At 47.9% G+C, this 71499-nt stretch overlaps 1 protein-coding gene across 1 annotated transcript; it reads right to left on the reverse strand.

The window, feature by feature from the left end:
* Nucleotides 1-11995: 11995 nt before the first annotated feature.
* On the reverse strand, nt 11996-59914 carry TMTC4 (transmembrane O-mannosyltransferase targeting cadherins 4). The gene is made up of 18 exons (XM_049778615.1): nt 59811-59914; nt 53267-53478; nt 49526-49641; nt 48461-48677; nt 47308-47395; nt 43492-43589; nt 41879-41971; nt 41364-41528; nt 39806-40008; nt 37793-37964; nt 37548-37679; nt 30170-30249; nt 29754-29861; nt 25580-25721; nt 20555-20669; nt 18656-18768; nt 16810-16879; nt 11996-12246 (listed from the first exon to the last, which is right to left on the reverse strand). The coding sequence occupies exons 2-18, from the start codon at nt 53426-53428 to the stop codon at nt 12098-12100; spliced, it is 2223 nt and encodes a 740-aa protein (XP_049634572.1). The 5' UTR covers nt 53429-53478; nt 59811-59914; the 3' UTR covers nt 11996-12097.
* Nucleotides 59915-71499: the final 11585 nt, after the last annotated feature.

The following is a 71499-nucleotide window of genomic DNA, read 5'->3' on the forward strand; positions in this document are numbered from 1 at the left end:
CCAAACACTGGCCTGTCCAGCCAAGTGGGCTGAGCACCACTGGGAGAGGCCAGTGGTCCCTCTGAGCTCCATCCAGAACCCTGCTCTATAACTAGGTCCCATCCAAGGGGGTGGCTCATTCGTTATGGCTGGACCAGGGAGCACTTTCATCAGTGGGTTCCATCACCTCCTCCAACTGAGCTCCTGTGCACTTGAGACCAGATTATGTCACGATGAACCTGTGGCTATTTGGCCCAATCAGCATGAAAGAGGGCTTGGATGTATGAGACCATCAGCCAGCCTCACTAGCGATGGGGCTGGGAAGTCAGCAGTGGAATGAGCAGAAACACAAAAACTCAGCAAGGCTGTAAGTGGAAGGTCCAACTGGGTCTGTTTGCAGAATGGGGGATCCAGAACTCAGGGTTTGCAGCGGGTATTGGCAGGCTTGCCCACATGCTCCTTCCAAGAGGCACTGCCCAGGAAGAAACTGGGTTTTTTTTAGTCCTGCAAGTGTCCCTGGAGCTTTAAGGGGTAAAGAGGAATCTCTGCTTACACATAACTTCAAAGAGCAGCATGTAATCTCATCCAGGCTTTCCAGAATAAGGTTCCTCCACAGTGAGAGAGGAACAGTAAGGGCTGAAGGCAGGGGACAGAGGGAAAGGTACTGACCTATTGCCAGCAGAGTGTTCTGTAGTTGGTTTGTGTTTATTGATCTTGTGTGTCTTTCTCTGATCATATTCACATCTAATTTGGTGTCTTCCTATGGCAAAATCCAGTCTTAAAATGGATGGAAAGTTGATGGTCACATATACAGCCAACAAGGTCCATCCATGACTTTGAGAATCTGTGGAGCTTTGGCCTTTGAGACTCTGGGATGATGAGCTTAGAGATCGTCCTGTGAGGTTGGATATGAGTTTTATCTTCTGTTGGGCCTCTTTTCTGAGAGTTTACATGGAATATATAGCCATATATTATATGTGTTTAGATATATATCTACATACATACATACATTTGTTGCATAAATAATTAGCGATGGATCTGGATAGAGGTGGATGGAGAAGGATGGATGGAGGGATCTTTCTCTGTCATCCCAGGCCACGTGGCTCCGCAAACCCCATTCAGCTGGTGGGATCCCAGGTTTAGGTGCACCTGCGGAATCAGACTCATCCAGAGACGAGGCATCAGGAAGCATCAACTTTATTCATATGCCCTATCCACACACATGTGTGGCCTATATCTAAACCTTTTAAGCATTCAGTCATTCTTAGCTAGCCCTGCATCTTAAAATCCTTTCAGCCATCTTCCCTTGACCTCCATGCTGGCCAAAGACCAAAAGAGCCTAATCCCCCTGGGTCAAAGGCCTTATCTACCTTTTCCAAAGACCCCTCCCAGGAATGGGCAGGGTCTTGCAGGGTAAGTCAAGTTACCTAGGGAGAATGGAGGGATGAGGCTTCATACATACATATATATAATATATTTGGTGACCACACTTGGCATGCTCAGGGGTTTAACCTTGGCTCTGAGATCAGGAATCACTCTGGGGCCAGAGAGATAGCATGGAAATAAGGCATTTGCCTTTTATGCCAGAAGGTCATTGGTTCGAATCATGGCATCCCATATGGTCCCCTGAGCCTGCCAGGAGCGATTTTTCTGAGCATGGAGCCAGGAGTAACCCCCTGAGCACTGCCGGGTTGACCCAAAAACCAAACCAAACCAAACCAAACCAAAAACAAAAACAAACAAAAAGGAATCACTCCTGGTGTGATGCTTGGGGGTTTGTGTGGTGTTATTTTGTTATGTGGGTTGGTGGGAATTGAAGCTGGGTCAGCTGCATGCAAGACAAGTGCCCTACTTGCTCTGGCAACCCTGTTACATCATTTTAACAGTCCATATCTATATATGTTTTAGTTAAAAAAAGAATGAAACATTTAGAGATGAAGCCAGCTGGTTTAGTTTAAGTCTCTTGTTTCATTTCGGCTGTGCTCAGGGCTGTTACTCCTGGCTCTGTACTCAGGCATCACTCCTGGCTGGCTCGGGTGGACCATATGGGATGCCAGGGATCGACCCAGGTAAGGCAAAGACCCTACCTGCTGTGCTATTGCTCCGGCTCCTTATAAAAGAGACTTAAGCTGCCACCAGCATTAATTTCATTGTACATACCTGAGACCTGCCATAATGAAGAGACACAGCACAGTTTCCCTGGGAACTCTTGGCACTATTGAAACTATCTCCATTAAATTGCTGGAGCTTAAGAAAGTGGGTTTTTTTTGATGAGCTGGCCTCTAGCTAAACTTCTAGCTTTTCATCTCTGTATCCCCCACACCCCACCATCACCTTGTTGGCCAAAACCTGCTGTTTTTCTTGGGCAGTGCTGTAAAATATGAGAGTGCAGCACCTTTATCCGAAGCTTCAAAAAATGAGCTGCTCTGCTATCTCTCCAGATGAATCTCTGCTTAGGCTGTTAAAATGGATGCTATAAAAATATAACTACCGAGACAAAACCATTTGAAAAAGATGCATTAAAGGAGTAATTTAAGTCAATGGGGAAAACCCTGTCTTAAGCACTTACTACAAAAAAGGAAGAAAGCTTTCTTGATTCTTTTTAAAAACATATTTGAAAATGAAATGAAAGGATCAGAGTGATAGTACAGCTGGTGAGGTGCGCTTGCCGTGCACACAGCTAACCTGTCTTTAATGCGTAGAGCACCCCATAGGGTCCCTGTAGTCTGTCAGGAGTGATTCCTGAGCACAAAGCCAGGAACTCATCCTAAACACCACCAGGTGTGGCCTTAAATCCAAACAAACAAAAAAAGAAAAGATATGCAAGAAGTTGGGGCTTGAGCAATAGCACAGTGGGTAGGGCGTTTGCCTTGCATGTAGCCGATCAGGACAGTGTTTTGAATCCCGGCATCCCATATGGTCCCCGAGGCTGCCAGAGTGATTTCTGAGTGCTGAACCAAGAGTAATCCTGAGCGCTAGGCAGGTTGTGACCCAAAACAAAAAACTAAACAACAACAATAAGATATGCAAGACACTGAAAGCAATTTTGATAAATCCCCTTCCTTCCTTCCTTCCTTCCTTCCTTCCTTCTCTTCCTTCTTCCTTCCTTCCTTCTTTCCTTCTTCTTCCTTCCTTCCTTCTTCCTTCCTTCCTTCCTTCCTTCCTTCCTTCTTCCTTCCTTCCTTCCTTCCTTCCTTCCTATCCTTCCTTCCTTCCTTCTTCCTTCCTTCCTTCCTCCTTCCTTCCTGAATCTCAGGAGATACTCTGTGGTTCTACAATCAAGAATCACTCCTGGCAGTGCTCAGGGGATGGTATGGGATGCTGGGGATGGAACCTGTGTAGGTTGCATACAAGTGCCTTACCCTCTGTACTATTGCTCTGGCCCCACCAAGTTTTTCTGAGTTTTTTTTTTTTTTTTTTTTAAATCAAGCACCATGATTTCAGTTATTCACAGCTGAGTTTTAAGACATACCTATGCCCACACTAATCTCACCACCAGGGTCAATCTCCCTCTCTCAGCCCAAGTCTTTTACCTGGGGCATGCTCTGGCCCTCCTGAGCCTGCTGCTCTCTGTTAGCAAACCATGAAACTGGAGTTTTCCACAGTGGTGCCTCTTTCCTGCCAAAGCCTCTTATTACAAGCCTAATTACAAACAAGTCAGCACTTCTATGAGATGCTGTAAGATGACACCCCAGCCTATTAACCCAAAACAAAGGCGGTCCCCATCTTCCTTTTTCCTTTTCACCCCTAGCCCTTTGAGATGTAAAAGTCACTTGGATCGCATTTGCCATCCTCCCCCCACCTGGGTGAAAACTCTATTGGAAAATAAAAAAAGGGAAGTTTGGCTTGGTGTTTCAGAGACATTGATTCTATGACTCTCTTCCTGACTGGCTTGGTTTGTTAATCCTTTGGGCTTCCTACTCGCATCTTCAGATCCATCTGGGCTGGGGGTAGAAAATACGCAAAGTGCAGTGATTTCACAACACTGGGATTTATTTTATATCTGGTGCCCGAAACAGGGACCTGATTGTAAACACACGTGAGCTCCTTGACTTTAAGAGGAAAGATATTTTCAATGAAGATTTACAAAGCAGAGGGTAAAAACATCTTACTTCTTTTTTTTTTTAATTTTTATTTATTTATTTTTTAATATTTTTTATTTAAACACCTTGGTTACAAACATGATTGTGGTTGGGGTTCAGTCATATAAGAGGAACCCCCCATCAACAGCACCAATGTCCCAAGTCTCCCTCCTCCCTACCCTGCCCTGCCTGTACTCTTTTTTTTTTTTTTTTTTTTTTTTTGGTTTTTGGGCCACACCCGTTTTGATGCTCAAGGGGTTACTCCTGGCTATGTGCTCAGAAATCGCCCCTGGCTTGGGGGGGACCATATGGTGACGCGGGGGATCGAACCGCGGTCCTTCCTTGGCTAGCGCTTGCAAGGCAGACACCTTACCTCCAGCGCCACCAACCGGCCCCTTTTTTTTTTTTTTTTTATAAATTATCTTTATTTAAACACTGTGATTACAAATATAATTGTAGGGCCCGGAGAGATAGCACAGCGGCGTTTGCCTTGCAAGCAGCCGATCCAGGATCAAAGGTGGTTGGTTCCAATCCCGGTGTCCCATATGGTCCCCCGTGCCTGCCAGGAGCTATTTCTGAGCAGACAGCCAGTAGTAACCCCTGAGCACTGCCGGGTGTGGCCCAAAAACAAAAATAAAAAAAAAAACAAATATAATTGTAGTTGTATGATTACAGTCATGTAAAGAACATCCCCCTTCACCAGTGCAGGATTCCCACTACCAATTTCCCAGATCTACCTACTCCCCACCCCACCCACACCTGTACTCAAGACAGGCTTTCTTTTTCCCTCATTCATTCACATTGTTAGGATAGTTTTCAGTGTATTTATTTCTCTAACTGCACTTATCACTCTATGTGGTGAGCTTCATGTCATGAGCCACACCTACATGGGAAGATGGGGGGGAAATTAGGGTTGGGACTGAGGCAGTAAAATATTAGAAATGAGATTTGTAGGGCAGTATCAAGGTCACAATACAAGATGGGATGTTATGGATATATAAAATATATGCATACAATACTATCAATAGGGGAAAACAAGGAGAAAAAAATTCCAGTGACTGTCCCAACATAAACCAGTGCTAGAACGTCCCGCCCTCTTCCCAAAGCGCATTCCCATTAGTGTAGGGAGAGGTAGTGGGGAAGCCTGAGGACCACTAAGAGGTCCATCTGAACCCACTTCTGGCCATCTGAGCTGGGCACCCAGGGAAGGGCCTGGAGTCAGGAGGAAAAGACAAGGACGGCTGGGGGCCTGCCAAACCTCCCAGCACTCCCCAGGCCAGGGAGAAGGGCTCCGGTATGGGGCCTCCCCCAAACCACATACCTGGCAAGAGCTGGTCTCCAGAATCAAGGAGGAAATCGGAAGCCCAGATGTGTGCCCGCCCCTCCTCCCCAGTGCACCCTTGCCCCTGGAGTACGGAGGGGGGGGAAGCCTGATGGACCACTAAGAGTCCACCTGAACCCACTTCTGGCCATCTGAGCTGGCACCCAGGGAAGGCCTGGAGTCAGGGGAAAAAGACAAGGACGGCTGGGGGCCTGCCAAGCCTCCCAGCACTCCCCAGGACCAGGGAGAAGGGATCCGGTATGGGGCCTCCCCAAACCCCATACCTGGCAAGAGCTGGTCTCCAGAATCAAAGAGGAAACCGGAAGGCCAGATGTCTGTTCGCCCTCCATCCCATGCACCTTCCCCCTGGAGTATGGAGGGAAGGGGGGGGAAAGCCTGAGTACCCTTAAGAATCCACCTGAATCCACTTCTGGCCACCTGAGCCGGCACCCAGGGAGGGCCTGGAGTCCAGGGGGAAAAAGAGGGGTTAGGCTATGGGGGCCTGCCAAGCCTCCCAGCACCTCCCCAGCCTAGGAAGAAAGCCTCCGGCATGGGGTCTCCCCAAACTCCATGCCTGGCAACAGTTGCAATAAGCTCAGTTTTTCTGATCTGTTTAGTTCAGTGTGAACCTTTTTAATTTCAGTTGACAAATCCTCTTGATGCTTAATTGTGTTCCAGTCAAGTCTATCAATGCTTTTTAGAGCTCCCTGAACATTTTCTATAATTCTACTCTAAACTTCTTATTTGAGAGGATACCTAGCTGTTTCCTACATTTTAGATTATTAGAGGAGCCATCTTGGGGGTGTATTGCAAAGTTACTCCATTGGTAAGGCTGTAGATTGGCTTCTTACAATGTGCAGAAATGGAATTCAGGTGGTTAGCAAGATAAACAAAGCTCACACTTCGAATCCGCGGCCTGCACTTTTCGGGTGTGGGTCCTGGAGAGATTATAGTCCATCGGTGTTTCTAGGCTGCTCAGCAGAAAAGAGGCAGAGAGCTATGGCCGCCATTCTTTATCAGTCTCTGGGTACCCAATCACATGGCAGGAATTGGCCCCACATTCATTGGGTGTGGACATCTTACTGGGTGTGGACATCTTACCGGGTGTGGGTCCTGGAGAGATTATAGTCCTTGGTGTGTCTAGGCTGGCTCAGCAGGAAAAAGGCAGAGAGCATGGCCGCCATCCCTTTTAAGTCTCTGGGTGCCCAATCACACGGCAGGAATCGGCCCCACATTCATTGGGTGGGGACATTTTACCGGGTGTGGGTCCTGGAGAGATTATGGTCCTTGGTGTGTCTAGGCTGGCTCAGCAGGAAAAAGCAACATCTTACTTCTTACTCAGAAACAGCCACAATTTTTAGAGGGAGAGAAAGGACCACACCCAGGGATGCTCAGGGTTTACCCCTGGCTCTGCACTCAGGAATCATTCCTAGTGGCGCTTGGAGATCATATAGGGTGCCAAGATGCCAGGGATCAAACCTGGGCTGGCTGGGTGCAAGGCAAGTGCCATCCTCTAGTGCTAGCTCTACAGCCTGGAAGCAGCCAACTGTAAGGTCAAATTTTTTGCCATCTGGAATCAGACCAGTAACTTCCTCTGTAAAAGCCACATGTCACAGACATCCTAGGAGCTGTCAGAAGCAAGCTATTAGGATTCCTTCTACAGGGTCCTCAATCTGTACAAGGAAGTTTTTAGCGGGCAGAAAGAATATTACACTGGCTTTTCAAGATTTTGTTTTTTACTTTCAAAGATAAGTGCTTTTTAAATTATTTCTGGGCCACACCCAGTGGTCTCAGAAGTCGAGAATTATTTTCTGAATAATAAAAATGAGGGCCGAGGAGGAACCATCCATAGTAGGAAGCTTACCAGAGAGTGGGTAGTGCAGTGAGGGCAGAGAGAGGGACCACTGTGAGGGAGTTGGGAATGGTCACTCTGGACAAGAGGCTGTGTGCTGAAAGGAGGACAAGTGATAGGCATGATAACCCTTCAGTCACAATAATTGCAAACCACAGTGTCTAAAAGAAAATAAAGTGGGAGAGAGAGAGGGGGAGTGGAGAGGAAAATGGTCTGCTTTATGGGGGTACAGGAAACTGAAAACACTGGTGGTAGGAAATGTGCACTGGTGAAGGGTTTGTTTTTTTTAATTTTTTTCTGTTTTTTCGGCCATACCCAGCGACTCTCGGGTTACTCAGAAATTGCTCCTGGCTTGGGGGAACCATATAGGAGTACAGCGTGTGCAAGGCAGATGCCTTACCCACTTGCACCACTGCTCCAGCCCCTGGTGAAGGGTTTTGTATTGCTATGACCAAAAATCATGAACGATCTTTGAAAACAACTTCAGCTGTACTATGAATAACCTAGTAAACCAATGTTTAAATAAAATAATTAAAAAAACAAAAGAATTGGGCCCGGAGAGATAGCACAGCGGCATTTGCCTTGCAAGCAGCCGATCCAGGACCAAAGGTGGTTGGCTCGAATCCCGGTGTCCCATATGGCCCCCCGTGCCTGCCAGGACCTATTTCTGAGCAGACAGCCAGAAGTAACCCCTGAGCAACGCTGGTGTGGCCCCAAAAACCAAAAAAAAAAAAAAAACAAAAACAAACCCCCCCCCCCAAAAAAAAAAAAAAAAAACCAAAAACCAAAAACCAAAAGAATCACTTGATTGGAGTACCTTGTTGGATTCTGGAGATTGAACCGAGGCTGGCCTCGTGCAAGGCAAGTGCCTTCCCCACTGTGCTATTGCCCTGGCCCAAACAAGCAGTTTGAAAGCAAAATGTTGGTGTTCTTAGAAGCCCCAACCAGGACCCCAAGAAAATTCTCTCTCAGCCTAGGTTTGGTCTGTAGCACTGCATGGTCTCTGTAATTGCTGGTAGTAACCACTGAGCACCTCAGGGTGTGACCCCCCAAACTGCCTCCCATACTCCATCTTCAAGTACTCATTGCATGTTTTCCTTTTCATGCTGAACCCTTTTAGGTACAGAAATCTGGGTAAACAAGTCCTGCCCCTAAGAACCTAGGCATTGGGGCCGGGTAGGTGGCGCTGGAGGTAAGGTGTCTGCCTTGCAAGCGCTAGCCAAGGAAGGGACCCCGCGGTTCGATCCCCCGGCATCCCATATGGTCCCCCCAAGCCAGGGCGATTTCTGAGCACATAGCCAGGAGTAACCCCTGAGCGTCAAACGGGTGTGGCCCAAAAACCAAAAAAAAAAAAAAGAACCTAGGCATTATAATGCTAAGTTGGCATTTTGTTTGGGTGTTTGTTTTGTTTGGGGTCACACCCAGCAGGGCTCAGAGCTTACTCCTGACTCTGTGCCCAGGCTTCACTCCTGGTGGCTGGGGGACCACATGGGATGTCGGGGATCCAATTTGGACTGGCCGTGTGCAAGGCAAATGGCTTACCGCTGTGCTATGGCTCCGCCCTGCTTTAGTCTGTTGGAAACACAAAACTTCTCAGCCATCTGAAGTCCCAATTGTTCAGGCACTGCTGACTCCCAAAAGCAAGTGAAGAAAACCAAATTGAGGGTATATGGACGTTAGTCATTCTGTTCTCTCTATAGCCACATCTAGGAAATGGTCTTTCTTTCTTGGTTTTTGCACCACACATGGCAGTGCCCAGGGGTTACTCCTGGCTGTGTACCAAGAAATTGCGCCTGGCAGGCTTGGGGGACCATATGGGATGCCGGGGATCGGACTATTGACCGTGTCCAAGGCAAACGCCCTACCACTGTGCTTTGCTCCGGCCTCAAGAAACATTTTATTATGGGTAGCCTGACTTCATCTATGTAGTTACCTTGGTTGTAATTGTGTTCTAGTTTTTCTTCTCTTACTATTTTCTTTTTTAAATTAAAAGTATTTTCTGGGGCCGGAGAGATAGCATGGAGGTAAGGCGTTTTTGCCTTTCATGCAGGTCATTGGTTCGAATCCTGGCATCCCTTATAGTCCCCTGAGCCTGCCGGGAGCGATTTCTGAGCATGGAGCGGGAGTAACCCCTGAGCGCTGCCGGGTGTGACCCAAAAACCAAAAAAAAAAAAAAAAAAAAAAAGTATTTTCTGGGGATCATAGCAATAGCACAGTGGGTAGGACATTTGTCCATGGATATAACTGATCCAGATTCAATCCCTGGCATCCCAGATGGTCCCTGGAGTGTGCCAGGAGTAATTTTTTTCTTTTGGTTTTTTTTTGGCCACACCCAGGAGCACTGAGGGGTTTCTTCGGGTTCTATGCTCAGAAATCGCTCCAAGCAGGCTCAGGGCACCAGATGGCATGCTGGGAATCGAACCCAGGTCTATCTTGGGTCGGCTGCGTGCCAGGGAAATGCCCTACCACTGTGCTATCACTCTGGGCCTAGGAAATGGTCTGAGACAAATAGAAACCCCATTCTTTTTTTTTTTTTTTTTTTGTGGTTTTTGGGTCACACCCGGCAGTGCTCAGGGGTTATTCCTGGCTCCAGGCTCAGAAATTGCTCCTGGCAGGCACGGGGGACCATATGGGGGCGCCGGGATTTGAACCGATGACCTCCTGCATGAAAGGCAAACGCCTTACCTCCATGCTATCTCTCCGGCCCCAGAAACCCCATTCTTGAGCTGATGCAAGGGTCCTTATCTCATTATTTTTTTGTTTGTTTGTTTGTTTTTGGGCCACACCTGGAGATGCTCAGGGGTTACTCCTGGCTATCTGCTCAGAAATAGCTCCTGGCAGGCACGGGGGACCATGTGGGACACCGGGATTCGAACCAACCACCTTTGGTCCTGCATCGGCTGCTTGCAAGGCAAACGCCGCTGTGCTATCTCTCTGGGCCCTCCTTATCTTATTTTAAGGGGAAAGAAGACAACACATTCCACTGCCTTGAAAGTCAGTCATGAAGAAGGCACCGTGACAGTTTTAAAGGTTTGTATAATCATTTTACTGCATAAGAAATTACAGGAGATTGCATAAGTCATGATGAGGTCAATGCAACAATAAAACAAGCAAACATGACTATTGGGATGGATAAACACAGGAAACATAATGTGATTTTTTTTTTTAATTAAAAAATTTTTATTTTGGTTTTTTGGGTCACACCCAGTGATGCTCAGGGTTTATTCCTGGCTCTGCACTCAGGAATCACTCCTGGTAGTGCTTAGAGGGACCATATGAGATGCTGGGGATCAAACCTGGGTTAACTGCTTGCAGGGCAAGCGCCCAAGTGTACAATCGCTCTAGCCCCAAAGATGCAATTCCTTAAAAATCATAAACACTCTCTCACCCTCCCAATGTGGCTTACCTCTTGCATGTTCTGGATAAGCCAACAACTCAAATACGTCAAATGGAAAATTGATTTTCTGTTAAAAATGCAACTTAAATCTGTGGCTAGCCCTCTTAACACTGACGGCACAAAACAAAGAGCTCAGAATAAATAGAGGCAGATTTCCACTTGGGTTCTTTATTCCTTCCCAAGTGATGAAACTACAAGAGTTGGAACATCCAAAACCAAACCCAAACAAAACAAAACCAAAAACCGTTCAGAAAAATCCCTACCCATGAATCACCTGTCTCTAAATGGACTAGATGTGGAAATTTCCACTCTACGTTCAATCTTGGTCCTACTTCAAACACAAAAGCAAAAATAAATGTATTACCTTTCAAATCAAGTTCTAAGTACATGGTCTTAAAAAAAAATAGAGATGGTTCCCCAAGTCTTAATTTATCCTTTCTTTTCATTAAATAATGACTCTAATATACAGACATGACTATTATACACATTGTAGGGTCTCCGCCTGTTATTTGGGTTCATAGTGACATGTAGTTCTTACGAGGAACTCACAACCCAAATATGTTTCTTCTATCAGTGATTCAAGACATTTTGTTTTGATTAAAAACAGTTTTTTGTTTATTTGCTTTGGGACCACACCCAGCTGTACTCAGGTCAAGCTCCTAGCTCTGTGCTCAGGAATCACACCTGGCATTGTTCAGGGGGGGACTCTATATGGTGCCAGGGATCAAAGGTGGTTGATAGGCCCTGTGCAAGGCCAGCTCCTTAATATCTCATCTCTCTTGCTAGCCCCTCAAGAGAATCAAGATTTTTCTTCTTTTTTTTTTTTTTTTGGCTTTTGGGCCACACCCAATGCTCTTGGCTATGCGGTCAGAAATCACTCCTGGCTTGGGGGACCATATGGGACGCCGGGGATCGAACCAAGGCCCATCCTGGGTCAGCCACATGCAAGGCAATCACCCTACAGCTGCGCCACCGCTCCAGCCCTGATTTTTTTTTTTTTTTTTTGGTTTTTGGTTTTTTGGGTCACACCCGGCGTGCTCAGGGGTTACTCCTGGCTGTCTGCTCAGAAATAGCTCCCGGCAGGCACGAGGGACCATATGGGACACCGGGATTCGAACCAACCACCTTTGGTCCTGGATTGGCTGCTTGCAAGGCAAACGCCAATGTGCTATCTCTCCGGGCCCCTGATTTTTTTTTTAATTTGAAAAATAAAAAAAGAGGTAAAGGGTTTGTGGTCAGAATTTAGAATTTACATCTGAGTTGGACGATAAAAACAACAAACCATTTCAGCACAAAGTCACATCAAACCCTCGAGAGACTATTGCTGGTGCGATAATCTTTTTTGCAGATCTTTGTTCTCCGAGAATAAAAGACAGCCTTAAATAAACCCCACGTCCGGCTCTGACGTGGTTGCATGTTAATGGATGTGTTGTGTCATGTTCGTGTCCACACGCCATCAACCTGGCTCACGCCTCTGTCTTCTGCATCTGTTGGAGCTTTCGCCTCAGCAGCCCGTAGTTCTCCTTCGTCCCGGCTGCTGTGGGGTCCAGCTGCAGCGAGATCTCGTAGTGCTTTTTGGCCAAATCGAGGTGGCCCCAGCGGTGATAGAGCACAGCTGGAATAGCAAGAGAAGAAGCTCACTGGTACCATCTCCTCCCTCGAAGTGCTCCCAGGTGCCTGGACAAAGACATCTAGGAAAACCTGCTGCACACACACTTTCCTTTCCAGATCGTGGCAAGAGGGAACAGCATCTGGCTCATGCTCTGGGGGGGGGGGGGCAGCTATTTGCTTTTGAAACCCTGTATTTATTTTGATTGTACTTGAAGTTTCCTGGTGGTCCTGATAGTGTTTATGTTTGGTATTTCTGTACAAAGTTCTGGCACCTTGACCTCTGCGAAGTACTTAATCCCTTCCACCCTCTCCCGTCCCCCCTACTGTCATGTATACTTCTAGTTTGCCTCTTTATCTTTCATCTCCTCCCTCCCTCCCACCCATTTTACAATATCCGGTGGTACTTAAACTTTACTCCTGAATCTGCACTAAGGAATTACTCCTAGCAGTCTCACCAGACCATATGGAATGATGGAGATTGAACATAGGTTGGTTTTGTTCAAGGCAAGCACCCTACCCACTGTACTATCACTCTAGCCCCTCTTCCTTTCTTATCCCCGGAAAACCCCGCTATTTTATAGTCAAAGTCCTGGAGACTAGCTTTTGTTTCTGTTTTTTTTTTTTTTTGTTTGTTTGTTTTGGTTTGGTTTTTGGACCATACCTGGTGACACTCAGGCGTTACTCCTGGTTATGTGCTCAGAAATTGCTCCTGGCTTGGGGGACCATATAGGAGGGCAGAGATTGAACCCAGGTCCATCCTGGGTCAGCCGCTTGTCAGGCAAACGCCCTATCGAAGTGCTATCACTCCGGTCCTATGTTTCTGTTTTTTTTTTTCTTTTTGTTTTTGTTTTTTGAGTCACACCCAGCAGCACTCAGGGGTTACTCCTGGCTTTACACTCAGAAATCGCTCCTGGCAGGCTCAGCGACGACCATATGGGATGCCGGGATTCGCACCACCAACCTTCTGCACACAAGGCAAATGCCTTACTCCATGCTATCTCTCAAGCCCCTGTTTCTGTTTGTTTTTTGTTTTTTTGTTTTTGTTTTTGGTTTTTGGGCCACACCCAGTAACGCTCAGGGGTTACTCCTGGCTATGCGCTCAGAAGTTGCTCCTGGCTTGGGGGACCATATGGGACACCGGGGGATCGAACTGCGGTCCGTCCAAGGCTAGCGCAGGCAAGGCAGGCACCTTACCTTTAGCGCCACCGCCCGGCCCCTCTGTTTGTTTTTTAAGCTACATCTGGTGGTGCTCAGTGTTCACTCTTGGGGGAACTTAGGGGAACCATATGTGGCAGTGGGGATCAAACCTGGGACAGGGCCTCAGCATCTACATGCAAGGCAAGCATCTAATTTCCTGGTCTGCCTTTCTGGTCCTAGGGGTGACTGGTTAAACTCCCATAGTAAGTCATGGGGCTCTCTGCATCTAGACCAGGGGTCTCAAACTCAATTTACCCGGGGGCCGCAGGAGGCAAAGTCGGGGTGATCCTTGAGTGCAAAGTCAGTAGTAAGCCTTGAACATTGGGGGGTGTGACCCAAACAACTAAAACAAAACAAAACAAAAAAAGATTCCTCTAGGGTATGGCCACAAAATGCTGTACAGAGGGCTGCAAATGGCCCTCGGGCCTCGAGTTTGAGACCCCTGATCTAGATATAATCCCCTGCCCTGTGGCTGCGCCATCCTCCTCCTGCTCCCCCATCATCATCCTCAGAGACTGGGGGAAGGAAGTGGAGCTCATGAAGGTGCTTAATGCTCTGGGGCCTTCCCGGAAGCTGGTATTAACAGAGCTGTGAAGTTTGGTGCCACATTGGTCCAGAGTTTTCTCAGCATGGACTCCCCAGCACCTCTGGACCACACCACGGCTTGTTTGTAGCTAACAAGACCCGACTCTAAAATGGTAAAATAAATCTCATTGCTAGAAGGATCAGGCTTTCATGTCATCTATTTTTACTTTGTGATGCTGGGGATGGTCCCAAGGTCTCAGGTCTCACACATCCTGGGCCACTGAGGCTCTAATTTCAGGAGGCATTTTATTTTATTTGTTTGCTTTTGGGCCACACTTGGCAGTGCTCAGAGATTACCCCTGGCTCTGTATTCTAGAATTACTCCTGGCGGTGCTCAGGGAGACCATATAGGATGGATGGAACTCAGGTTGGTCACGACAACGGCAAGCACCCTCTCTGCTGTATTATCGCTCTGGCTCCACTCTTGTAAGTAAAGGAAACATTTTATACCAGCAGAAGAGCTGATGCTCATGACTTTTGTGCTGTGCAACTAGAGGACTTGTAGAAAATAGATTTGGTGGAGAAAATGGTGCCTAAGCTGAGCACTCTCAATGACCTATTGTGTGCTAAACACCTTTACGGGCCAGAGAGATGGGACAGCAGGTTGGGCACTGATCTTGCATGTAGTCAACCCATATTTGCTTGTGGCATCCAATCAGACCCCTGACTCTGCCAGGAATGATTCCTGAGTTAATACAGAGCCAAGAGTAAGCCCTGAGCACCCTGAGTAATCCCTAAATCGAAACCACCCACCCACCTAAACAAAAATCACTTTCATTAGTGAGATGGAAAAACAAAACAAAACAAAAGCTTGAAGGAAAGAATCATGCATATGCATTTTTAGCTGTGACAGGAGGAAAATACAGCACCCCAAAAATGCTAGGCTAGAAAGAATATGTCAACAGGACATGTTGGAGGCTTGGGTTCAATCCCCAGCACCTCGTGGTCCACGGAGCACCCTTAGAGGTGACATTGAGTAAAGAAACTCAGCAACAGGCCCTGAGCACCACCAGGTGGGCCTGGAAACACACAGAAACCCCGGCAAGGCCAAGCTGGAATGGAGAACCCCTGGGAAGCAAGAGGAAGAGAAGTCTCAACAGAGCCTTTCCCCAAGCACCACCCCCCACTTTCTTAACACCCTAAGTTCCTTCATGTTCAGAGTCTGGGCCTCCGCCTGAGACTCAGCAGTCAGGTAAGTGGAAGATTTGGGGGGGCTGCCTTCCTACTGAGCACTGTGGATGGGAGGACCCAGCGCTATTGCTTAGCAACAGGGGCACAGCCAGCAGTGCTCAGTGAGCCTAGACTGTGTCCCCCACCAAGCTGTGGTGCTGGGGATGGTGACATGAGAGCCATATATGGTGCTGAGAATTAAACTTGGGGCTTCCCCCATGGTAGGCACAGGCTTTACTACTTGGATCTTGGGTCACCACCCTTGCTTAAAAAAATGATTTAGCGGACCCGGAGAGATAGCACAGCGGCATTTGCCTTGCAAGCAGCCAATCCAGGACCAAAGGTGGTTGGTTTGAATCCCGGTGTCCCATAGGGTCCCCCGTGCCTGCCAGGAGCTATTTCTGAGCAGACAGCCAGGAGTAACCCCTGAGCACCGCTGGGTGTGACCCAAAAACCAAAAAAAAAAAAAAAAAATGATTTAGCGATAGCACAGTGGTAGCATGTCTGCCTTGCATGCAGCTGACCTGGACCGAGGTCCATATGGTCCCCTGAGCCTGCCAGGAGCAATTTCCAAGTGTAGAGCCTGAGCATCACCGGATATAGTCCCCAAACCAAAATAAATAAATATATTAAAATAAATTGTCTTTCCTCTTAAAAAACAAAATGATTTAGCAATCTTCCTAAAACAATCATTTCTTTTACAACTACATGTTAAGGAGCCAGAGGGAACACACTTGCCTTGCACTATCTCTGCAAAGATTTTCACCCCGGTTCAAACCCCTGGAACTCACATATAGGGTCCCACGAATCACAGGGCCAGGAAAAGGCCTAGAGCACTGCCAGTTGTGTCTCCAATTCCCTCCCAAATAAGTAAATCATTAAAAATAACAGGTTAATCCTAACTAGCAAAGGATAGTTCAAGGCAGATTTTTTTTTTTTTTTTTGGTTTTTGGGCCACACCCGGTGACTCTCAGGGGTTATTCCTGGCTATGCGCTCAGAAGTCGCTCCTGGCTTGGGGGGACCATATGGGAAGCCGGGGGATCGAACCTCAGTCCGTCCTAGGCTAGAGCTGGCAAGGCAGACACCTTACCTCTAGTGCCACTGCACTGGCCCCTCAAGGCAGATTTTTAAAAAATGGTCCCAACACTGATTTTTTTGTTTGTTTGTTTTTGGGTTACATCCAGCAGTACTCAGGTTACTCCTGGGTCTGTGCTCAGAAATTACTGTTGCAGGCTTGGGGGACCATATGGGATTTAGGGATCGAATCTGGGTCAGCTGTGTGCAAGGCAAATGCCCCACTGTTCTAATGCTCCCAACACTGATTTTTTTTCCCTCCCCCCTCCCTTCCTTCCTTTTTTGCTTTTTGGGCCACACTGGTGATGCTCAGGGGTTACTCCTGGTTCTGAACCAGAAATAGCTCCTGGTTTGGGGGACCATATGGGACATTGGGATTCGAAACACCTTCTGTCCTGGATTGGTTGCGTGTAAGGCAAAAGCCCTACCACAGTGCCATCTCTCCGGCCCCCAACACTGATTTTTTTAGACGTGCTCCCATTCTGCTGAAATCACAGAGGCGCTCCACAGAGTTGGAGCTGGGCATCCTGTCATCCTTACCCAAGTTGCCATGGTAACTCGCAGCATTGGGGTGTGCTTTAATTGCTTTGAGGAATAAAGCTTCGGATTCCTGGAAGACAAAACACAGGGGAATCAAGGCATCGCACCAAGCCCAAAACCAATGCCTGGTCTTCCGGCTGATGATTTCCAAATTCCTCTCTCCTGGGATGGGGCCACCGCATCCCTCTTTGGAAGTGCTTGGAGGGGCCCCGTGGGCCCATATCCTATAGAGAATGGGTTCCTGGGAGTGCTGAGGGGGGGGTCCATAGAACAGGGCAAAGGGGACTGAGTCACAGAGAGGGGATCATGGGGGTACAGAGCGCAAAGAAGGTGCAGGCAGGGGGTGAAAGAAGGTGAGTTCAGTTCTTCTCACTACACCGTGCAATCTGGCCACTCCTAGCAAGGACCTTGGTTCTGGGTGCAGGAGAGGTGGGTGGTTCTGAAGAACAGGGCAGCAGGCAGCCAAGATCACTCCTGGAAGTGACTTCTCTGCTGGTGACAAGAAACATAAAAAGAACTTTCAAGGCAGAAGGTGGGAAACACACCCCAACTCTGAGCAACCTTGAAGCAGCCAGTTCATTATTATTTGTAATTCATTTTCTTTTTCTTCTTTTTTTTTGGGGGGGGGTTGCAGCTACTCCCAGAGGCACTCAGAATTCATTACTAACAGGCTCAGGGGACCATATGGAATGCCAGGAATCGAACCCAGGTTCATCCTGGATGGCCACATGTAAGGTAAATGTCCTAAAGCTACGCTATCTATCTCTCCAGCTCTATAATTAATGTTCTTGACTTTAGGAAACACCTAGCTCTGCTCAGGGCTGACTCCGGGCTCTGTGCTCAGGGCTTAGGGGGCCATTTGGGGTGTGCCAGGGATCAATCTGGGTCTGCTGCTCCAAGGCCTTCCTTGCAATCCTGTCTCTCTAGCCCCTGGGCCTAAGTCTGAACAAAACCCTACACGTCTCACCCATAAGCTCCACTCCTGAGACCCTGGAACCCTCAATTCACATTTCCTTGGTCAGAAGCTTCTAGAACCCAGAAAGAAAATATGTGCAGAGAAAGCCTCATCTGTGTTCTCCAAGGACCATTGTCTGTATGTTGCAGAGACATCCTCTACATGGATCCCCGCTATTCTCCCATCCTATGTAAGCCCCACTCTAGAGGTGGCAATGCAGGTATGGGGCTGGTACTGCAGCTGGGAATCCTGATGAGAAAGGAGATGGAGGGCCATAGAGATAGTTCAGTGGGTAGGGTGTCTGCCTTGCAAGTGGTGACCTGGGATTGATCCCCAGCATACTATAGGATCTCCTGAGCCCCACCAGGAGTGATTTCTGAGTGTAGAACCAGGAGTAAGCCCTGAGCATTGCTGGGTGTGGGCCAAATATAAAAGATGGACAGAAAGGAAGGATGAAAAGAAGGAAGGAACAAAAGAAAGGAAGGGAGAGAGGAAAGGAGGAAAGAAAGGCGAGAAGGAAGGACAGAAGGGAGAAAGACAGGAAGAAAGGAAAGAAGGAAGGAAGGAGGGAAGAAAGGTAGGAATGAAGGAAGGAAGGAAGGAAGGAAGGAGGGAGGGAGAGAGGGAGGGAGGGAGGGAGGGAAGGAAGGAAGGAAGGAAGGAAGGAAGGAAGGAAGGAAGGAAGGAAGGAAGGAAGGAAGGAAGGAAGGAAGGAAGAAGGGAAGGGAAGGAGGGAAGAAAATGGTGTCTGAGTTCAGAATGCATTTCTGGGCCCATTTCCACAGGCAGCACATTGCCCTGTCCCTGGCATCAATGCCCCCTGTGAATGCCTCCATCCTTCTCCCTCAGACCTGGCACAGTTGGCACAGCCAGGCTGCAGCTTGGACGTACCTTGTATTTCTGGGACTTGCCCAGCACGTTGGCCAGTGAGAACATGAGCGAGTGATCATTCGGGATCAGCCCCAGAGCTTCTCTGCCGACTGCTTCGGCCTGCGCTAGATTCCCTGTGAGCGGAGACAGGAAAGCCAGAGTCCCCCGCTGTCCAGGAGGTCACTCCTTTCTCTCACACAAATATGCACAAACCACAGCAACCCAGCACAGGTCTGACTTCTAGAAAACCACCTTTGAGCAAATGCCACAAAAGCACCTGAATTTTTATTTTCATTTGGGTTTGGTTTTGGGGTCACATCCGGTGGCACTCAGGGGTTACTTTTGGTTCTGGGCTCAGAATTCACTCCTGGCAGACACGGGGGACCATGTGGGATGCTGGGATTCAAACCACCGTCTGTACTGAATTGGCTGTGTGCGAGGCAAATGCCCTACCGCTGTGCTATCTCTCCAGTTCCCTGAATTTTTGTTTTTCTCCCACCCCACCCCTCTGGCATTCAGACACAGGTGGGCAGAGACATGAAAGGGCGAGAAATGAGAACACGGCTATAGGGCTGGTTGGAGAGAGCTACAGAGGGTTAAGGAACTGGCCTTATGGGCAGCTGACCCTTATTCCATCCCCGGCATCGCATGAAGTCCCCAGAACCTTGCCAGGAGTGATCCTTGGGTACAGAGCCAGGAGTTGGAAACAGCCCATGACTCCACCAGGTGGGGCCCCCAAACAGAAATAAAGAAAAAAATATGATGGCAAGAGTTCGGAATGAAACATGCTGTGGCTGATAGTCCCTGGGGTTTTCTTTCTCCCAGCCCGGCCTGTTTCCATTCGGCTCACAGCTTTCTGACTCAACTGCTGCAGGCTAAGATGATCATAGCATGTGGGGTGCTGGGGTTCTTAAACCAGGGGAACACAGTGCTCTGCTCACTGATCTAGTCTGTTGGGGCTAAAAACCAGCCCACATCTGCGGGGCCACACAGTCTCATTGAGGAGGCAGGCTGGTGGTACTGGGAGCATCTTTGTGAGGGAGCCCTAGCCTCACCAACCTGGGTCATAAGCCCAGAGGCTTCTCATGGTTTTTTTTTTGGAGTGGGCATTGGGTCACAACTGGTGGTGTCAGGGCTTACTGTTGGCTCTGGGCTCAGGCAGGAATCATGCCTGGTGACGCTCAGGGGACCATATGGGATGCCAGTGACTGAACCCAGGCTGCATATGCAAGGCAAATGCTCTCCTTGCTGTATTATCATTCTGGCCCCCTCATTTATCTTTTGATTTGATTTGATTTATTTTTGGGTTTTTTTTTTTTTGGGTCACATCCGGCAGCGCTCAGGGGTTCCTCCTGGCTCTACACTCAGAAATCACTCCTGGCAGGCTCGGGGGACCATATAAGGGATGCTGGGATTTGAACCACTGTCCTTCTGCATGCAAGACAAATGCCCTATCTCCATGCTATCTCTCCACCCCGCCCCTTTTTTAATTTTTGAAGGGACATACCTGGTGAGGGTTCAGGGTACACTCATGCTTCTGTGCTCAGAGATCACACCTGGAGGGCCTTTGAGGTGCTGGGGGTTAAATCTACATTGGCTGTGCACAAGGCAAAAACACCCTGCCTGTCCCAGCATTGCTTAGGCCTAGTCCTATTATCATTATTTTTAGGTTTGGGCCACACCCAGAGGCGCTCAGGGGTTACTCCTGGCTCTGTGCTCAGAAATTGCTCCTGGCAGTCTCAGGGACCATATGGGATGCCGGGGACTGAACCTGGCCCAGCTGCATGCAAGGCAAACGCCCTCCATTGTACTATCCCTCCAGCCCCTGTCCTAGTCCTATTATTTGAAACACACAAAAAAGAATCAAGACTCCTCTCTACTTCCCGTGACTTGGTGATGCAGCAACGCCCTCTCACCTACCTGTGTTGTCCAGCAGAATGATCATGTTGTTCCAGGCTAGGCTATGCCCCGGCTTCAGCATCGTGGCATTTCTCCAGGCATTCAGGGCGTCCACGTGCCGGTTCAGATCTGCATACTGAAAGCAAAGTGGTCGCCCCACATCAGGATGCCAGTCTCCCTGCTTCTGCATACCCATTCAGACCACTCCCAGCCTGGTAAAACCTGACTCGTTTCATGTTTAACACACTGTGAAATGACCACATTTATTCCCTTTTTGGTTCTGGTGTTTGGGCCAGAACCCAGTGGCCCAACACTACCCAGATCCTTCGTAGCTCTGTGCTCAAGGGACCATCGATGGTGCCAGGGAGCGAACCCTGGTTGGTTGCAGCTAAGCCAAGGGCCAAACAACCCGTCTAGTTAGTTCCACCCAAGGCAGGAGCCATTGTTGAACAAACTGGACCCCGCCACTAGGCTAAAAGTACACGTGGTAAGAACTGTTGAAGCTGGGGGCCAGAGAGTTAGTACAGCAAGCAGGGCAACTTGCTTTGCACACAGCCCATCTGGGTTCAATCCCTGGTATCCCATGTAATCCCCTGAGCCTGCCAGGAGTGATTCCTGAGTACAGAGCTAGGAGTCAGCCCTGGGCATAACAAGTATGATCCTCCTGTAAAAAAACAACATTGGGCCAGAGAGAGAGCATGGTGGTATGGCATTTGCCTTGCAGGCAGCCAACCAGGGATAGACCCAGGTTCTATCCCTAGTATCCTATATGATCCTCCTCCCAGCCTGCCAGGAAATATTTCTGAGCGCAGAGCCAGGAGTAACCCCAGAGCACTGCTGGGTGTGGCCTGGAAAAACAAAACAATAATCAAACATTGATCAGAGCTTAAGGCTCTTTCCTTTGGGTCTAGAATGTCTTTTCAAGAGACAAAAGGCACATTCTGACTTGCCTGGTGACCCACTAAGCAAATAGGTGACCTATTATGCAAGAGAAAAAAAGGCCAAATAAAGAACAGAAATGCTCATGAATAACCATCTCTGGAGGATGTGTAGGTGTTTCACATCAGAAACATTCAAGGAAGAGTCTGGGCTACCGGCCCTGCATGGTCTCTTACTGTTTACTGTTCTACTGATTTCTGGGCCAAAGCCCTCCAGCAAGTGACTAGCAACCAAGCCACGGAGATGAGGTCTGTGACACTGCCCAACACAACTTCATTCATGCACCACCCATGAACTCCTCTGGTCTTTCTTATTATTAAGACTATTGCAGGGGCCAGAGTGGTGGTGCAAGGGGTAAGGCATCTGCCTTGCCTGCGCTAGCCTAGAACGGACCATAGTTTGACCCCCCAGTATCTCCTAAGTTAGGAGCAATTTCTGAGCACATAGCCAGGAGTAACCCCTGAGCATCACCAGGTGTGCCCCTCCCCCCCCCAAAAAAAGACTATTGCCATTGCTTCTTTTACCATTGGGTAAAATGACTTTTGACTTTGAACCCTCTCCTTAGGATCTATACAAAGTGCAGCAGTTTAAGAGAAAGAGAGAAAGGGGCTTGGGTGAGAACTAGCCACACAGCAAAAGGTTAAACAACGTGAATATGACAGACCATCTTTTTTATCCTTGGCCTTCCCTGTTCTGCTGTGGTTGGGATTCTTTCTGCCAAGGACATTTCTTGGGCCCTTTGCCACTTGGCTTCCCTCCAACCAACTTCACACTTCCCTTCCTGCTCCCTGTCAGTCTCTGAAATGCCCACATGTCTCCTTGCACTGTCACACAAAGGAAATACGATCCTGGGCTGGAGCGATAGTATAGTGGGTAGGGCATCTGCCGTGCATGTGGGCCTCATGGGTTGGATCCCTGGCATCCCATATGGTCCCTCATGCCAGCCACGAGTGATTCTTGAGTGCAGAGCCAGGAGTAACCCCTAAGCACTGCCAGATGTCCCTCCCTCAACAAAAAAAAAAAAGGAAATACAATTCTTCCTTCAAGATCACAGCTCCTGAGCTTGTACCTTGTGGTGACCCTGAATAAAGGTCCTTTTCTGCATTCCCCATTTTTGGTTTAATTCCCTTATAGCACTAAGATTCACCACCTCCTCTTGTTGGCCCCCCCAGACTCACAGGGTTTCATGAGTTCTTTTTAATTTTCCATTTGTGCTTTTCTAGCAACTAGGCAACTCTCTGAAAAAAATTTCACTTTTGAGTCTTTCCTTCCCTGCAGTGCATTTGGATAGATACAATTAGTTCCTGCCAAAGAAATGGTTTCTCAAAAGGCTTGACACAAAGGACAGAGGGGAGGGTGCTTGCCTTTCACATGGCTAGCCTGGATTTGATCCCCAGCATCCTCTATGGTCCCTTGAGCATCGCTAGGAATGAGTCGTGAGTGCGGAGCTAGGAGTAACTTCTGAGCACATCAAGGTCTGGCCCAAAAATCAAACAGAAAAATATCCATGAGTTCTCAAAATCACTCTAGCCACAATTCCTGTCATTTATTTTTCTTGGGGGGAGGGGGCACACCTGGCAGCACTAGGGTTTACCCCTGGCTTTGTGCTCAGAAATGACTCCTGGGAGGCTCAGGGGACCATTTGGGAAACTGGGGATTGAACCCAGGTCTGTCATGTGCCTGGCAAGCAAGCGCCCTCCCTGCTATACTATCTCTCCGGCCCCTCCTGTCATTCTTTTAAGTGGGATATCCCTAGTGATCCAGCTCATCCTATTTCACCAGATAAAGAGTGTTCCCCCTTCTTTCTTATCAGGGTCCAGAGATATAAGCACACATTTCTGTCTCTCCCTCTTGAAGTGTAACTAAGGAGGTTTTTTGTTATTGTTTATTTTTTTTTAACAAAAAGAGACTTGAAGTCAGTAAATTCCCCTGACTTGCCAATGTATATGTGTGTTGCTTGACCTGCTGAAAGATTAAACTCTTTTTTTTTTTTTTTTTTTTTTTTTTTTTTGTGGTTTTTGGGTCACACCCGCAGTGCTCAGGGGTTATTCCTGGCTCCAGGCTCAGAAATTGCTCCTGGCAGGCACGGGGGACCATATGGGATGCTGGGATTTGAACCGATGACCTCCTGCATGAAAGGCAAACATCTTACCTCCATGCTATCTCTCCAGCCCCAGATTAAACTCTTAATGCAGTTAAGCTGCCAGGAGTGGGGATCTCTGGTAATTGGACAACAAAAGGGAACAGAATGGTTAAACAAGCAAGAAGTGTTGACAAAAGGAATTCAAGAGGGCAGCTCAGGGAGGCAAACTCTGACCAGGGACTCAGGCCAGGAAGAGCTCTGAGGGCATTTAGGGCTCAGAGGATCTCCCAAGTGAAAGGCGGGTCTGAGGGCTGGAGCGTGGGAGAGCGCCCTGGATTTCATAGTCTTCACCTTTGAGTGGAAGCCTTGTAAAAGGGGGTCAAGGAGCAGCTCTGATCTAGGTTCTGGAGCCCCATGCTGCTGTGGAAAACCAGCGAGGATGAGGTCAGGAGGGTGAAAATCTGGGGGCCAGAGTCAACCACAAGCAAGGCAGGTACCCTACTCACTGTGCTGTCACTCCGGCCCTACAGACACCCCTGACAGTGGCAGAGGGAAGGGGTTTGTCGGATGAGGATCAGTGCTGGAAGAAGGTAAAGTGATACGCAGTGATATGCTAAGATATCTTAGCAGTGATAGTATTCTTGTTTATTTTAAATTTTAGGCCACACTCGGTGATACCAGGAGTCACTCCTGGTTGTATCTGAAAGAATTACTCCTGGAAGGGCTGGGGAGACCATCTGGGATGCCAGAGATTGATGGATCAGTCAAGGCAAATACTCTACCCACTATTTCTACTTCTCTGATCCAAGTAATATTATTTTAAACCACAGTGCCTAAGTGGAAAAAAGAAAAAAGAAAAAAAAAATTCCTTCCATAAAGGTAGGCTGGGGACTGGGGCAGGGAGGGAAACTGGGGAAACTGGTAGAAGGATGGGTGCTGGAACATTATACCCCTGATATCCAATCATGAATAATTTGGTAACGTTACAATTCACAGTGACTCAATAAACATACAGTAAATAAAGCAGCAACCAGAAATGCACAATCCTTCCTGGCTTCTGTTGTTCCTCATTGCCCCCCCCCCCATGTGCCCCCTTTCTTGGTGACCGGGGCTACTCTTGGCTGAAATGCTTCAGAAATCCAAGTGCCCCTTGAAGCCATTGAAGCCATTTTTCTGTGGTGGCCACATCTGTTTCTCCCGAGCATCTGTCTGTGGTCAGAGACCCTAAGAGGGGTGAGTGAAAACGTCCTCTCTTCCCTCTGACAAGTGAAACGTTATTATGTTTTCACATAATTATTATTGTTAGATAATAATTTCATATTGTTATTATGTAAAACACCATCATTATTATTATTGGGGGGCATACCTGCCTCTGTGACAGATATTTTTCTTTTTTTTTCTTTGGTTTTTGGGCCACACCTGGCCACTCTCAAATTGACCCTGGCAGGCTCAGATGACCATATGGGATGCTGGGGATCGAACTCGCATTCATCCTAGGTTGGCTGCGTACAGGTAAACACTACCACTGTGCTATTACTCCGGGCCCAGTGACAGATATTTCTCTCTCTCTCTTCTCTCTTTTCTCTCTCTCTCTCTCTCTCTCTCTCTCTCTCTCTCTCTCTCTCTCTCTCTCTCTCTCTCTCTCTCTCTCTCTCTCTCTCTCTCTCTCCCCTCCCCCCCTTCTCTCCTTTTTAGACACTGTAGTTTGCATTACTGTTCCTGAAGGGGTATCCTGCCTATCCCTTTCCCTCCTTTCAGCACTCAGTTCTGGTCCAGAGTAATCATTTCCAACTCTCACTGTCACAGTGCTCCCTTCCCTGCATCCCCCACTCTCTGTGCCAACCTTCCTCCCATGGACTGGTTCTCCTGGCCCTCATCTCTATCGCCTTTAGGGATTATGACCACACTCTCTTTTGGGTTTACACCCCACTGATGAGCACATCCTTCTCTCCCATTCCTTTCCTTCTGACTCATGCTGGGCTTGATCCACTGTCATCCCCGTGTTCGGCTCCCGGAACACTCACCAGCCGCCCGAGGTTGTAGTAGCAATCCGGGTACTTCCTCCGGTGCTTGATGGCGGTGCGGTAACTGTGCTCGGCTGCTTCGAACCTCTTCAGGCTGTTCTGCACGATGCCCAAGTTCATCCATGCTGCGGCGAAGTCTGGCCTGGGATGAGCATTTTGCAAGCGGGTCAGCAGAGGGTCCACGGGGGGATGTGGCTTTATTTAGGGCATTATTCCTGAGCCCGCCAGGCAGCCAGTTCATTCCCCACCCCCAAGCAGCATCCATAGCCCCAAGGGAGCACCTGTGTGATCTTTGAGTGTGTGTGAGCACTGCCACATGGACACTATAGGACACTGCTATGGGTGGGGGGAGGCGGAGATGAGCTGAGTTCATAATTGGCAGGTGCAGGAGTAGAATTAAAACTAGGGACTAACAAGGGCTCCTGAGCACTGCTGGGGTGGCCCTGGGGTGGCCTTGAGCAGCTCAGTGGCATCCAATCATTGGGCCCAGTTGGTGAAATTATCACCGGGGAGAGAGACCTGGGAACAGCTTGGGAGGAAAAAAAATGAAGGTGGGGACAGAAAAAAAAAAAAAAAGCACCAAAGAATAAACATATTTGTTGCTGGGACCAAAACTATAATACAGCATGCCTTGTATGTGTCTGACCTAGGTTTGATCCCTGGCATCCCATATGGTCCCCTGAGCCTGCCAAGATGAATTCCTGAGTGCAGAGCCAGGAATAAACCCTGAGCACCACTGGATGTGACTTCAAAACCAAACTGAACAAAAACAAACAAACAAAACTGTTTATCATAACATGGTTCAGATTAGAAAACTGAACAGAAGCTTCTCAGCTTAATATATTCCCATCTGTTAATCTCTGCTTTCACTTGCTTGGAGAGTGCAGTTTCCTCCTTGAAGATGCCTGTAATGTCCTGGAGTGTTTTGCCTATGTGCTGTTCTATATATCTTATGGTTTTGGGGCTGATATCGAGGTCTTTAATCCATTTGGATTTTACCTTTGTACATGATGTTAGCTGGGGGTCTAAGTTTAATTTTTTGCAAGTGGCTATCCAATTGTGCCAACACCACTTGTTGAAGAGGCTTTCCCTGCTCCATTTAGGATTTCCTGCTCCTTTATCAAAAATTAGGTGGTTGTATCTCTGGGGAACATTTTCTGAGTATTCAAGCCTATTCCACTGATCTGAGGACCTATCCTTATTCCAATACCATGCTGTTTTGATAACTGTTGCTTTGTAGTACAGTTTAAAGTTGGGGAAAGTAATTCCTCCCATATTCTTTTTCCCAATGATTGCTTTAGCTATTCGAGGGTGTTTATTGTTCCAAATGAATTTCAAAAGTGTCTGATCCACTTCTTTGAAGAATGTCATGGGTATCTTTAGAGGGATGGCATTAAATCTGTATAATGCCTTGGGGAGTATTGACATTTTGATGATGTTAATCCTGCCAATCCATGAGCAGGGTATGCGTTTCCATTTCCGTGTGTCCTCTCTTATTTCTTGGAGCAGAGTTTTATAGTTTTCTTTGTATAGGTCCTTCACATATTTAGTCAAGTTGATTCCAAGATACTTGAGTTTGTGTGGCACTATTGTGAATGGGGTTGTTTTCACCTCAAAGGAAATAGTGCCCAGGATACAAGAGCCACCCACTGAGTGGGAGAAACTATTCACCCAATACCCATCAGATAAGGGGCTAATCTCCAAAATATACAAGGCACTGACAGAACTTTACAAGAAAAAAACATCTAACCCCATCAAAAAATGGGGAGAAGAAATGAACAGACACTTTGACAAAGAAGAAATACACATGGCCAAAAGACACATGAAAAAATGTTCCACATCACTAATCATCAGGGAGATGCAAATCAAAACAACGATGAGATACCACCTCACACCCCAGAGAATGGCACACATCACAAAGAATGAGAATAAACAGTGTTGGCGGGGATGTGGAGAGAAAGGAACTCTTATCCACTGCTGGTGGGAATGCTGTCTAGTTCAACCTTTATGGAAAGCGATATGGAGATTCCTCCAAAAACTGGAAATCGAGCTCCCATACGATCCAGCTATACCACTCCTAGGAATATACCCTAGGAACACAAAAATACAATACAAAAACCCCTTCCTTACACCTATATTCATTGCAGCTCTATTTACCATAGCAAGACTCTGGAAACAACCAAGATGCCCTTCAACAGACGAATGGCTAAAGAAACTGTGGTACATATACACAATGGAATATTATGCAGCTGTCAGGAGAGATGAAGTCATGAAATTTTCCTATACATGGATATACATGGAATCTATTATGCTGAGTGAAATAAGTCAGAGAGAGAGAGAAAAACGCAGAATGGTCTCACTCATCTATGGGTTTTAAGAAAAATGAAAGACACCCTTGTAATAATAATTTTCAGACACAAAAGAGAAAAGAGCTGGAAGTTCCAGCTCACCTCAGGAAGCTCACCACAAAGAGTGATGAGTTTAGTTAGGGAAATAACTACATTTTGAACTGTCCTAATAATGAGAATGTATGAGGAAAATGGAGAGCCTGTCTAGAGTACAGGCGGGGGTCGGGTGGGGTGAAGGGAGAATTGGGACATTGGTGATGGCAATGTTGCACTGGTGATGGGTGGTGTTCTTTACATGACTGAAACCCAAACACAATCATGTATGTAATTAAGGTGTTTAAATAAATTAAAAAAAAAAAAAAGAAAACTGAACAGAAGAGCAGTTGAATCCAAATGTATGTGCTGTGTAATATTCATGGAAAAAAGCTAGATGGATCCATGAGATTAGCTCCAGACAATATGGGATGCCAAGGATTGAATCCGGGTCAGCCACAGGCAAGGCCAGAGCCAAACCCCCTGTACTATATTTCTGGCTTCTCAATTTACTTTTATTTATTTATTTTTTTTTTGGTTTTTGGGTCATACCCGGTGGTACTCAGGAGTTAGTTACTCCCGTCTCTGCATTCAGAAATCGCTCCTGACAGGCTCAGGAATCATAGGAGATGCCAGGATTTGAACCACCATCCGTCCTGGATTGGCTACGTGCAAGACAAATGTCCTACCACTGTGCTATCTCTCCTTCCCTTCTCAATTTACCTTTTATTTTATTTTATTTTTTTGTTTTTTTTTCGGCACACCCGTTTGATGCTCAGGAGTTACTCCTGGCTAAGTGCTCAGAAATCGCTCCTGGCTTGGGTGGACCATATGGGACGCCGGGAGATCGAACCTCGGTCCTTCCTTGGCTAGCGCCACTTCACCCTCAATTTACCTTTTAAAAGAATTTTTGGGATACTCTTTTTGAGCCACACCCAGCAGTGCTCAGGTGTTATTCCTGGGTCTATGCTCAGAAATTTTACCTGGCAGGATCAGGGGACCACATGGGATGAAATGCTGGAGATCGAACCGGGGTTAGCTACATGAAAGGCAAATGTCCTACCTGCTATGCTATCACTCTGCCCCCCCCCTTTTGTTTTTGGGCCACAACCAGCGACGCTCAGGGGTTCCTCCTGGCTATGCACTCAGAAATTGCTCCTGGCTTGGGGGACCATATAGGACGCCTTACCACTTGCCCCACTGCTCAGGCCCTACTTTGTTGGTTTTGATTTCGAGTCACATCAAGGCTGCTTACAGTTTATACCTGGTTCAGCACTCAGGGATCACTTTTGGCAGCGGTTGGGGGGACTCTACAGGATGCCGGGGGTCGAACGTGGGTCAGCCAGGTGTAGGACAAGTGCCTTATTTGCTGCTGTACTATCAGTTCCAGCCCCTGAAAAGATTCTTTAACAGGAGAAAAAAAAGAGGGCCCTAGCGATAGCACAGCAGTAGGGCATTTGCCTTGCATGCAATTGACCTAGGACAGATCTGGGTTCAATCCCCGGCATTCCATATGGTTTCCCAGGCCAGGAGTGATTTCTGAGTGTATATCCAGGAGTAACCCCTAAGTGTCACCAGGTGTGGCCCCCCAAAGAAACAGGAGAAAAATGCAAAGTCCTTTCTTTATCACCAGCATAACAGAGAGGCTGTGCATGAGGTTGGAGAGATAAGAGGAGTGGAAGGCAGTCAACCTACTTCAAATCCCCTCACTCTAACCAACCCTGAGTCCCACTGGCATATGTCTGTCTGTCCCTCTGTCCATCCAACAAACATCAAACAGAAATGGGGCTTACTGGATCTGCACAGCCAGTGAGAGCAGCTCCTCGGCTTCCTGCAGCTCATTCCTTTCTTTGAGGATGTTCCCCAGGTTATTCATGGCGTGCACGTACTTGGGGTTTAACCTGCGTTGAGACAGGGGCAGGGTGGGTGTTCTAGTGGTCAGACTCTCAGGGAGGCGCAAACAATCTGAGTCTGTGGGGGTCACTTCAGAAAACTGGGTCAGACAGACACATGCCTCCCTCTGACACTGACCCCCAGGATCATGGCTGGGAAGCGCCCAGGACAATGGATCATTTTCCGAACTGGTCCTTGAGCGGGCAGGTCACAGTGTTTAGAGACCCAGACAGACCACAGGAGCTTATCTGCTCCATGCCTGGGTGGGAGGGAGCAGGGGACACTTGCCTTAAAGGGGTCCCCAACTCTTGCATACCTCACGGCCTCCCGGTAGTAGCGGATGGCAGCTGTCTGATTGCCTTTGTCAGCCAGGTTTTTGCCAACATTGTAGTGAACCTGGAAACAGAGATAAGAATGTAGTTGGGGGGCCCGGAGAGATAGCACAGCGGCATTTGCCTTGCAAGCAGCCAATCCAGGACCAAAGGTGGTTGGTTCGAATCCTGGTGTCCCATATGGTCCCCCGTGCATGCCTGCCAGGAGCTATTTCTGAGCAGACAGCCAGGAGTAACCCCTGAGCAATGCCGGGTGTGGCCCAAAAACCAAAACAAAAAAGAATGTAGTTGGGACTGAGCCAAAGCACAGTTGAGCAGGACATTAGGCTCAAAACCCAGCTAACCTGGTTTTGATCCCTGACATACCATAAGGTTCTCCAAGCACTGCCAGAAGTGCAGAGTGCAGAGTGCAGAGTGAGAAGTAAGCCTGAGCACCACCAGGTGTGGCCCCCAAATAAAAACAAGGTGGATAGGAACCATCACTTCAAAGGGAAGCCAAAGGGATATTAAAACTGAACCCCAGGGGCCAGAGACATAGTACAGCGGTAGGGCATTTTGCCTTGCACACAGCGGATCCAAGGCAAATGATGGTCCGATTCCCAGCATCCAATCTGGACCACTGAGCCTGCCCAAAGCAATTTCTGAGCGCCAAGCCAGGAGTAACCCCTGAGCGTCTCCGAGTGTGACCCAAAAACAAAAACAAAAAACCCTGAACCCCAGATCCACGAAAATCTTCACTAAAACCTGCAGAAACAACTCTCTGACTCCACCTCCCTGTAGGAGAAAATTCCCAACCAGGGAGGGGCAGACAGGTGTGGGGTGGACCCACTGCCCAAAGCTGAAGGAAGGTGTTTAAGTCAGGAACATGCAAAGGGACAGGAAGATGACCAGGCTTAAAGGTGACCAGCCTGAAGGTGACTTGGTTTGGCAGCTCTCAAGGCTCACCCCTCCCCACTGTCCAGGGCAGGAGCCGCACAGCAGGGAATGGGGGGCTGGCCGTGTGAGTGGAAGGATGTCCGTATGTTTGCAGACACACCTACACACACGCCCCAGACACACATGTCCACATAATGCACTTGCTTGCACACATGTCCACACCCACACATGTACTAACATGCTCACATTCATATGCACACATATACATATGCCTGCGTGCAGAAATGCACACCTGCACAAAATTCGTCTACATGCATTCCCCACATGCACCCCATTCTGTAGCCTGGTTCCATGATATTCCATTCTGCCTCATGCCCACAAAACCTCCTTCCTGCCAGAATAACAGAAGGACCCTTCCTGTGCCATTGCACTTTGTGTCAACCCAGATACATTTCCAAATTCATGTTTCTCCCCGTAAGAGGTGATAGAACTGTTAGAGGGAGGCTCCACCAGGCTCTGTGCTCAGGAGATTCTCTCCACAGTGCTCAGGAAGCCATGAGGTGCCAGAGATCTAAGCCAGATCCCCTGCACAGGAAGATGCTTTGCATGAACTCAGCCCACTGAGCTAAACTTCTTTACCAATGACAAGGGTGACACCCCACAGAGAAACCTACGGCCTTCTGGAGGGACTCAGGATGGGTCAAGAGGATTGACCTGTGCTTGGAACATTTACTTGGGAAGTTGGGCCACACCCATCAGTACTAAGGACTTACTCCTGGCTCTGTGCTCAGAAGTCATAGTATTTTCTTTACTTTTTTTTTTTTTTTAGTTTTTGGGCCATACCTGGCGTTGCTCAGGGGTTACTCCTTGCTTGCACTCAGAAATTGCTCCTGGCAGGTTTGGGGGACCATATGACATGCTGGGATCAAACCCAGGACCGCCCATTCTGGGTCTTCATCGTACAAGGCGAATTCCTTACCACTATGCTATCACTCCGCTCCATAAGTATTTTCTTTTAAAAATTCTTTTATTTAGGGGCTGGAGAGATAGCATGGAGGTAAGGCGTTTGCCTTTCATGCAAGAGGTCATCGGTTCGAATCCCAGCGTCCCATATGGTCCCCCGTGCCTGCCAGGAGCAATTTCTGAGCATGGAGCCAGGAGTAACCCCTGAGCACTGCCAGGAGTGACCCAAAAACCACAAAAAAAAAAAAAAAAAAAATTCTTTTATTTATTTTTTTGGGAGGTCACCACCAGTGACGCTCAGGGTTTACTCCAGACTCTGCACTCAGGAACTACTCATAGTGGTGCTTGGGGATATGGGATGCTGGGAATCAAACCTATATCAGGCACGTGCAAGGCAAACATTCTCCCACTGTGCTATAGTTCCAGCCCCACAAGTATTTTCTTTTTTTGGTTGTGGGCCACACCTGGCAGCACTCAGGGGTTACTCCTGGCTATCTGCTCAGAAATTGCTCCTGGCAGGCTTGGGGGACCATATGGGATACCAGGAATAGAACCCAGGTCACCAAGTTGGCTACATGCAAGGCAAATGACCTACCACTGTGCTATCCTTCCTTCCTTCCTTCCTTCCTTCCTTCCTTCCTTCCTTCCTTCCTTCCTTTCTCCCTTCCTTCCTCCCTTCCTCCCTCCCTCCCTCCCTCCCTCCTTCCTTCCTTCCTTCCTTCCTTCCTCCCTCCCTCCCTCCCTCCCCCTCTCTTACCTCCCTCCCTCCCTTCCTTCCTGCCTCCCTCCCTTCCTTCCTGCCTTCCTTCTTTCCTTCCTTCCTTCCTTCCTTCCTTCCTTCCTTCCTTCCTTCCTTCCTTCCTTCCTTCCTTCCTTCCTTCCTTCCTTCCTTCCTTCCTTCCTTCCTTCCTTCCTTCCTTCCTTCCTTCCTTCCTTCCTTCCTTCCTTCCTTCCTTCCTTCCTTCCTTGGGGGACCATATGGGATACCGGGAATAGAACCCAGGGTGGCTACATGCAAGGCAAATGACCTACCACTGTGCTATCTTTCCTTCCTCCCTCCCTCCCTCCCTCCCTCCCTTCCTTCCTTACAGGGGACCATATGGGACACTGGGATTCGAACCAACCAATTTAGGTCCTATATCGGATATTTGCAAGGCAAATGCTGCTGTGCTATCTCTCCAGCCCCACAAGTGTTTTATTAATGGAGAAAACTGCAAGCAGGAAGGTATCTCCCCTGTCTTACTCTGGACTTGTTACTCTTTCTCCTGTCCTAAGAATGAAAGACTCTAGAGGCACCACCTGGGGGCTGTAAGGGTCCCAGAAAACAAAACAGCCAGCATCTCAGATGCCAACACCACCGGCCACGCCTTGGCTCCACCTAGTCCCTTGGTAGGAGAAATTTCCAGTTCTCGAGAAAGAGTTCACACCAACAGTCCAATAGTCCTGCATGACAGAGGGAGCCTTTTCTATTAGATACCTACAATGCTGAGGCCACAAGACTCGGGGAGAAAGAGATGGAGGTGTAGAAATGCAGGTTGCAGGGCCACAGTGATAGCACAGAGGTAGGGTATTTGCCTTGCCTGTGGCGACCCGGGACGGATACAGGTTCAATCCCCGGCACCCCACATGGTCCCCTGAGCCTGCTAGGAGTGATTTATGAGTACAGAGCCAGGAGTAATCCCTAAGCATTGCTGGGTGTGGCCAAAATACCACCCCTCCCCAAATAAAAAGAAATTCAGGTTGCATGGACTTCAATGGAATGAGTTCAAAATCGAATGCAGGGGCCAAAGACAGAAGCACTTGCCTTGCATGCAGCCAATCCTGGTTTGAATCCTCAGGAAATAGCTGGTGTGTGGTTGTGTATGTGTGTGTGTGTGTGTGTGTGTGGTGTATGTGTGTGTGTTTGTGTGTGTGTCTGTCCTGCCATGGAGCCAGGAACGGTCCCTGAGCACTGCCAGGTGTGGCCCAACCCTACCACCCTCTCCCTACTGCCACCCCATCAAAGGAAGCCGCTGTCCAAGGCAAGCAGTCCACAGTTAAGAACCAGCAAATGGGTCTCCCTAGAGGCACATTATCTTTGGCTTATCTGGATCAGGATTTGAGGAGAAAACTGCTGTTCAGATGATGCCCCATACGATGAAACAAAATCCCCTGCCAAGCAACTCTTTTAAAACATGGCTTCTAGAACAATGCATGTGTGCGCGTTTGCTTCCAGAGAACAGACAAGCCTTCAAGAGCCAGTTTATTCTTGAGCCTCCCCTTGAGTTTTGTGGCTCCACACGCAGAGGCAATAAAACCTGCTTAAAAACTGCTGGATCTCAGGACATGAATATGCAAATGAGAAGCAAATAAAGCCGAGGCCGCTGCCAGGAAAGGTCCTTTTGCTCTCTAGCTGCCTCTTCCCCAAATGGTCTGCCCTTGTTTGAGATTAAAATGTTTCAGACACAGTCAAATCCTCTAATCCACCCCGATCCCTCCTTAAGGATGCAGTGCTCACTGTGGGGTAGCATTCTTTCCATGATTAAAGGAGTTTGAAAAAAGGAGTTTGGAGACACAGTGCATGCAAAACGTATTTCCTAGACGGGAGGTAAGGGTTTGGTCCCTAGCACCACACGACTCCCTTAGCACTGTAGGGAGTAGGTAGGAGTCCAGAGCTGGGAGTAACTTCCTACCCTTCTACAGTACCATCTCCCTTTTTTTTTTTTTTTTTATTTTGTGGGGAAGGGGATACAAAGAATTTAGTAATGTCTCTCATCCTCTCATCTGCTAGGAAGTGCAATGGAGTCTGGAGACACAGAAAGGAAAACAACCGCTCATGTAAATAGAAATTGGTACCTGGACAGCAGGCTAACAGGATTTTTTTTTTTTTTTTTTTTTTTTGGTTTTTGGGTCACACCTGGCAGTGCTCAGGGGTTATTCCTGGCTCCAGGCTCAGAAATTGCTCCTGGCAGGCACAGGGGACCATATGGGGCGCCGGGATTCGAACCGATGACCTCCTGCATGAAAGGCAAACGCCTTACCTCCATGCTATCTCTCCGGCCCCCAGGCTAACAGGATTTACTCTCCATCTGGCTCAGTGGCTCCCTGAATAAAGCACTATGGGTAATTCCCAGGCAGACCTGGCAGACCCAAGCAAGCTTTTTTCATCTTTTCAGAAACACAAGTCTAAGTTTGTCAATCTGAGTCTAATCATTTTTGAGGGGACTCTGTGCTCAGGGATTTCTCCTGGAAGACTAGGAGGACTATATGGAGTGCAGGGGACTGAACCTAATTGATTGGGCTATATGGGGTTTTGGGGATTGCATGTAAATTTAATGCTCTATCACTCCGGCCCCAACCTGGGCCTAAACTTGAGCCAAGGACAGCTATTCACTTACCAGTAAAAAGCAGTATAGAAAATGAACTCCCCAAATCCCGTGGTCGTAGAGCCATCCTTCCTCACTAGATTTGTTTTTCTCAACTCTAGCTCAAGAAAGGCAATCTCACCAATTTTTATTACATTTCAGTTCATTCATTTTTGGATTTTTGAGCCATACCCCCAAATAATGCTCAGAGGCTAATTCTCTTTTTCTTTCCTTTTTTTGTTTTTGGGTCACACCCGGCAGCACTCAGGGGTTACTTCTGGCTCTATGCTCAGAAATCACCCCTGGCAGGCACGGGGGAACCATATGGGATGCTGGGATTCAAATCACCATCCTTCTGCATGAAAGGCAAACACCTTACCTTACCTCCAAGCTATCTCTCCGGCCCCTCTTTTTTTTTTTTCTTTCTTTCTTTCCTTTTTATTTTTTCATTTTGGGCCACACTTTGGCAATGCTCAGGGGTTACTCCTGGCTCTGCAATGAGGAATCACACCTGGTAGTGCTCTGGAGATCATATGGGATGCCGGGATTTGACTGCATGCAAGGCAAATGCCCTTGCCACTGTGCTATCTCTCAGGCCTCTCAGGGACTAATTATGGCTCTGGGATCAGGAGTGACCCCTGGCAGTACTTGGAGGACCATATGCGTTGCCAGGGACTAAGGTGGGCTGTGTGCAAGGCAAGTGCCTTCCTTGCATCTTGTCCTAACCCCCCCCTTATGTTTCAAGTTCTAATGGAAAGTTCAAATCAACCATCGAGTCTTGATCATACTAAAGGGTGTCACTGAAGAAAGATCCAGACTGGATCCCCACAGCCGGATGCGTGTATGGCAGGTTCACAGGCCAGCTGCCATATCAGATGCAAATAATTACCAGCTCCCACACTGTCCTCAGTCCCTGTTCCTCACGGAAGAAGACCCTCGGGCAACATTCCAGGCCAGGCCTCCGCCACAAAAACAATCTATCAAATGCCTCCATTTTGCTTTTCCATGCCTCCATTTCTCCCCCTTGAAAAATTAAAGGCCACAATCTCTTCTCCAGTCCTTAGAGATTAATTATAGAGCCAACACAAAGACATTGGAGTTCCTTGCCGAGAAGGATGCTATAAATGGGGGGGGGGTAATTACTGCTATTCGTACAGAAGAGTGAAAATAAGGCCAATTGATGAAAGTTTATGCAGTTAAATCACAGGGAATTTGTTTTTAGTCGTATCAAAGGCATTACTACCAGGCCCACAAATCAAATTAACGATTGGAAGCTTGAAGCGATTCCCTCTTTTATTGAAATCCCTGAATGATAAAACAGGAACAAAGATTCTTTTTGGTTTGGGTTTTGGGCCACACTTGGTGATGTTCAGGATTGACTCCTGGCTCTGTGATCAGCGGTGCTCAGGGTGGGCCTATCATATGTGGGCTGGGGATCATCACCCTGGGGGCAGCTGTGAGTTTGGCAAAGTCTGAGTCTTGTACAAGTTCTCTGGCCCAAACGAAGCTTGTTTGTTTTGCTTTATTGGGCCACACCAGGCAGTGCTCAGGGTTACTCCTGACTCTGCATCTAAACATTAGATGCAGGGAAAAGGCTCAGTCCTGCAGTTTGCTATAACTTGTATGGAACTGAGGGAGGGAGGGTGATGGTGTCAGGTAGATAGTAAGAGTTAATACCAGGCGATCTGAATCATCTACAGACTGAAAAGGAACAACAAAACCAGAGTGAGCGAGAGAGAGAGAGAGAGAGAGAGAGAGAGAGAGAGAGAGAGAGAGAAGAGGAGAGAGAAGAGGGGAGAGAAGAAGAGAGAGAAGAGGGGGGAAGACAGAGAAAGAGAGGAGAGAAGAGGGGAGAGAGAGTGAGGGGGGAGAGAGAGAGAGAGGGAGAGGGAGAGGGAGGGAGGGAGAGAGAAAAAGAGAAACGAGTCACCTACAGACTGGAAAGAAACAACAAATCACTCCTGGCAGGCTTGGGGTACCATATGGGATGCCGGGAATTGAACTCAGGTCTGCCGTGCTAAAGGGTAACGCCTTCCCACTGTACTATGATTCCAGCACCTGATTCAGCCGAGGTCTTATGCCAGCTGCTATCAAAGTTCTGCTGTGCCATTCGGTAGCGGCAGGTGAGAGAGATCTCGCTGGACAGAATAGTGGCAATGACACCCAGCGACCTGCATACCTTGGCATTGAGTGGGCACACGGACAGGGCGCTCCGGAACAGCTTGTCCTCACTCTGCCACTCGCCGCTGCGGACCATGCATCTCAGCATGTTGAGGGCTAAGATTCCCAGCACGGCGGCTGCGATCAGCTTCTTTAGGAACAGAGACCTCAGGTCAGTGGCCTTGCTTGGACCCACCGATCATCCGGTGGTGGTGGTGGTGGTGGTGGTGGGGAGGCGAAGGTAAAAATGCCCGGGGCTGGTACCTTTCTCTTGGTGTGTTTGCTGAGAGCCCCAATTCCGAAGGTGAGCAGCATGCAGTAGCCGGCGCTGGGCAAGTACAGCACCCGCTCGGCCACCACGAAGCCCACACGGAAGAACAGGTTACTCGCGGGAAGGAACGGGATGATGAGGAACCCCAGGCCTAGCGTCAGGATCCTGGAAGTGAGAAGGACAGACATAAGTCTGGACAGACATTGAGTAGCTTTTGGTCATAACAGGTGGCACTCTGGGATTATTCCTGGCTCTGTGCTCGGAAATCACTCTGAGATCACTGGCCCGAGGCCATTCAGTGTTCGGGGGGCAAATATTTCCCCTTCCTATACTCAACAGTAAAAATGGGAACTAGAGGGCCCAGAGAGATAGCACAGCAGCGTTTGCCTTGCAAGCAGCCGATCCAGGACCAAAGGTGGTTGGTTCAAATCCCAGTGTCCCATATGGTCCCCCGTGCCTGCCAGGAGCTATTTCTGAGCAGACAGCCAGGAGTAACCCCTGAGCAATGCTGGGTGTGGCCCAAAAAAAAAAAAAAAAAAAAAAAGGGAACCAGCAAGTTTCACATTTATAAGCTCTGAAAACAACCACATATATTATTCTTGGGGTGCTCCATCACCCCTAAAGACTGTGAAGCCAGAAATTTGAGTGATGTAAGGGCTGGAGCGATAGCACAGGGGTAGGGCATTTGCCTTGCACGCGGCTGACCCAGGACGAACCTGGGTTCGGATCCCCAGTGTCCTATATGGTCCCCCAAGCCAGGAGTGATTTCTGAGTGCAGAGCCAGGCATAATGCCTGAGCGTCACCAGGTGTGGTCCAAAAACCAAAAATCAAAAAAAAAAAAAAAGAAAGAAATTTGAGCCATGCAAATGTCTGTGAGATGACGCCATTATTCCCAAGGTCACACATGATAAAAGAGGACACAACTACAAGGTCACTGCTGTGAACTCCTCCCCAGGAACTACTTCCTATATTATAAAAAAGAAAAAGTTAAAAGAAACCGGGGCTCCAGAATTCTAAACTGATCAGCTGCATGCAAGGCAAATGCCCTACCACTGTGCTATCTCTCCGGCTCCATGACTGTGTTTCAAGGATGGTCTTATCCTCCTTTCCTTTCTAATGAGACATATTTGTCCACTCCAGCTCCATCATTCCCTCCCTGCCATCGTTCTCTCTTCTCTACTTTTGCTACTGTCTCTCCCCCCTCTTCCCTTCCCCACTCTCTCCCTCTTGCCAAATGGAAAGAACCAGAGTTTTTCTTCTTTTGCTACTGTCTCTCTCCCCTCTTCCCTTCCCCACTCTCTCCCTCTTGCCAAATGGAAAGAACCAGAGTTTTTTTGCATTATAGGACAATATATTGTTTTATTCTGGGTGACACACCTGAGCATGTTCAGGGCTTATTCTTTTTTTTTTTTTTTTTTTTTTTTTTGGTTTTTGGGCCACACCCGGTAACGCTCAGGGGTTACTCCTGGCTATGTGCTCAGAAGTTGCTCCTGGCTTGGGGGACCATATGGGACACCGGGGGATCGAACCGCGGTCCGTCCAAGGTTAGCGCAGGCAAGGCAGGCACCTTACCTTTAGCGCCACCGCCCGGCCCAGGGCTTATTCTTGTCTCTGTGCTCAGGGATCATTCCTGGTGGTTTTGGGGAGCCACTCTACGGGATGCCGGGCAGGCAAGCGCCCTCCCACGGTGCTATCGCAGTGGGCATGTTGTCTGACAGCTTTACAGCAATGTGCACCGATACACATCCATTATCCTCCTGGGTTCTGACTGTAAATATTCCCGATTACCAACAGAGCAAAGGGTCTCTTGGGAAAGGGAGGAAGAGATTTGGGCAGCTGTACCTTCTTCCTGCGAGTTCATACTCTATGACTCATCCTAGCTTTAAAGATGCAACTGAGTGAAGTGCCCCAGGACTGGAGTGGTGCAGAATTGTGGGCATGCTCAACATAAAATACCCGGATGGGGCCCAGGGTCAGAGTGGAGGGAGCTGGGGCTGCCTCTCACCTTCTCTCCTGGCTGTTCCCAGAACACAGGGCTTGACCCGTGAGACCAATGAGGCAGAACCACAGAGCGGCCAGGGCCAGCACCCTCCAGTCCCAGGCGGACTTAATGAGGGGGATGCAGCCCATGGACCAATCGAAGCACAGCCACCAGGGACACAGCAGCAGCCAGGCGTTCAATGAATAGTAGTAATTATAGTTTATGGCCTGTCAATCAGAAGGGAAACACACAGTGACTGGCTGCAGAACTTGCCAACACAAAAACATCTTTTTTGGGGGTGGGGGGGTGGGGGGGATCTCTATGCTTCCGTTCCAGGGGAGCTGAGGCAAGTAGTCGGGATTGGTGACAATGTGGTAAAGGTGTCTAGGTATCAAAGGCAGAAATAAAGGCAGCAAAAGCCTGAAGATTTGGGGCACCCTTGGGTCCATTTCTGGTCAAACCTGGCCCCCTGTGGTGAGTGATGCCTTCACTTCAACTAAGATGAGCCTGGAAAATCCGGAGAAGTGGGGGCTAGTGGGATAAGCACTGAGTTCTAGGGTTCCCCAAGTGAAATGCAGAGATGAGACTGGTCTCAGGAGAAGCCGCCTTCAGAGGAAGGAGCTCAGCAGTGGGACTTAAACCACTTCTATGCCTCTGAAACCATCATATTATATCTTGGCTTGGCTAAGGTGTACTTTTGTTAGTTTATTTTGGAGCCACACCTGGTAATACTCAGGAATCATTCTTGGCGGTGCTTTAGGGGACCCTACGGGATGCTGGGGATTGAACCTGGTCAGCTATGTGCAAGGCCCTAGAAAAGTGGAATTAGGCATCAAGGATGAGAGAACCATGTGCTGAGGGGGCAGCCCTGCCTCTGCTGGTTTAGTAGGCCTGTACCAGAGAGAGACCCCTGTCCTCATCCACAGTCCCTATGCGCCTCCAAAACTAGTTCTTGGAATTAAATCACATGCCCTCTACTCTGGATTTACTCCAGGCTCTGTGCTCAGGAATGACAGTTGGCGGTGCTTGGGGGATCATCAAGGTCTCTGGAGATCAAACCGGGTCAGCTGTGTACAAGGCAAATACCTTCCTGCTGTGCTATTGCTCTAGCCCCTAGGCTGTATATTTTCATTTATTTTTTGGGACACACCTGGCAGTGCTCAGGGGTTACTCCTGGCTCTGTGCTCAGAAATTGCCCCTGGTAGGCTTGGGGAACTATATGGATTGCCAGTAATCAAACCCAGGTCTGACTTAAGCTGGCTGCATGCATGGCAAACGACCTACAGTTGTCCCATTGCTCTGGCCCTGTACTTTTTTTTTTTTTTAATAATAGAAGGAACAGGCTAGTAAGTCTTCAGGGAAGCTGGCAAGACCCTGAAGTGAGAAGGACATGCTGATATTTGACTAGAAATGAGCCTAAGCACTGGTGCCCTCCCTCTCCTCTCTAAGGATGGGACCAACAAGTGCAGATGTGTCCCATGTCTTAGGGATCACTAGGGGCACTTGGATCCATGCTCAAGTGACACCAGGCATGATTGTAGGGGACAAAGATCACAACAGGATGGGGCAGGCCCCGACTCACCCGGACTAGCATGCTGTCGGCAAAGGAGGCGGGATTGTCCACCTCGGTGAAGGCGGGCGGTCCGGTGCCCATCATGGTCCAGCGTACGTACAGCACCGCAGCACCCCCCGCTGCCAGCAGGCTCACCCTGGACAGGACACCCCCACTTCTGAGCGCACCCATGTTCTGAAAGGACAGTGCAGAGTCCTGGTGTTGTTGCATTCACGAGGGGAAGGGGGCACAGAGCCAGTCTGGTGGACCCTTTTCTGAGCTCAACATCCCAAGGAGCCCTTTGAAATTGTTTTTTTGTTTGTTTGTTTGTTTTTGGGTCATACCCAGTGGTGCTCAGGGGTTGTTCCTGGCTCTGTGCTCAGGAATCACTCTTGGCAGGCACAGGGGATGGAACTCAGGTCGACTGCATGCTAACTCCCTCCTTGCTGTGCTAATGCTCCAGCCCCCAAAGTGGCATTTTGACCCACACATTTGTGACAGTTTCCCAGGGCTGACAACCGACAAACCGAGTGGTCCGTACTCACTTCAAAGGACTTGCTCTTGTGTAGCAACTTCTGGGCGATTTCCAGAACATTCAGTTTGCCTATCACCAAGATGTCAAAGACTGCATTCAGGCCCTAGAAAAGTGGAATCAGGCATCAAGGATGAGAGAACCATGTGCTGAGGGGGCAGCCCTGCCTCTGCTGGTTTAGTAGGCCTGCACCAGAGAGAGACCCCTGTCCTCACCCACAGCCCCTATGCGCCTCCAAAACTAGCTCTTGGAATTAAATCACATCATATTTATCATTCAGTTAATCTGGTAACCATAATAGCAAAGTGTGCATATGAGAAAATAAGAGGACAGCTAGAAACTGGGGTATCTAGGGGCCGGAGTGATAGCACAGCAGGTAAGGTGTTTGCTTTGCACACGGCTGACCAGGGTTCAATTCTCAGCATTTCATCTGGTCCCCTGAGCCTGCCAGGAATGATTCCTGAGAGCACAGAGCCAGGAGGAACCCCTGAGTGTTGCTTGGTATGGCCCAAAACAAAAACAAAACAAAAAATTTATTTTAGTGTGACATAATTAACATTTTATTTTAATAATTTTTAAATGTATCTTCACTTCCAAATCAAATTTACTTAGAAGAAAAAATTTAAATTTATCACTATATATTATATAATTTATCATATACTTATTATATTTTATATATTTTGTTTGTTTTAGGACAAACCCCAGCAGTGCTCAGGGGAACCTATGTGGTGCTGAGGATCCAAACAGGGTCAGCAGGGCCAGAGCAATAGCACAGAGGTAGAGCATTTGTCTTGCATGCAGCCGACCCAGGACAGACCCAGGTTCAATTCCCAGCAGCAATGCCAAGAGCAATTTCTGAGTGCAGAGCCAGGAATAAACCCTGAGTGCCGCTAGGTGTGGCTCCAAAACAAAAATAAAGACCAGGGATCATCACACATAAAGCCAGTATTTTATCTTTTGGTCTATCGCTCTGTTTCCATATTTTATTATTATTTTAAGAACAGTTTGAGGGGGCTGGAGAGATAGCATGAAGGTAAGGCCTCCAAAACTAGCTGTTGGAATTAAATCACATCATATTTATCATCCAGTTAATCTTTCATTCAGAAGGACGGTGGTTGGAATCCCGGCATCCCATATCCCCTGTGCCTGCCAGGGGCAATTTCTGAGCATAGAGCCAGGAGTAACCCCTGAGTGCTGCTGGGTGTGACCCAAAAACCAAAAACCAAAAACAAAAAAAAAAACAAAAAAAAACAGTTTTGAGTTTCTGATTGATAATAAATGATGTGACTTCATGCATACAAGGTTCCAACACCACACCTACCACTACAATTTTATTGTTTGACAGAAAACTAGTCTTTATTTCTTCTTCACTTAGGAAATTAAACTGGGGCTGGGCGATTGTACAGCAGGTAGGATACTTGCTTTGCATGCACTGACCCGGGTTTGATCCCCGGCACATATCCCACTCCCCTCCCACCTTGCTGATCATGGGGGAACACTCCATTCTCCTTGGAAGCACGGCTAACTCATGGGTCTATAGAGGCCTCTGGCTGCAGGCTGGCCCTGGGGTGCAGATATAGGACTAGGGCGACCCCATGAGCTAGGGGGCGCGTAAGTCTTTCTTACCAGCACCGTGATGCCTTGTTCCTTGCACAGCATGGCAACAGCTCCCAGGAGCACACTCAGCAGCACCCAGAAGGTGCGATGTGTTCCCTCCTTGTGACCTGCCAATCAGAGAGACATCACACATCAAACCAACACAATCGAACACCACACTGGTGGGTTGAGTGTGCCCCGTGAATTTTGTTCGTTTTAGGACAAACAAAATTTGTCTGGGGTGTATCCGTAGCATTTTAGGCCTGACCCTGGAATCCTAAGCACGCACAGAAATATTTAGATGTCTATATGAGATTTTGGGTGGTTGCCTTTAATTCTAATTTCAATTTGACATTAGATTTTTACATTAAAATCTAGGCCAGAAGGCAATGTTGGCAAGACTTCATCAAAAAATAGTGCTTTTCCGTTTGGGCTTACAAAAAAAATAACCAGTGCATCGTAAGTTTCAGGTAGTTGGGCTTTTTCCCCCTTATTTGTTGGTTTTGGGTCCACACTTAGTGATGCTTAGGATGAGAGGTGGGGGACACCACGGCTGAGGGGGGGCCAGGAATGTGAAGTGTTAGGGCTCTAACCCAGGCTTCCTGTAGGTCCAGCATATACTCCAGAACAAGCGTTATTTCCGCAGCCTGACTTTTTCTAAAATAGTGAGTATTTGCCAAAGAATAGACATCTTCTTTTGGGAAAAAAAAAAAAAAGATTCTGCTGCATAAGATCTTGCTTGGAAATATTTAATTTAGTCACTAAAATGAAAGGCAGACAAAAAGGTTATGCAAGTAGGTTTTTTTTTTCCTTTTCTGAATAATGTCAGGATTCCGCAGGTGAGTAGAGAATTGCTTGTTAATAAGCCCAGACAGTTTAAAAAATGGTCAGAAGCTTCCTAATAGAGGCATCCCAGCTATAAAGAAATCTAGTGAGATAACCTGTCTTCCTTCCAAAAAAATCCTCTGAAGGAATTTTTATCTGACTAAGCTGTTAATTTCAGAGTATTCAATGTTTTGTTTCTTCATAAGAAATATTCAATCTGGGCTGGAGTGATAGATAGCACAGTGGGTAGGGTGTTTGCCTTGCTGATGGCAGACCTGGGTTCGACCCCTGGCATCCCATCAAGCCTTCCAGAAGTGATTTCCAAACACAGAGTCAGGAGTAACCCCTGAACTTCACTGGATGTGGCCCAGTCAAACCTCTTCCCAAATTAATCTACTCCACTGTGAAAATCTTACAGACTTTAAGTTTATAGCTCATGCTAAACTTTTCTTGAATTTATGCTCAGATTCAAAAATAAAATTTTAGTAAAATACCTTAGATAGTAAACCAAACAATGATTAGTGTTATTATTTATAATTATAACAAGAGCAGCAATAATATTGGACTAAACACATGTGGGAGAAAGTAATGGCTTGGGAGGCACATTTATAAATGGTGGCACAAGAATACAAACAACTCAGGCAAAGAAGGGCTCACAGCTGCCATGACAATAAACCTGACTTTAATATGGTTCTATCTATCTTAGCCTATGTATCTTGTTAGAAGTGTCCATCTGCCTGTCCATTCATCCATCCATTCACCTATCTACCCACCCACCTATCCACACATCCATCTACCCACCCACCTATCCACACATTCATCTACCAATCCACCACCCACCCATCCACCCATCCATTCACCCACCCACCCACCCACCCATCCATCCATCCATCCATCCATCCATCCATCCATCCATCCATCCATCCATCCATCCATCCATCCACCCACCCACCCACCCACCCACCCACCCACCCATCCATCCATCCATCCATCCATCCATCCATCCATCCATCCATCCATCCATCCATCCATCCATCCAGCCAGCCAGCCAGCCAGCCAGCCAGCCAGCCAGCCAGCCAGCCAGCCAGCCAGCCAGCCTATGCATCTTGGTGGATGTATCAGTGAAGGGGTCCTGGGAGACATTAGAAAAGACTTTGGAGCTTTTGAACATTCTGGGCTATAAACTCACTGAATGAGCCTAATAAACAATATAATCATGTCTGAGAACTTTGAGGATCCCTGGAGTTTCCTGTGATTTCACAGGCACAAAATATTAGATGAGGTAAAAAAATTTTCTTGTTTCCTCCAGGATGGATCCTTCGGGTCTAACTTAACACATCACACTTTTTAGTTTTGTGTTTTTGGGGCCACACTTAGTGATGCTCAGGGTATGACTGACTTCAGGCTCTGCACTCAGGAATCTCTCCTAGTGGACCATATGGGATGCTGGGGATGGAACCTGGGTTGGCCGCATGCAAGGCCAATGACCTCTCCACTGTGTTATTGATCCAGCCTTGTCCTTACACTTGGAGAAACACAAGCAAAGGACTCAGAAAGCCTGAGGCAAGCTGATCTCATCTCCATCCCTGAACCCATCCAGGCATTTTGCCAATATCACTCTCTCACTCCCACACCATAGGTCCTTTCTGGGAATAACCAATGATTTTCCTGAAGTACTCCTTACTATTTAAGTTCAACAATGGAACTTTACAGATACTGAATAATAGCCCCAATGGGGCAAAAATAAGCTACTCAAAATCCTAATACATATTTACAATGATACAGTTCCCCTCCCCACATGTCTGATGGTGTTCAGGGATTACTCCTGGCTCTGTTCACAGGGATCACTCCTGGTGGGGGTCAGGGAGACCTTATCTGGTCCCAAGGATTGAATCTGGGTCAGCCAAGTGCAAGGCAAACACTCAGCCTGCTGTACTATTACTCCAGCCCAACAATTATATAGCTTTCAATTTTTTTCTCACCATCAAGTTGTTTTAATAAAAAGATAAACAAATATTTTCCTCCCAGACAATCCTGCTGGGAATAAAAGAGCAAAAATCAATTTCAACTCTTGAGAATGAAGCCGAGATGGATAAGGCGCTCACTTATGAATGAAGGCACATTAACTTCCTACCGAGAAAAAGGCCTGAGTGTAGACAGATCATGTGCAAACTGATAACTTTGGACCCACATTTGTCTCAAGCCATGGACTTGGATGTTCCTTCCTGTCAAGTATGCAGACATCCAAAAAATAAATAAGCTTAGCCAGATATATGCTAGTCTGAGGAGAGGGGGTGGAAAAGGTGATGTAAGGACCTTTAATTATAAATGACTAGACCCTTTTCCTGAGGGTCCTGCACTTAAGCTTTTATCTGCCCCTCTCCCCCAGAAAAAAGACAGCATTAGCTGCTCCAGGTGCCTTTCATATGAAAAGGCCCTGCCAGGTTAGATTAGCATAGAGAGGCATCCTTCAAAGTTTGCCCTTCTTTTTTTATTTTTGGTTTTGGGCCACACCTGGCAACTCTCAGGGGTTACTCCTGGCTCTGAACTCAGAAATCACTGAGAGGCTCGGGGGACCATATGGGATGCTGGGATTGAACCTGGGTCTGTCCCAGGTCAGTAAATACCCTATTGCTGTGTTATCTCCGGCCCCAATTCCTGTGTTTACTGGTTCTAAACAATAAACACTATTAGGAAGGCAGTCAAGGTTCAAACCCTGAGGCAGGGAGCACTCTGATCCCCAGCCTTTTCTCTTTTATCTGTCTTGTTTTCTTTTTTGGTTTTTGGGCCACACCTGGTGGTGCTCAGGGTTATTGCTGGTGGTACTTGGAGGAACCTAAGGGATGTTGGGGATCAAATTTGAGTTAGCCGCATGCATGGCAAGTGCCCTTCTTGCTGTGCTATGGCTCTGGCTCCATATTGGTTTCTTAATCCTCACAGTGACCCTGTTTCAGGTCCATTCACTGGGGACCTGTTCCAGGCACATTTCCCGGCTCCAAAAAACGGTAGACGGACACTCACTTTCTCGAAGCGCTTTGCAGTAGCCGAGGAAAGACAGGAGGAAGAACAGGGCTCCCAGGAGGTCTGCCCGGCCCACCACACCAGCCACCTTTAAAAAAGGACAGAAAGAAAAATCAGAGATGAACCTTTTAATGTATCCTAAATTCAAGGCTCATTTTAGTGGGGACAAGGGTGGGAAGGTCCCGCAAGAGGTACTGAGGAAGCTTGGGAAGGGCGGTACGTGTCCCTCCTAAAAATTCTTGGCCAACCTGCCAAGAATCTAGTCAAGATCTAATGATGTGGTGCTATTTTGGGGGGCCATCAGCAGCAGAGATGACTCAGGCCAACCTGGCAATGTCCAGGATTCTCCAGGGCTGTACCTGGCATTGCCCTGGCAGCCATGCGGTATGGGGATCGAACCAGGGTCACCCATGTGCAGAGCAACACATGTCTATACTATCACTTTGGCCCCAGGACACTTTACGATCTTTTAGTAGACAGCAAAAGGCTGGAGAGCTAGCACAAAAACAGGTAAAGAACTTGTTTTTCATATGCCAAACATAGCTTTGATTCATGTCATCCCATATGGCCCCCTGACAACCATCAAGAGTGCTCTCTGAGCAGAGACAGGAGTAACCCCTGCCTATCACCCGGTGTGGGCCCCCCAGAAGAAGCAAAGCCAGAAGTAAAGTGCAAGGGCCAGGGAGATAGCATAGTGGGTAGGGCAATAGCCTAGCATGCCGACGGTCAGTGTTTGATGCCTGGCACCATAAGGGTCTCCTGGTTTCCTGGGGGCCAGTTTTTTTGGGCACAGCCTTAGCATACACTGGACACTGTATGACCCCCATTACCAGTTCCACAGGCCTTTGAGTTTCTCTGGGTTAGCCCTGGAGGCTCCCAGAGCCTTTGGGGTGACCCCTGACAAATGGCGGCTTTTGAATCTGAATGACAATTTGAGTTTGCTGCTCTGGAGAGCTGGACACTGTGTGTGTGTGGGGAGTGTGGTGGGCTAGGGGGGACACTGTCTGGTCAGTCAGAGCATTACCCAGATCCTAACTCAGCTCCCTAATCTAGTCCCAGGGTTCTCCAGGGGGCATGGAAGAGGCGTGATAGAAGGAAACACACCTGTCCCGTCTGTCCAGTCGGAAACCCCCACCTCCCCCAGAAGACTCACACACTCCGTGTGCACTGGATGGGCAGCAAAGAGCAGGGCAGCCAGCAGAGCAGCACGTGGGGCCAGATTGAGGCGACGGCCACGGCCCGAGGGCTGCAGCCCCCCAAAAAGCACTGAGTACACGTCCAGCAGCAGCACCGACACGGCCACGTGCAGAGCGATGTTGACCACGTGGAAGCTGGTTGGATGGAAGCCTCCCGAGAGAAAGTAGTTGATCCTGGGGAGGAGAGGCAGGGGTTAATCCTGGGGACAGTCCAGATGAATAGTTCCTGTCCCAGCCTGTGTCAGCCAGCAAGGGGCAGGGAAGCTGACCCCAGGCTGCATGGGGGACAGACAGGAAGAGAAGGGCTTGGCGCGCAAAGTTAGGCCTTTTTTCGGTGTTAGTTTTTGGGTCACACACAGTGATTCTCAGGCTCTCTCACAGAGCCTCCTGGCTCTGCACTCAGGAATCCCGGCACTCCTCAGGGAACCTAATGAGGAGTTGGGAATCAAACCTGTGCAGGTCACGGGCAAGACAGGTTCCCTTCCTGGTGTACTTTATCTCCATCCTCCATCTTTTTCCTTCTTGTTTTTTCTTTTGGGGCCACATTCAGCAGTGATCAGGGCTCTGTACTCAGGGATCAGCTTTGGTGGGATTTGGGGGACCGTTATCCAAATCTGGATTTGGATGTGTGCAAGGCAAGAGGTTCACTTCTGCACTGTCTCTGACTCAATTCTTCTCTTGGGGGTGACAACCCCTCCCCCATATGCACACTTTCACCAGCTGCCCCCTGGCACCTGGACTGGACCATATCCTTGATGTGAAGCATTGGAAAACGCTATGCCCAGCCACGTGCCCACAGCCTGCTGTGAGCTACAGGCATCTCTCTGGGGCATGAGGTCCCATCTGCGTGATGCCACCTGCGCTTCCTGTCCAGTCTGTGCCAGCAAGGTGGCGTCGTCTCACACCCCTCTGCTATCTAATGAATAAACTGAGCATGCTTACAGGGATACCTACCCGTCAGGGGTTGACACTCAGCTCAAAACGGAGCCAGGGGCCTCAGAATCTGGCCCCCGCCCCCTTACCTGAAGGTCAGCACGGTGAGTGGCCGGTAGGATTTATGGCTGGTGTTGCTGCTCAGGCGGCTGCCCCAAAAGTCATGGTGCCACAGGTCGGTGAGGGGTGTCTCTGCTCTGAGGTCCTGCAGGGGGAGCATGGGCACGGGGCAATGGGGTCAGGCTGGGGCAATGGGGCAGGGCTTGCTCTGAGCCCTACATTTCTTCTCCAAGCTTCCTTATCTCCATTGGGCCTTTGCTCAGGCAGATGCTACCCAGCCTCCAGTGCCCTAGGACGAGGCTGGGAAATGTCAACCAGCTGTCCAACTGCTGCCATCAGCGCCCCCAACCCTCTGGGTGAGCTTAGCTGGAAAGGTCAACGCACATCCCTGCAGCCTGTCTCAGGGGGGCTTCCCGGGCAAACTCCACCCCCCTGCTTCTCCACTCTTCCTGCTCAGCACCTCTCAGCCTTGAGTGTGACCTCAAGGCATTGGGCACCACTGGCATAGGGCTTGGCATATGGTGAGCAGACCCACTGGGCTGTGGATCAGTGAGATCCACCCGTCTGATTTTGCTGGGTGTTCAGAGGGAGCCTGGTGCCTGGTGCCTGGGTGAGGGACCTGGTGCAGGGGCAGCAGAGTGAGACGAGGTGACGATCACCCTTCCGTCCTGTCTGTGCATTTCCCTCAAACAATTCCAGGGACAGACAGACAGACACTGAAGTTTGCACATACAAGTTACTGGTAAATGAAGTGGAATGTTACATTAGTAAAATCATTTCCCCATGCGTCTGAAATAGTAATGGCTTTGCTTTGATTTGGGTGCGTGTCAATGCATGCATCTGTGAGCATGCGTGTCAGTTTGTGTATGTCAGTGTATGCTGTGTGTGAGAACGTGAGTGAACGTGTGTCACTGTGTGTGAATGAATCAAGGTGTGTGAGCGTGTGTGAATGTGCAAAGTATGATTGTGTGTCCCTATGTGTGGGAGTGTCAGACGTATGTATGTGTGTGATCTGAACCACACTAACTGGTGCTGAGGGGCTACTCCTGGCTCTGTGCTCAGGGATCATTGCTGGTGGGCTGAGAGAAACCATGCAGTGTCAGGGACACACAGCAATATGCTGGGCAAGTGCCTTAGACCCTGTGCTGCCCTGGGCCCCCAAACTGGGTAGTTGTGTCAGGCAGAAGTGGGAAGGGTGGCATGGATGTGAGTCCATGAACAGGGCCCGACCATGGCCCAGGGCCCAGCCCTGCAGTGGCTACCAGCAGCTGAGCCTGCAGATGCAGAAAGACAGGCTGGACCATTTCACGGTCATACAATGAGAGGGAATCACTAGCACAGGACTCCAAAGAGTTGGTAAGGGTCACATTACTGATTGGACTCCCCACACACACACCCCAGGGGGCCTGGTCCTGGATAAGCCTGGCACCTCATTTCCTTGCAAGAGAGAGGACCAGCAGTGCTCTCCCTCTGTGGGTGAAAGAAGAAAACATGAGGTCCACAGAGCTCAGGATACTGGGTTACGAAGCCTCAATATTTCATTAGGTGTTGTCTGCAAACAGCAGGGTGTCAGAGTGTATAGTGGGCTGCTTCCCCTCCTAAGGATCTGGGAGAAATCAAAACAAACCCTCCCTGTGGGGTCTCAGCCACAGCGAGCCATAGTCTCTGTTTGAGGGAAAAAAAAGAGAAGACTCAACACTCCGGGAAGCGCCTGGAACACAGGCCAGGAAGCAGAGAAAGGCGGCGGCCAGCTGCTACCAGGGCTGCCTGCGGCTGCTAGCCAGGCTGGAGCGCCTCGCTCCCAAACAGGCCCGGCACAAAGGCACCACGTGTGCTAGGCCAATGATGTCACTCAGTCTGGGCCCTGGCTAGAAGGAGGAGCAGGGCACCCCCTTCCCACTGTGCTCATGCCCAAGCTCTCTGATGGCCAGAGAGGCCATTTGGATGCCAGGACACCTGCCTTGTCTGCACCCCGCCTGGTTCAAGCTGGGCACCACCTGGTACCTAGCATTGTGGAATGGCCCTGAAGGGTCCCTCTTGGCCCCCAGCATTGCCAGGAAGGCTTTGGGGGTTCTGCATTCTCAAGTCTCAGTACTAAACTGTGGCCCAGGTGAATGTGACCAAGCCTCCCCTCCTCGTACTTGGAGAGTCCCTCTCCCCAAAAGTTTCTTTTGGGGTCAAAACAACAGCACAGCAGGAGGGTGTTTGCTTTATACATGGCTGACCCAGGTTCAAGCCTGGAATCTTATATGGCGCCCTGAACCTGCCAGGACTAATTCCTCAGTGCAAAGCCAGGAATTACCCTTGAGGACCACCAGGGATGGCCCCTAAAACAGCAACAACAATAAAAAAATAAACCACACACACAAAAGATTCTTTCATGGAGGTTTAGAGTAACCTTTCTATGTCTCAATTTCTCTACAGTGGAAGCCCTCAGCAAAATAAAGAACAGACTATGAGGGCCAGAGAGTTAGTATGGTGGGAAGGGCACTTGCTTTGCATGCTGATGCCTTGAGTTCAATCCTGGTCACAACATAGGGTCCCCTTCCCCTGAGCATCAATATGAATGCAACTGAGCACAGGGGTCAGGAGAAAGTCTAGAGTACAGCCGAGTGTGGCCTAAAAGCTAAGCTAACCAACCAACCCACCAGTGAAAAGAATGAAATATGAGGAGGAGGTTCCCACAGGCCAGAGCTCCACAATAGAGGCAGCAGTAGTGTGTGTGTGTGTGTGTGTATGTGTTTGTGTGTGTGTGTGCGTGCGTGCTCCCACAGGCCAGAGCTCCACAATAGAGGCAACAGTAGTGTGTGTGTGAGTGTGTGTGTGTGTGCGCGCGCGAGCGCTCCCCACAGGCCAGAGCTCCACAACAGAGGCAGCAGTTGTGTATGTGTGTTTGTGTTACGGTTAGAAGGCTCCCACAGACCACAGCTCAACAGCAGAGGCAGCAGCCAGTTCTGCTGAATTCCAGAAAGACAACACAACAGACAGCTACTGCTGGTTGCAGCCTGGGCCGGTGAGGAGATCTGTGGGGTTCCTTACCCCACAAACACTGCAGATCTGGGGGTCACTCACTCTAAGCACTGAAAATATGGGGGTCCTCACCCCACAAACACTGCAGATCCAGGGGTTTCTCACCCTAAACGCTAAAGATCTGGGAGTCCCTCACTGAAGCAAACATGTATAAAAAAAATAAGTTCTCACTTAAGGCCTTACAAACTTGAACTCATTCATCTGTCACACACATAAGATGCCTGCCATGTCAACTCAGCAGAACATCCTTCTGATTAACTGGGGGTACAACTGGGTCCTCATGGGGAAAAACAGAACTGGGGATACTGAGATTAGAGACTCTGTCTCTCTAGAGAGATGAACCCCAGAGCAGTGTTTCTCAGCCAATTCTCCAAACACAGCCCCTTCCAACCATTTTTCCTTCTATGCTCCCCGCACCTACCCCATCCTACGTAACTGATAGGATGATTTTTGTCTCTGTCCTTCCTGGGATCTCTTGGGTGGGAGCGATTGAAAAACTCTACCCTGGACCCCCATGGGGTTTGCCAGGAGAGGTGAGCCATGTACTGATCTTTGAACCAAAGAAATAGTACAGAGAGAAGGCACTTGCCTTGCATGCTGATGTCCCAGGTTCTATTTCTGGCATCCCATATGATTCCCTAAGCACAGTCAGCAATGATTCCTTGAGAGCAGAGTCAGGAGCAACCCCAGAACACTGTTGGGTATAACCCCTCCAGAGCTAAACCAAACTAGGCACCCACCTTGTTGTTGACAATCGCTTCTGAGTCATCGAAGACGAAGTCGCCATCGTAGCTCCTCGCAAAGCACAGCAGGGACACGCAGGCCACCAGGACCCTGGCCCAGCCCGGCGCGAGGAGCCAGGGCGGGACGATGTGGTTCAGCTCGGCATCTAGCACGGCCATCCTGCACGCTGCGGGCAAGACCTCGCGCCAGCATCCTGCTGCTCAGGGATCTGTAGGCACAAGGCATTGGGCACCAGGCATGTCTCTGCAAGGACCCCACTCCCCAATTGCCCGTCTTTGTTTATTTTTTAATTTTTTTGGGGGGCATGCCCATTGATGCTCAGGGGTTACTCCTGGCTCTGCATTCAGAAATCACTCCTGGCTTGGGGGATCAAACTGTTTTCTGTCCTAGGTCAGCATGTGCAAGGCAAACGCCCTCCCACTTGTGCCACCACTCCGGCCCCTCCATCTTTATGAGCAACAAGCTGGGTTCCAGATAGTCCGCCTGGCAATTCTCCAGAGCTGGCCAGGTAGTTCTAGATAAGAACCCAAGGGAATGAGAGGCTCAGGCTGGGTGCTGGGTGCTCAAAAAGCACCAGGGATGTACCCAAGGGGCCCACGTGGTGCTGAGGATGGAATAAGGTGGGGCTACAGGCAAGGCAGCAGCTTTATTCCTGACCTCTCTCTCCTTTACTGGAAAACATATCTGGGATCATGCTACTTTATTTTCTAATAATTACTACTTTAAAAAAAAAATTCTGTGAGTCACCAGGAGATGCAAAGGTACAAGGTTGTTCATGATTCAGTTTTAGTCATACAATGTCCAACACCCTTCACCACGGCACATTTCCTGTTGGCCCCAGTTTCCCTCTGTCCTTCCTCTGCTGCCTCTGAGACAGACACTTTTTTCCTCCCTCTGTTTCTCTAGATCTGCCTCTTTCTCGCAACACTGGTTTTCAATACTGTTATTGAAGGGGTATCATGCCTATCACGCCATCTCCTTTCTGCACCAGTTCTAGGCCAGAGTGATCATTCCCTGCTCTCACTGTCCTCATGGTCCCTTCTCTGTCCTCACTGCACTCCCCACTTTTTGTGGCAAGCTTCCCCTATGGACCAGTCCTCCTGTCCCTCATCATGACATTCTTTCAAGCGTGGTTTTCAAACTCCAGTGGCACAAGAGTCACTCGAGCCCCAAGGGCTTTAGCAGTCCCTATCCACACCCTTGTGACTCCTCTGACAAAACTGGAAGCCCTTGAGAGAAGATCTAACGGTATCTGATATTCATCGGTCCCATCAGGCCAATGTTTAATGGTCACTGCACCACTTAAACAGAGCGGATCATATGATGAAAAAAAAACAATAAACGTTGGCGGTTGGGTCTTAGGATGCTGCAGATGAAGGTGGGGGCAGGAGAAGGGGGTGTCCATAAACAAGATTGTAATCCTCCAAAAACCTGGTCCCTGCATAGAATCAATGCTCCTGCCAGCTGGCTGGAAGCCGAGAGGGGCATTACTCAGGCACTACTGGAAGGCAGGCTGGGTATAAGGGAGTGGGACAGGATGGAGAGGCCATGGTGACCGAACTGAGTCCCAGTAGGGCCAGGCTGGATCCTAGAGAAGCCAGGAGGTGGCCCAGTGAGGACAAACGGTACACCCCTATCCCACTTCCCCCAAACCTTCTGCTTTCTCTGGGTATGGGGAACCAAGAAGGCCTGTACCACTCTCGCTGAGATGTGCCCAGGTTGTGTGGCCTATATGGTTCCATACTCTGGCCTAGGGACTGCCAGGACTCCCAGACTTTTTTTGGAGCTGCTGGGGATCGAACTCGGGGCCAATGTGTATGTGTATGCAAAGCATGAGCTCTATCTAGCATGAGCTCTATCTAGCCTTTACAGTTGTCGCTCCAGTAATACTGTCTCTCAGCCTCACCAAATGCTTCCAAGCCTCTCAGAGTCCACTTCCTCTACAAAACAGGAAGAATTTGGCAGAATTGAGGGCTGATCCCACCTAGAACTGGCCTAAAGATACAGCCTAAACCCTTGTCCCTTGGCATATTATTTGTCCCTGTTTCCACCACACTCTCCAATGTTAACTTTCTTTGCCTTTGCCACGGAATAATGCTCAATCTTGTGCAGCTTTGGGGCAGTTAATGTGCCTCTCTGGGCTTCCTGTGATGGGTAAAATTGTTGGCATACACCATTGTCTCTGGAAACCCCCTTCACTTCGAGATGAACTGTTCCCCACCCCCCAGGAAGGCCTCAGTTCTTGCCCTTCCACACCAGACATGCAGAGGAGGCCAGATCTGAGACCAGGAAGGATGATCAGAGGAACTGATTTGTTCCCCAGGTCTCTAAGGAAAAGCCAAGCACATACAGTGGCTACATAAGGTCACAGGCATCTTTTCTAGAAGCTTCTATCCAGTGAGAGAAGAACCAACAGCTAAGAGGATGGGTGGGTGGGGGTGGGGGGCTCTATATGGCCACACAGACCCTCTCCAGCTTCCCTGGACCCCTTTGTAGAAGAACAGGTTGGTCCCTACCGAAGGGTCTCTTTACAGTAGCTAACAAAATCGATTCAGGGCCAGAGGATAGCACAGATGGAAGGACATTGGTCTTGCATGCAGCTGACTGGAGTTCAAGTCCTGGCATCCTATACGGTCCCCCAAGCACTGCCAGGAGTGATCCCCAAACACACAAACAAAAAAGAATAGAGTCTATTTAGGGGCTAAATGGTTAGTAGTGAAGCAAACTTCTGCTCTGTAGGCCAGAGATGGGGGTCTAAGTCTACAGGCCCCCAAACACACTGAGGTGCTACCCTCAAGTACACAGCCAGGAGTAGCACCTAAGCACCACGGTGTGTGGCCCTGAGCCTGCCCCCAAGAAAACAAAGACTTCCTCTATAAAAAACAACAATAGGGCTAAAGCGATAGCACAGTGGTAGGACAAGTATTGATCCAGGACGGACCCAGGTTTGATCCCCAGTATTCCATATGATCCCCCAAGCCTGCCAGGAGTGAATTCTGAGTGCAGAGCTAAGAGCAAACCCTGAGCACTGCTGGGTGTGGCCCCAAAACCAAACTAAATAAATAAAAATTTTAAAAAAATCTTAAAACAACAAAACAGGAGCAACAGTATGCTTGCCTCACACACAGCCTACTCGGGCTCAATCCCTGGCATCCCATATGGTCCCCTGAGCATCGCCAGGAGTGATTCCCTGGGCACAGCTAGGTACGGCCAAAGAAACAAAACCCAAACCAACAACACTTAGGAAGTCGCCATGACTAAATGGGAAGACTTTGGACTCTTCACTAACTCTTAAGAATAACATAAAAGCAGCAAACCCTTCTGTCTATTTGAGGGGTGGCAGCTGGGCACAGTGCTTCTGCATCTGATGCCCCTGCCTGAATGCTCCTTCACAAAGGACACTCACTGGGGTCCAGGGAGGCAAACCAAGTAGGAAAATAATAAATGTCAGATGTTCCAGTCCCGCTTTCCTTTAAGTCTCTCACACAGACACGTCATCTGGGAACCAGGAAAGCTCTCAAATAAGCAGGCAGGACTTTGGACCCAGACATCAGGGGAGCCCGCAGGGTGGACAAATCCATCTAAGCACGATCAATTGATCGATGGCCTCCAGTTGGGCAGACCAATAAGGGATCCCAGCTCCGACTTCCCCACTTGGCCCTCCCTGCACTGCAGTCTTCTTCCCTCAGTCTCCACTTTGCATTTGTACCCACAAAACGGTCCCTTTCGATCGAGGGATTGCAGTTGGGGAGGAGAGGGGGATCAGAAGTGCTGAAAAAACAGGAGTAAGCCAGGGACTCTGCCAAAGCACCCAGAGTCGAGCCATGGGGCGAGAGCCACAGGCAAGACCCCGTTTCAGAATCAAAGTCTCGTTTTGGGATGGGATGGATGAGAGGGATGGTGCTCTGAGCTGCAGGGTTCAACAAGCCCATGAGAGGTCTGGGGTTGGTTTCCTGGCACTGCACCTGTGGGAGGAAGCCAGGAGCTGGGCCCCTAAGCCCCACTAGGCGTGGTCCCAAACCCAAAACAGACTCATGAGAGCACCCTCATTGGCATCACAAAGCACTAGTCCTGTTCCTAGAGCGTGGTGGGGATGGAAGGAGACAGAGGAAGGCAGTGGCATCTCCTGATACTGCTTTGGAGAAATCCTTTCACCACCTCCTTGTCTCAGCAATGCAGATGTTGACATCAATGCAGATGTGCCCAGGCCAGCAGCACCCAGAGGCACCTGGATGGCAGGGAAGGAGGCCTTCAATGCAGAGGACAGAGCCTGGAACAGGAGCCTTGGCCTTGTCTGTGCATCCTGCAGAGAACATACTCTCAGTGCCCTCACCTACCCACCCACCCACCCAATAGAGTCCAGTCTTGTTCCTGCCATGATCCCTGCTAGCCTGGTGCCCAACAGAGGTGGCGTTGGCAGGTACAGTGGGCCCCAAAGCATGAAGTCGCAGAGGACACATCCTTTGATCTGGTTCTTTCTCCATAACATTCTTGCCTGGGTACTGGCAGAACTGCGTTGAAACTACAGTTTTGGTTTAGGCAGGGAGAAGGGAGGCCCTTTTGGTCTCGTTGGGACCACAGTGAAGGGAGGCATTTTGTCCCCTTCCAGCCTCCAGCTCCGATTCCTACCAGTGGCTGAACTGGGGATCCAGGAAAGCCTCTTTATTCTGCACTTCTCCAATATCTAACACCAACTCTCTGTTTCTCTTCTTTCTTTTTCTTTTAAAATAACTTTTTAACGGAACCACTGTGAGTTAGTTATTCATGATTGAGTTTCAGCCCTACGACATCCAACACTCATCCCTTTACCAGTGCATTTATTTATTTTGCCACCAACGTTCCCAGTTTCCCCTCTGCCTGCTCCTCTATGGCACACATTCTCTCTCTCTCTCTCTCTCTCTCTCTCTCTCTCTCTCTCTCTCTCTCTCTCTCTCTCTCTCTCCTCTCTCTCTCTCTCTCTCTCTCTCTCTCTCTCTCTCTCTCACACACACACACACACACACAAATAGCTGCCAATGTTTAGGGGTAACTCCTGGCTCTGCACTTGGGGATCACTCCTGTCTCTTTGGGAAGTTATTTTTTCTTAATCTTGGGATTATTAGGCTTCTCTCTCTCCCCTCTCCTTCCACAGTCTCTATTCTCTCTCTCTCTCTCTCTCTCTCTCTCTCTCTCTCTCTCTCTCTCTCTCTCCTCCCCTTTTTAACACTGTGCCAATCCTCTATTTCAAAGAGCTTAAAAAAATGAATGAAAAGGTCCAACAGCCCTCCTTCCCTTCCGACAGACTCATGAACCCCCAGAGGTCCAGGTGACTGCAAAAACTGCAGTTTGGGATTTGGGGAGAAAATCTAGGGGAGGGAGATGCCCACCTTTGGATCCACGTGGGGCAACACGAGGCCACCATCACCATCGGGATTCTTCATGACATCCAGAAATCTGCTGGCCTGTCTGCCTGCCTCATCTACCCCAACAATCCAGTCACCAGGGGCTAGTTAGTGGCCTGACTAGGAGGAGGAGGAGGGGAGAGAGAGAGAGAGAGAGAGAGAGAGAGAGAGAGAGAGAGAGAGAGAGAGAGAGAGAGAGAGAGAGAGAGAGAGAGAGAGAGAGAGAGAGAGAGAGAGAGAGAGAGAGAGAGAGAGAGAGAGAGAGAGAGAGAGAGAGAGAGAGAGAGAGAGAGAGAGAGAGAGAGAGAGAGAGAGAGAGAGAGAGAGAGAGAGAGAGAGAGAAAACTCGGGGACTCTGATCCACTCTGGGTTCTGACCCAGCCGGGAAGATCCTGGGGACTTCTCCAGGGCTCCTGAAAACCTACAGAGAAGGTTCCACTCCACAGCCTACCCCCACATGCGCTGAACAAAAACTGCGCCTGCAAAGGGCTCCCTCTGAGGTTAATGCAGGAGCACCAGGGATGCCACAAAGAGCACCTCGGTGCCAGCAAGGAGCACGTTTCCATAAAGTTTGCAGCTCGATAGCTTGCAACCTAGTGGGGAAAGGGGGAGCTGGGGACAGGGGGCGGGGTTCGAGACAATAGTTTCTGCAGCCAGGTCCCCATCAGCCCCATACACTCAGATCATGGGGTGGGGGGGAAGGAAGGTTAGAACCCCGAGTTCCAGGCCCAGATCTCTGCTAATTTCTCCCCACTCCTATTGCTGCTGCTGCTGCTGCTGCTGCTTGGCTTCCAGAGACCCACACCCCCGACCCCAGAGCCCCAGAGAGTTGAGGCTGCGCTGGAGCCATCTCCAGGGGGGGGGGTCCCCCAAACTTGCCTTGCCAGCCCAGAGAAGACCCTCCTCCTTTGGGGGTGCTGTCAAAGGAAGGAAGCCTCTCTCCTCGAACCCTGGCTCAAAGAGGCCCCACAAAGGAGGCCAGGTATAGACAAGAGTTGTGATCTCGGCCAGGTGGGCGTGCTGGCTGGCTAGCTGGGTCCCCGCCACGCTGCACCCCATTGTCCCGGGTTCGAGTCCCCAGAGGAGAGCCAGGATACCCCCCCCAAAAAAACACCCCCCATTCAACCCTGCCAGGGACCGCCCAGTGCACGCGTGTTACCTGCAAGGAGCCGGAGCGGCGGTTGCATGGCCCTCCTGGGTGCGGCGCAAACTCCCGGCGAGCAGGGCACGGCAGGCCCGGGGCCCCCCGCCGCACCCCCAAACCCCCGCCGCGCGCAATGCGCTTCCCGCAGCTGCCCACCCCACGCGCGCTCGGGCTCCCGCTTGCGCTCCCCCTGGCCACGCCCCTCCGCGCTGCCATTGGCCTAAAGAGACGTCACTCCGACTCCGCCCCGCCTTCCGCGGCAGACCATTGGCGCAGAGGCTGTGACGTCACCGCCTGCGCGGCGGGGGCGTGGCCTGGGCTCAGGCGAGCTGAGCCCGGGGATTGGAGCCTCCGCCAAGAGGAAGCGCGAGTTCGCGGCCCGGAGCCCGGGCGGGGCCGGGGCGGGCAGGGGCGGCCCAAGCCTGGGCCCTCCCTGGCGAGGCTGGCGTGCAAGAGGACCCCCCGCTGGGGCATCTAGGGATGTTTTTGCGGGACTTTGCAACGGGGCAGTCGGACCCAAGGCCAGCCCCAACTTCTCTCTGGCTAGATTCGAACTTGTGACTCACCTCGGTGGCTGCAAACATGACAAGCTCCAGGCGTGCTTTGCATTATTGCTCAGGTCCTGGTACTCCGAACCGAACTCAAGGACCAAACCTGTCCCTCCCTGGGGTGCATTACCGGGACTTGCACTCTAGGCCTGATTGCAAACAACCAGACCCAAGTGGGACCCCCTGCTATTGTTAATGTTAGAACACCCCCAAATCCAGGAGCTTAAAAGCAAAGGTCGCACACAACCCTCTGCAGCCCCCCAAGTCTCATCAGACAACCCCCCAAGTCTTCTCTTGATTGGGGCAAATAAGCACTTAATAACCCCCAAGTCTTTCTCTGTCCCCTTCCCCTACCCGAGGACCCCCCCCCCCAACTTGGTCTCACACCTCCTGCCCATTTTGGGGGTTTTCCACCTTCTTGGGACTGTCTGCCAATTACTCTCCCCAGTTAACTGAATCCAGAGGACTCACTCATGCTTTTCGTCTTATTGCTAGGGTAAAATTTATTCTTGTTCCTTAAAAGATTTCCCCTCCCCAAAGCTCCTTGGCCTTGCATTTTTATTATTTATTTATTTATTTATTTATTTATTTATTTATTTATTTATTTATTTATTTATTTATTATCTTTAATCTGTCTTTTCAAAGGTCTTAGCTTTTTCACACTATGGATTTCCTCCTGAGAGGTTTAATGCACTACCAATATTTCAATCCAGTTTACCACTCTGGTCCTTGCTCCTCTGCACTCCAAATCCATTTATCTGGCTGCCAATTTAGATAATACCCGATTATGTACATGACCCCCCACACACACTTTCTGCTTCCCAGGTCTCCCTGTGATGGTGGTGAGTCCTGGCCACCTCTGCTCGCTGCACCCCGGGGCATCTGACCAGATTTGAATCCCCAAGAGTCTACTTGTTTACTACCTGTCCATTCGGTCTGCTCCCACCCATTGCCACTGCTGCTCTGTATGTTTTCTAGTGGGGGTCACATAGGACATCTTGGTCGGTTATAGTCTGCAGACTAGGAGTATTTACAGCATGGAAACTGGCAAACAACATGACAAAGCCATTGGTGCTTTAGGATTGTCTCTAGACTTAAGAAAAGCAATGGTTCAGTGTGTTAAAAAGGGAGGGGGAGAGAGACAGAGAGAGAGACAGAAAGAGGAAGGAAAGAGGAGGGAGAGAGAAAGACAAGGGAGAGAGAGGAGAAAGAGAGGGGGAAAAGAGGAAGGAGAGAGAGAGAAGAAAAAGAAAGAAGAAAATTCAGAGACAAAGAGCAGGGGAGAAGATGGGAGGGAAACTGAGGACATTGGCGGCTGGAAAAGTAGAAATGTGCACTGATGAAGGGTGTTGTACACTGTATGACTGAAAATTTTGAACAACTTTGTAGCTGTGAAAAATAAAGCCAACCATATTCTGAGCAACCTTGTAAATCATGCTGTTCAAATAAAGTAATTCAAATTAAAATAAAAGGTCAGTGGCTAAACATCTGAATGCACGGGTCAGCTCCAATAGGCTCATTCTTTCCTTCAGCGAGATGTAAACTACTGAGCTGTGAAGGATCATGGGTACACAACAGCCCACACAGCAGAAAGCTGGCCATCTCAGCAAGAGAGGGTGGACCAAGCTCCCGCCTTGCTGAAGAAGTCACACTTGCTGCCTCCATAACCCAGAATCACCATTTTCCCAGTGGCCCTGCCTCATCACTGGCCTTCTACAATTTCCTTCAGAGACACCAACTTGGACCACACTTCAGGTATGCTAGTTCTAGGGCTGATACCACTAGGGCTTTTTGGCGCAAGTGTGGACAACCCCTCTCCCCTATACCTTCCTTCTTCCAGGAGCCCTGGCAGCTAAGTACATGCCCCTAAAATTTTTAGTATTAGTAATAATGCTGTGAATATCTGGAAAACTTCATTTGTTTGATGCTGTCATCGCTATAGGATCACACCAATTTAACAGAAGAGACAGCTAACAAGAGCTGACTCAACCTTTTGCTATTGTATTAATGACTTCATTGAAAATACAATAATTTGGGGCCAGCAAGATAACATGGAGTAAGGCATTTGCCTTCCATGCAAAAGGATGGTGGTTTGAATCCCGGCATCCCATGTGGTATCCGTGCCTGCCAGGGGCAATTTTTGAGCGTAGAGCCAGGAGTAACCCCTGAGTGCTGCCAGGTGTGACCCGAAAACAAAAACAAAACAAACAAAAAGAAAATACAATAATTTTGACAAATGTGCTTGCTACTATACTTTTTCCTTTTATTTTTCCTTTTTTAACTTTCTTATTTTCCTTTTTCCTTTTTATAAAATATATTTTTATAAAATAGCTGCTTTCACTTATCTGGAAACAATATATTATGCGATGCATTTTCTTTAAATAAATTTTAAAAATGTAAAAAAATACAAAGTAGGGGCTGAAGTCATAGCAGGTAGGGCATTTGCCTTGTACTTGGCTGACCAGGGTTCAATCCCTGGCATCCTATATGGTCCCCTGAGCCTCCCAGTAATGATTCCTGAGTACAGAGCCAGGAGTAACCCCTGAGTGCTACCAGGTGTGGCTGAATTGCCTCTTGGTACTTCATGATCTGGCACTTTGCCTCCTGCTCCAGTGTCATCTTATGTCCCCATCATCTCTATTTCCTAGATTCAAGCCTCACTGGCCATTTTCACTCTGCTACCTGCCTCAATCTTTCCATGCTGAGCCAATCACCTTCCTTCTGCTCTCCTCCGTGACATCTAATTCAGGTGCATTCCTTAGATTTCTGCTCAAATGTCAAATCCTCCAAAACACTTTGTTAGATCCCTCCACAAACACCTTGCATCCCTACACATCTAGTTCCTGTCACCACTGTAACTAAACAAGAGGTCTTTATGAAAGTGCCCAGCATCCCCTTGGGATGCTAGACTGGCTCTCTTGACCTCTGTGACACCCTTTCTTTTTCGCAGTGCCCATGCCCACCAAATAACATACATTATATGCCATTGCTCTCAGGATAAGTGCTTTTCTCCAAGTCCTTCTATATACTATTAACTGGATTTACCATCATGAACATTTTGCAGTAGATACAAATATTAAATCATGCTGTAAACCTGAAGCCAAGATAATGTTTATATCAATGTCAATTATACTCTAATAAAACTATAATGCAGAGAGGAAAGAATTGGAATCCCCTAAGAAATTTCAGACCAAGTCACATACTTATCAGGACACTGTAGGTCTGTTCCAAGCCCAGGGGCAGGTTCTGTGCAGGTAGCTGTGATGATTGAAGCTATAGTATAGCAGATAGGGCATTTGTCTTGCATTCAGCCAACCCAGGTTCGATCCCAGGCACCCCATATGTTCCTCTAAGCCTGTTAGGAACAATTTTTGAGTACAGAGCTAGGAGTAACTCCTGAGCACTGTTGGGTTGGGTGTGGCCCCCAAACAAAAGCAAAAATGAAAGAAAGGTAACTGGGGACAAGCATGACAGTACAAGCATTGGCAGTACAGTGGGTAAAGCGCTTACCTTGCATGTTGTGAACCTGGGTTCCATCCTGAGCATCCCATATGGTTCCTTGAGCCCTTCCAGGAGTGATTCCTGAGTGCTGAGCCAGGAGTAAGTTCCTCGAACAGCTGGTATGGCCCTAAACAAATCAGCTAAAGGTAACTATGAAGCTGGGGTCAGTTGCAGAGAAAGAATCAAAATAAATACACAAGGATTGTCCAAGTTCTATTGTTCACTGGGCATCCATGAATGTCCCACAGGCTGGCCATCCTGGCTCCCAACACAGCAGCCATTCTTTTAGTTGACAGACTTTAAGGACAGTTACTGAACACATCAAAATTGTGTGGGTACAGGGAGAGCAGTGGGTAGGGCGTTTCACAGCCAATCAGTAGGTGTCCTTAAATTATAGAGTAAAATCATGACAATTTCCTCTTCTATTCTTTTCCTCTTCCTTTTCACCTCTGTGCTATTGCTCTGGCCCCACTGGAATTTTTTTTTGTTGTTGTTTTGGCTCACACATGGCTGTGTTCAAGTGTTACTCCTGGTGATGCTCAGGTGATCCTCATGGTCCATGTGGGGTGCTGAGATCAAGCCTGAGTCTACCACATACAAGGCAAATGACTTACTCACTGTGCTATCACTCCAGCCCCAAGAATCTTGTAATACAACACAAGGTTGATAGTCTTGGCTGGAAAGATCAGGAAAGAGGGCAAACACTGAGACCCTCCATTTCTCATAACTTCTTTTCTCTCTGCAAATGTCAAAAGGTTGTTGAAAATACCTGAGCTATTTGAACCTTTGGGGGTACCCTCCCAACTTGAGGGTGCAGGTGTTGAAGGGCCCCTCATGAAACTGCCATGTTGTAGTTTCTGATTCGTGTCTAGTGAGGATGACAACTGCTACACAATTCCTTGATGGGGCTTCTACCTGGGGTGAAGAAACAAGAAGAAATCTGGTAGAATAATCTAACACTTGGCTCTTCCCAAAGTCAAGGGATCCCCTGAATTCAGGGATGTTCCATGAACTGGTGAGCCTAGTCTGGGAACAAGTCCAGAAGACTCTGTTTGCACAAATTGCAATGCACCCTGGGTGTGTACATTTCATTCCTCTAGAGCCTGGACGATTTCAAGCATCTCCCCAAATCTGCAAGCAAATTGACTGAAAGAATTTATGCCTGCTGATGTTCAAAGGGCTGATCTCTCTCTTTCTGATAACTTTTGGCACATTCTGCTAAGAAAGAAGAAGTCATTTCTCTCTTGTCAAATTTAGTCTCTTCCTACAACTCTGTAATATGTATATACTTGACAATGTCTGCCACAGCTACAGCAGAGAATCACAGATGGGTGTGTGGGCAAGGGACCCCAAGGCATGTGAGAGAGTAGAGTCACCTGCAAGTGGATGGAGACATTACTTGAGAGGATGAAGCCAAATCCTCTAGGTAATCGCAGACTTTTATCATGCTACGTTCACAGCTTGGAACTTGCAGATGTTCAGCTGTTTTACCTACCAACCCTCTTCCTCCTCAGTTCTTTGCAGTCATCCCCTGTTTTCTCACGTTGACTTTCTGAGCCTTTCAGTAAAATGTAGTAAACACAACCATCTTTTCCTGCAGAGTAAACGGAGCAATTTCTTTAAAAGCCACTGGTGGCAAATTGTACTTCTCTGATATTAAAAGCAGGTGCATTCTTTAATGAATCACTTTTCTTTTAAAATATTAGGCTAAACAAAATGTCTACTGTAGGGTACTTATCTGAGACCCACCCATTTCTGGGAGGGGTCTTGGGAACCGGATAATAGGTGTGACTTTACCTGCAAAACCCGGCCCATTCCTGGGAGGGGTCTTGGAATAGGTAGATAAACCCGGAAGCCAGGGGATTAAGGGTCTTTGCCCTTTTGGCCCTGCAGAGCTCGCTGGCTTTGGGGCCTCTGTGTTTTGGTCTTGGACCAGCATGGAGCCCAAAGGGAAGATGGCTGAAAGGAGTTTAGATGCAGGGCCAAGAACAACTTGTGCTTAAAAGGTTATGAGATAGGCCACACACACGTGGTGGCTAGGGCCTAAATAAAGTTAATGCTTCCTGAAGCCTGCCTGTGAGTGAGTGATTTCGCGTTTCACCTGGGCCTGAAACTCGCCGGTTCATGGGGTTGCTGAGCCACGTGGCCTGGGATGGCAGAAAGAGATCCATCGCCATCCAGCCCCATCTAGCCCCATCCTTAATTATTTAACACTACAGTCTACTTTGCTGATTCAAATTGGGTAATGCCATGTGAGAAGGGACTTACTTCAAGAGTGGGTTAAGTGTTTATTTGTAAGTTCTTTATTCATTGAATGAAAATCTGTTCAATGCCAGTTATGTGCTAGTGATTATGTTTCTGGTTACCTAAGGTTTCAGACTGGAATGATTCTTGATCCCAGAGAGGTATCAATCTGATAAAGAAAATAGGTAGTAACAATAATGTTGAATGAGGGCCTAATAGAAGTCTAGAATGCTATGTGACACCAGCAAAATATAGAGGAGGTGGTTGAACGGCTTGGTATAATAGTGTGGAATGAGGACATTAGAAGGCAGTCAGAGCTGTAATAGTAACAATTATTCTTATAAGAGTTATCTTATATAGTCAGGGATAAACTCACTAAATAGTCCTAGAGAGGTGACAGGAAGTCCCTAAAGACATTCTCTAGCCCATGATGCCAAACTCACAGAATTAAGCAAAAACTGTTATTCTCATCATTGTTGTTTATTACAGCAAGTGATGAGAAATGGAAGAAAAAGGGGTTCAGGTTGCTCATATCAGGGCCAGGAGACATCAGGTACCAGCTTTCCATCATGTGCATAGCACTCAACTCTTCAGACAACTGTGGGTAGTACCAGCCAGGGCAGCTCACTCAGGCTTGGGGTGCAATTGGATAGAATTGTTCAAGTGAGCATGATTATCCTTGTTTATGGTCAAGCTGATTTTCCAGTCTCTTTAGGACCAAGCAGGTATCATGTAGCCCAAGATCCCCACAAAAGCTCATATTGCTAACAAAGATTGTTTATAGTATACCCAAGGTCTCTGGATAGACAAGTCATTTTATTCTAAGTACTTGAGGATATCTTGATAGTAAAATGTCTCTAGGTTACTATCCAGAAAGGAACAAAGCAGGGGACATTTTGTTGAATAGGCAAGGCTAATTCTTTAATGCATGAAGACTGACTTTTGAGAGTCAAACAGAAAAGACTCCACAGTTGAGAATAATTTTTATTGGTTGAAAACTGGGTTTACAATAATAAAGAAATGTGTCCATGGAATCCAAGAAAAGAGAATGCCAGGACAGGAAACAGCAGACCAAGAACCCTTCAAAGTTGGCCATCAGAAAAATATTGCTGACCATGTATGGTTGACTAGGTCCTTAAAGTCATTAAAAAAACTGGTTTCATAGATTGGGGGATACAGGACTAGAGGAGAAATGACTAGAAAGGGTATCAGTCAGTATTTGTAAGAAGGAAATACAAAAAGGAAAGAAAAGAGCCTATCTGATAAGCTGACTTCTTTAACAAGTAGTGCAACATTTTAACTCACACCAATGTAGAAAATTAAAGAATTGATGATGTCCCTTTGCTCAGAGATCAGAAGATGAGGGTTTCGGGATTAGTTCTTAGAGCAAGACCTAGTTTCTCCATCAGCTCTTTGCTCTGCCACCTCTTCTGAAGGGCTTCCAGATCCCCTTCAGGGAATAAAAAGCTCCGTTACTGGCTCTCATTTGGAATAACAATAGCTAGAGGAAGGATCATCTCTTATGATGTCTCCATTTTAGGAGCAAGATAATGAGGGCTTACCTGCATAGGTGCAGCCTTATTACCTAGTTTACCCAGAATGGAAGTTGTTGATGGGCCAATCAGGGCTTCTGTTGGGGGAAATGGTGGTGGAGAGATAGTCAGCAGTTTCAACAGCTGGCACATGGCCTGGTGATAGTGTCAAGAGAATGTCTTACTTTTTAAAAGAACATTTTAGTTAAAGCATCATGATTTACAAAGTTGTTCATAGTTGAGAGTTTTAGGCATACACTGTTTCAGCACCAATCCCATCACCCGTGTTAATGTCCCTCTATCAATGTTCCCAGAGTCCATCCCATAACTCCTTCTCCCAGCTACCATTTTAACCTGCACATTTTTAAGTTTGGTTGTTCAAGTTTGGGTCTCCTGATTTTATGCTATTGACGCTATGGTTTGGATATTTAGTTCTGTCTTTCCTTAACACCGTTACACCTGAGTCTTCTTGACCCCTGTCTCCAGTTATTTCACATATGTCTTTCTCTCTCCCCCTTGCCTCTATTTCTTTCCTTCTCACCATATTCTAGGGCCAAGAGTGGGGAACATCTTACTTATAACACATAAAAGATCTTGATTTGTTTGGGTTCTGAGAAGTAAGAACGAGACGACAGGTGGAAGATCAAGGAAAATTAACATCAATTGGTAACTCTGATGAATAAAGAAAAAATTTAATCTATAGTATAGGTTAATGGATTTTTCCCCTTGCATGAAATAATATTCAATGTGTTTTAGTTATAATGGTGCTAAGTATTTTAAATAGCTCACTCCTGTATTTATTGTCTGAATTTTTGAAACATATTTTAAACCTGTTTGCCCAACTTCAACTACAAAATAATTCATTCAATGCTGTTTAACTGCCTACATTCTTAATGTTCTTGTTTTTTAAAATATCTTTTCAAGAAACTCATGATCATCTCTATTTTTAGAATTCCCAATTTTCACATATGGTGAGAACTTTTGTGGATCAATCAATACTTTCCAAATGTAGATCTCTGATATAAATATTAAAAATGCTTTGAAGAAATATGCTGAATGATTGTTTTTGCTTATTCTAAAGCATGGTAGTTTTTCTAAATACCTCCCATAATATTTCCATAAATGTTTGTTTATTTATTTATCTATTTATTTATTTTGGTTTTATTTTTTGTCACACCCGGCCGTGCTCAGGGTTTACTCTTGGCTCTGAGCTCAGAAATCGCTCCTGGCAGGCTCAGGGGACCATATGGGATGCCAGGATTCAAACCACCATCCCTCCTGGATCAGCTGCATACAAGGCAAATGCCCCACCACTGTGCTATCTCTCTGGCCTGATAAGTGTTTATTTTTAATGTGCATGTTCAAAGCTAGTGTGTGATACAGGATGATCTCACTTATTTGTGGTATGTAGCATAACTGGATGAGGAAATGTAATGTAGTAAAGGGAAGATGCCTAGATCACCCTTGATCTGCCTAGATCAACCTTGATCCTAGAGCTTAGAAAAGAGAAGGACTGAAAAAGAAAGAAATCAAGGTAGGAAGATGAGACAGCAAAGTAATGAAGAACAGTTATACTGGTGATGGAGTGAGGGTGATATAATATATTTCCAAAGCTCAGACTCAACAACACTGAAAATATGAGAACTAAGCTGCAAACTTTCCAATGTACTTGTCAGGGTGGTAGGCTGGGGGTGAGGGCCAGTTAGGGTAGGTTGGGGTTGAAGAATGATGAGCACGAGAGCACTGATAATAGGACACTGGTGATGGGATTGAATTTATATGCCTAAAATTCAACTATCAATAACCTTCTAAATCATAGTAGGGTTCTTGCCTTGCACACAGTCGACCCTGGTTTGATTCCCAGGATCCCAGAAGTTCTCCAAAGTTCTACCAGATGTGATTCCTGAACTCAGTCATGAATAAGTCCTGAACAAAGCTGGTGTGATCCCAAACTAAAATAAATTAAAGTTTCATCCAAGACAACTCTGTTTATTATATGGCCCTATCCACCATGTGCAGACTTGGTGTCATGTCTGCCTAACACTTCTCTTTCTCTCAGGAGCTCTCTGTCTCCCTTACAGCTGCTTTCCTGCTTCATTTTTCTCTACCTTTCCCCCAGGCAACACCTTTTCTTCTTTATTCAAAACCGAAGTCCCCTCCAAGGTGTGGGTGGGTCTGACCATCCAGGTGAGATTAACATAGGACATTATTCCTTATAATGAATCAATTAAATAAATAAATAAGAGCACACAATGGATAATATATATTTTTATCTCCAGTTAATAACAAGGCCTTACTTTCACGATACTCTGGCATCTTGCTATCCATGTAAATGAATCTATCCTTTCATCCCTTTCTTGATAGGTTTTCAGCCTAGAATTGTGTTCTTTGTATTTATTAAAAAAAAAACAAAAACCATTTACAAGAACTGGGTGTAGAGTCAGCTTGGGTGGGAAATCAGAAAGAGTCATTTGTTTGTTCTGTACCATGTAGGATTGCTCTTCTCTCTCTGCAGCTGATAAACAAAAGTCTCAGAATTATCTTGTTGCAAACTTGTTAGTTAGCTAACTCTTTTTAGAATTAGTTCCCATTTAAAAATACTACTTATGGTGAACCATGAAGTAAAGCTGAAAAATCAAGAGAGAAACCACTAGATATTCTGCCTGCTGGTGATGGTAATGCTGATGATAATACCATGTGTGGCTGCAGCATTTTATATACCTGTGTACAATACACATTGCATCCGACATCTGTCTTCAGCATCACTGGATTTTTTTTTATCTGTCTAGAGCTAGAAACTTCTTATGATGCTGATAGGGTTTGTCACGTGAGTGTCATTTGTTTCCTATCTGAAGTTTATTGACTTTGCTTCTGATTTTTTTAAGACTTTATAAGATGATACATCCCACACATAATGTAAAATGATATGCTCCACACTCAACATCTTCTTGCTTGCGTTCCTCACATTTTTGATAATTATTCTCCTAAGGCAATTGCCTAAAGTGAGATTCCTAGTAACACACTGCAAACACTGCAAAAATCTTTCTAGAAAGCTCAGCCCAGCAGATAGTTTTCTAAACAGTCCAGAAGAACCCATTTCTCAACTAATATCTTGGCAAAACCAGTTTTGTTAATATAATAATTCTTTGCTGACCTGCTAGGCAGGGAATGTTTAATTTTGTTTCAAAATTATTGTAAGTAAAATCAGGGAAAGATGGAAAATGCATACATTTTCTGTAACACCCAGGGACCCTTTTTATTCTTTGTGATCCTTTATTTAAATAAATTTATTTTGTTTTGGTTTTGGGGCCACACCCTGCAATGATCAGGACTTAGTCCTGGCTCTACACTCAGGGATGACTCCCGATGGTGCTTGGGGGACCATATGGGATGCTGAGATAGAAATTGGGTCAGCTATATGCAAGGCCCTCCCTACTGTAATATCTCTCTTGCCCCTTAAAAATCGTTTTAAAGTATTCAGTCCCAGTGGTGCTGGGTCACTCCCAGTGTCATGGACCCAATAGGTGCTTAGGGACTACCTAAGTGGTCTGGTAGTGTTGGAGGATGTGTGTGATCACCTGTGGCCAAAACAGGTATTCACACATACTATTCTTGAGTCTACCACTTAAGCTATCTCTGTGGCCCCAAGATTCTCTATTTTAAATATTCCCATTTTTTATTCTTTAATATAGGAATTTCCGTAACGTTAAGAAATGCTGTGATGACCCATGCTATCTCATAAGCCACGTTAGGAGGCAAACAATTTTTCTGTTGAATTTTCAAGGAGGTCTATTCTCATGGCCCAGTCTGCCTCTATTTCTGTGTATCTCTTATATTTTCCATTATTACAGCTGTGAAAGCTCTTTTTTTTTATAGTTT

This window comes from Suncus etruscus, chromosome 8 (genome assembly GCF_024139225.1).
Source record: "Suncus etruscus isolate mSunEtr1 chromosome 8, mSunEtr1.pri.cur, whole genome shotgun sequence".
Classification (NCBI taxonomy): Eukaryota; Metazoa; Chordata; class Mammalia; order Eulipotyphla; family Soricidae; genus Suncus; species Suncus etruscus.

Excerpts from the sequence above, each read along its gene's own strand:
- TMTC4 (XM_049778615.1), bottom strand. The coding sequence starts at position 53,428 with ATGGCCGTGCTAGATGCCGAGCTGAACCACATCGTCCCGCCCTGGCTC. Across the intron at positions 47,396-48,460 it reads ATCCAGTGCACACGGAGTGT|GTGGCTGGTGTGGTGGGCCG; the intron begins GTGAGTCTTCTG and ends CCTTTTTTAAAG. Across the intron at positions 12,247-16,809 it reads GAGTTACCATGGCAACTTGG|CTGTGCTCTATCACCGCTGG; the intron begins GTAAGGATGACA and ends TTGCTATTCCAG.